Source organism: Dendropsophus ebraccatus, chromosome 9 (genome assembly GCF_027789765.1).
Source record: "Dendropsophus ebraccatus isolate aDenEbr1 chromosome 9, aDenEbr1.pat, whole genome shotgun sequence".
In the NCBI taxonomy this organism is placed as follows: Eukaryota; Metazoa; Chordata; class Amphibia; order Anura; family Hylidae; genus Dendropsophus; species Dendropsophus ebraccatus.
In genome coordinates, this window is record NC_091462.1 from 113,104,398 (window position 1) to 113,157,425 (window position 53,028).

The 53,028-nt window shown below is 45.9% G+C and overlaps 2 protein-coding genes across 8 annotated transcripts; one reads left to right on the top strand and one right to left on the bottom strand.

Annotated features, from left to right (window-relative positions):
• Positions 1-2,518: 2,518 nt before the first annotated feature.
• LOC138801576 (caspase recruitment domain-containing protein 8-like) lies at positions 2,519-31,249 on the top strand. Of its 5 annotated transcripts, none has more exons than XM_069984551.1 (10): positions 2,519-3,777; positions 5,019-5,071; positions 6,079-6,134; positions 8,366-8,470; positions 23,210-23,436; positions 24,236-24,501; positions 26,621-26,743; positions 27,749-27,890; positions 28,942-29,016; positions 29,540-31,249. In XM_069984551.1, exons 1-10 carry the CDS (start codon positions 3,069-3,071, stop codon positions 29,926-29,928), a joined length of 2,145 nt encoding a protein of 714 aa, XP_069840652.1. In that variant the 5' UTR covers positions 2,519-3,068; the 3' UTR covers positions 29,929-31,249. The 5 variants fall into 5 exon arrangements, with proteins under 5 accessions (XP_069840652.1, XP_069840654.1, XP_069840656.1 ...); XM_069984553.1 differs by having other exon boundaries at positions 2,520-3,777; positions 27,782-27,890; XM_069984550.1 differs by lacking the exons at positions 23,210-23,436; positions 24,236-24,501; positions 26,621-26,743; ... (1 more) ...; positions 28,942-29,016; positions 29,540-31,249 and adding exons at positions 10,334-10,560; positions 12,214-12,479; positions 12,776-12,898; ... (1 more) ...; positions 13,679-13,753; positions 14,399-14,951 and having other exon boundaries at positions 2,843-3,777.
• Positions 29,485-35,244, bottom strand: LOC138801578 (E3 ubiquitin-protein ligase TRIM8-like). Of its 3 annotated transcripts, XM_069984558.1 has the most exons (3): positions 34,072-35,244; positions 31,884-32,059; positions 29,485-29,765 (listed from the first exon to the last, which is right to left on the bottom strand). In XM_069984558.1, exon 1 carries the CDS (start codon positions 35,220-35,222, stop codon positions 34,155-34,157), a length of 1,068 nt encoding a protein of 355 aa, XP_069840659.1. In that variant the 5' UTR covers positions 35,223-35,244; the 3' UTR covers positions 29,485-29,765; positions 31,884-32,059; positions 34,072-34,154. The 3 variants fall into 3 exon arrangements, with proteins under 3 accessions (XP_069840659.1, XP_069840660.1, XP_069840658.1); XM_069984559.1 differs by lacking the exon at positions 31,884-32,059; XM_069984557.1 differs by lacking the exon at positions 29,485-29,765 and having other exon boundaries at positions 30,613-32,059.
• Between the last annotated feature and the right edge of the window lie 17,784 nt (positions 35,245-53,028).

Sequence of the window (53,028 nt, forward strand, 5' to 3'; positions counted from 1 at the left end):
ACGCCCCCTAGGGGCGGGGCTACATTCAAAATACACAAATAAACTAACAGAAGGGTGCTAAACATACATCATCATAAAAAATATATATACATTGTAGGTATTAGAGTTTTTATGGCTAGCACAATGAGGAGCTATATTCAAACATTCAAAAATAGCTATTTTTGAATGTTTGAATATAGCTCCTCATTGTGCTAGCCATAAAAACTCTAATACCTACAATGTATATATATTTTTTATGATGATGTATGTTTAGCACCCTTCTGTTAGTTTATTTGTGTATTTTGAATGTAGCCCCGCCCCTAGGGGGCGTGTCTGGCGCCAATTCCAAGGATTGCTGTACTATTTAAAGGGGTTGTCCGGCGATAAAAAATTATTCACAGAATAACACACATTACAAAGTTATACAACTTTGTAATGTATGTTATGTCTGTGAATGGCCCCCTTCCCCGTGTCCCACCACCCCCACCCGTGTACCCGGAAGTGTGGTGCGCTATACATTACCTGTCACGTGCCGACCACGGTCTCCGATCCTCAGCAGTGACGTCTTCTTCGGGAGGCCAGCGGATCTTCCCGAGTGCCGGCCGCCCTCTGCAGCGTCATCCGAAGCTCAGCCGCGATTGGCTGAGCATAACTGTGCTCAGCCAATCGCGGCTGAGCAGCTGATGACGTGGCCGCGTCATCAGCCGCGATTGGCTGAGCACAGTTATGCTCAGCCAATCGCGGCTGAGCTTCGGATGACGCTGCAGAGGGTTGCCGGCACTCGGGAAGATCCGCCGGCCTCCCGAAGAAGACGTCACTGCTGACGATCGGAGACCGTGGTCGACACGAGATGCGGTGAGTATAATGCACCACACTTCCGGGTCTAGCGTGGGTGGGGGGAAACACGGGGAAGGGGGCCATTCACAGACATAACATACATTACAAAGTTGTATACCTTTGTAATGTGTGTTATTCTGTGAATAATTTTTTATCGCCGGACAACCCCTTTAATACCTGCCTATCCACACCATTGTATGCACTGCTATTCTGATGAAGAGGACCTCTGTTCCTCGAAACGCGTAAATATTGTGCACTTTTGATAAATATTTTTACTTTATTCAGCCTCTATTTGGAGTCTTTTGGGCAGCGCTAACATTTATGGATTAGCCACGCACCATTTTTGTACCTAGACTAGCCTTATTCCCACGGGCCCCCACTTGGGAGCATCCCGTTTGGGCTATCCTAGTTGGCCTGCAGCCCTGCACTCTCCACCGAAGCACCATATCCTGGCATCTTCTGAAGACCTGGTACCCATTTGGGTGATATGCATAAAGCCCAAGGGGCTTGAAGGTGAGCACCCCATCAGCACCTTGCATTTTTAACTGACTTGTTTGTACGGTATCACACGAGGCGCTGCTGCCTGGCTTTTTTCTCTCTCCCTTGTCTAGTGTTGCCAGAAGTCCAGGTGTCATCGCACTGCTGTTGGAGAATGTTTGCATTTTTGAGAAAGGTCATGAACTAAAATGTTGGAAGTATGAATTAAAGGGAATTTCACTACGTATGCCATAAAGTATGCCACTAACTGTTGTTAAAAATGGCTCAGGCAATATGGCAGCCCCCATAATCAGAAAATAGAAACAGATTAGAAAAAAATAACTAACATGTTCCTGTATTGGGTCTAAGAAGCTAAAACAAATCTAGGTGACAAATTCCCTTTAACCTCTTAGTGACCCATGATGTATCTGGTACATTATGGCTAGAGATGAGTGAACTGTTTGGACTTGGTCTGAAAGCAGTCCGCTCTCTCGTCCTGCCTGTGATCCCAGCCGCATAGTTGCGCTCCCGAAAATATGCGGCCAGGATATTCCAGGGAATCGATGTTGAAATCCCTGGAATATCCTGGCCGCATATTCGCGGGATTGCAACTATGCGGCCGGGATCACAGGCATGACGAGAGTGCCGATGCCGGCGGACCAAAAGTCCAACGGTCCGCTCATCTCTGATTATGGCGCCGCTAGGGGTGTTAAGAGAGGGGTTGCGTTGTGACCCCGCTCTGAGCGCACTTCCTCTTGCTATCTGCAGCCTGGGACTGATGCTATTAGCTGACGCAGGCCAATCACTGTACCCGGCTAACTAACCATCTAAATACCACTGTCAAAATACAAAATCCCATCCCATAGTAAAAGTTTACCCCCCCCATTCCCATTTTATAAAAATAAACATATTTGGTATCTCCGAGTGCGTATTCACCCGAACTATAAAATTATCACTTTTCTGATCTTGCACGGTAAGTGGTGTAAGCGCAAAAAATGCTAAAGTGCAAAATTGAGAATTTTTGGTCACATCAAATCTGGAAAAATGTAATAAGAAGTGATCAAAAAGTTGCATATACGCAAGCAAGGTACTAATAGAAAGAACACATCATGGCGCAAACAATGACACCTCACACAGCCCCATAGACAAACAAATAAAAGCGTTATAAGGATGGGAATAGAGACTTTTTTTCTATTAAAAAAAAGGTTTTAAATTTTTTAAAGCTGTCAAATGAAGTTCTATAAGTTGCCTATAAATGTTATCATACTGACTTGAGAAACATAGATAACATGTCAATATTACCATAGAGTGAACGGCATAAACATAAAACTTCCCGAATTTCACCATGCAAGAAAGAAATGAAGTCTGTCATTGCAAAGTACCATTGGTGTCGCAAAAAATAAAGGCTCATGGGGGGGGGCGATGTAAGTGAAAGAAATACAAGCACTATAAGAAAAAGCAAAAGTGCAAAAATGAAAATTGGGTCTGTGCTTAAGGGCGAAAGAAAACCCCCCACCTCCTCTTGTTTTGTTCCCTCAGGTTTGTGCGGGTTTTCCGATGCAGTTTGTGCAGCTATCACCAGTGCGTATATACATAGCACATCTGGAGTTCCTGACAGTCTTAGAGGCAAAGCCAGCCTTGAACTCAAGTGTAATGGAAAATATCAGGGGAGGACGTGCACTTTGCCTTGTGTAACACCCACTTGGGCGGTTCCAGTCTTATAGGAACTGGCATTAACCTTAGGCGTTTCCAGTTTCCTTCACATTCTTCGGAGAATGGCGTCTTCTAAGCTGGGAGAAGATCTGACATGCAGCATCTGCCAGAACCTTTACAGCGACTCTACATCCCTGATATGTGGACACAGCTGCTGCCCGCTCTGTATCACAGAGAGACTAAACACCCAGGACCAGTCCTGGTATTATACTTGTCCTCAGTGTGGGAAAAGACCGTCCCTGCAGAGGAACACCGAGCTGACGCAACAAGTGGAGAAGCTTCAGTATGAGCGGGAAAAGTCTGATGACCCTTCCATACCTGATATTAGCTCCTATCTGCAGTGTGAACTGTCTCTGAGTGTGGCTCTGGAAGCTGAAAAATGCCCCGAATACAATCTGCCCCTGAAATATTACTGCCCCCAGGATTCTGCTGCTATCGATAGAGTATGGTGTCTGCTAGGGAGACACTCTCTAAATGAGGCTTCGAAGAACAAGGATGAAGAACTTACTAGACTCAAAAAGTTGCTCTCCAAAAAGTTGATGGGGACAAGTCTCCAGGAGAAGCAGAGTGTAAGACTAGAAGAGGACCCATCCCAGATCATGCGTGCGATTGAGAAGAAGCTTCGCACGACCGACCCGTTATCTGTCCTTAAAGAATCCGGGCAGTCCAACAAAGCTAGGTTCCATCGTAATAAGCGTACAGACCCTGATCTGCTTTCACGTGAGATGGTTAGAAGTATCGGTGCACTACTGACAAACATCTTCCCTGCAGGTAAATAACTTCATATAGTTCATCCTAGCATATAGCACCATATTTATATTTGTTTTACTAATTAGATCCATATACTGACAAAGATTATTGTACATTTTATTATTTTATTCTATTCTCTGTATCTTTTGGGGCAGCCATCTTGCCTGAGATGTTTTTATCATCATTTAGAACAGTGCTTCTCAATTCCAGTCCTCAGGCCTCACCAACAGGTCATGTTTTGAGGATTTCCTTAGTATTTCACAGGTGATATAATTATACTCAGTGCATCAGGTATTAGCACAGGTGATCTTTTTATGGGAAATCCTCAAAACATGACCTGTTAGTGAGGCCTGAGGACTGGAATTGAGAAGCACTGATTTAGAGATATGCTTTATAGCTGCCACATGGACCATAGAAAATAATAGTCCAGAAGTGGCTCACTGAGGGGCCTATTCCATGGAGCCCGAATCGGCCGATTATCGCTCCGTGGAATAGAGAGAACGATCAGCTGATGATCGTGTCATTGGCTGATCGTTCATTTAGGTTCAGACCTAAAATCATCGTTCCTCACCAGTGCATCGCTGTGGTGGAATAGCGGTGCGCGGCGGCGACCAACGATTTCAAAACATCATACACTACCTGTCCGGGCTGCAGGTCTTCTCCTTCTCCCGATCCCGTGCCGCAGCAGCAGCTTCGGAGCGGCCTGTCTGAACTGACAGACCGCTCAGCCAATCACTGGCCGGAACCGCCGTGGCCAGTAATTGGCTGAGTGGTCTGTCAGTTCAGACAGCCCCGCTCCGAAAGCTGCTGCGGTGCGGGACCGGGAGAAGAAGACCTGCAGCTCAGACAAGTAATGTATGAAACAAGGGCTGCAAGGACATCGGTAACTATGTCCCTGCAACCCTCGCTAAACGGTCATTGGGGCCGTGGAATAGGCCCTGTAAACAAGCGCCGATCTAGCAGATCAGCGCTCGTTTACATCGTTGATCGGGCCCTGCTCGGCCCGTGGAATAGGACCCTGACTCCTTTGTTTATGGAGCTGCCAAAGGTGACCAAGTACAACTCTTGGCCACAACTCTTGCCCACCTTCAGCAGCTCTATAGACAATGTATGTGCTCCTGCATAACTTGCCGCTCTGTTCATAGCAAACCATCTTTCTTGTGGATAAGGGATACATTATTTTAGCTCTTTAAACAAAGCCAATTAAATAATAATATCCAGTGTTTAATAACGTCAAGTTACAGCTTGTTCTCTCCATCCAGGTGCAACTGATGATGGGACGGTACAGAATGTGGACGCTGTGCTGGACAGTAAGGTAAGGAGGTGAAGCTTCATCCTTCGTTGGATCCTGACCCGTGTCACTGTGCAACAAGAAGGGGTTTGGGTTCATGGAAAACTCGGCCGACTCCAGGCTCTATGGTAGGGATGAGCTGCACCTGAATAGGGGAGAAGATGGCTCGGAGGTTAGTGGAGTGTGGAGACTAGGGAATGAGATGGATATAGTCTGGATCGTAGGTGTCAAACTCAGGCCCTCCGGCTGTTGCCAAACTACAATTCCCATCATGCCTGAGCTTCGGCTGTCCAGGCATGATGGGAATTATAGTCTTGTAACAGCCAGAGGGCCTGAGTCTGACACCTGAGGTCTAGATAGAGAACTTGAGGGATGGGTAAGAACAGTTGCCACAAAAACATGGATACAGCCAATGGCTGGGTTCACACTACGTATATTTCAGGCAGTATTGTGGTCCTCATATTGCAACCAAAACCAGGAGTGGATTAAAAACACAGAAAGGATCTGTTCACACAATGTTGAAATTGAGTAGATGGCCGTCATTTAATGGCAAATATTTGCTGTTATTTTAAAACAACGGCCGTTATATATTGAAATAATGGCAGTTATTTACTGTTATATGGCGGCCATCCACTCAATTTCAACATTGTGTGGACAGATCCTTTCTGTGTTTTTAATCCACTCTTGGTTTTGGTTTCAATACTGACTGAAATATACGTAGTGTGAACGCAGCCTATAACTGTATCTATGTTTTCCCAGACTCCCTAAGGAGGCATCCAACTTCTGCAGCTTGTTGAGGTTGTCAACCAAAATCTCACCATACATGGCCCCATCCATCCTCCCTTCAATATGGTGCAGTTATCCTCATTGTATCAATGGAAAAAAGCTATGGGTCTCCTGGTAGGGTCTCTGCTGGATGGCACCACCCAGGTACTCTGCTTTCCGGGGTATTTGGATTTAGGGCTAGGGTAGAAAACTCAGTATTTGCCCCGGGTGACAGTCTAGTAACCGCTTTTTCTCTATTGGTTTAGGCTCCAGATTCTGGATCTGTGGGAAGTGGACCATCGGCAAACACTGAAGTATACAGGTAATAGAACGTGTACTGTGTCTGTGATATCATGTATGTGGGAGGATAAGACTGTTCTATGATACTAGACACTGAGATCACACACAATTAGCTTAGATACAGTATCTCAGCAGACAGTATTGTACATAATAGGCTTAGATACACTGGCACAGCAGCAAATTGTTCCTGGAGACTATTTTTTTTTTAGTAAAATAAAAGGTGATGCGGATGGCAGGGCCGCTTTAACCAGAGGGCACATGGTGCACGTGCACCGGGCCCACTGGTTAAAGGGCCCCCCCGAGCAGGCCGGCCGTTGCTATGTGCGACCAATGCGGTCGCACAGGGCTCCGGCCACCAGCCTGTCAGGGGGGAGCGCCATGGATGGGTAATCTACTTACCCCTCCATGGCGCCCCCTGCAGGGCCCCCCCGTCCGCCGCTGCCCCCGCCCGCTGCTGCTGCGGCGCTTCAGCGCTGCAGCAGCAGCGACACTGACAGAGAGAGAGCCATTGGCTCCCTCCCTGTCAGTCACTCTTGTGGCCGCACTTCCTGTGGTCACAAGAGGCCGCACTCTCCCTCTAGCGCCCGACGTCACTGGAGCGTCGGCGAGAGGGTAAGGGGAGTGCAGCCTCTTGTGACCGCAGGAAGTGCGGCCACAAGAGGGAAGAGAAGAGGAACGCGAGGACCTAGGTGAGTAACAGTGTTTGTTTTTTTCAATGTTGTATGGGAGGGGGAGCTATATACTATGGGGGGGGGCACAGGGGGCTATATACTATGGGGGAGGACAGGGGGCTATATACTATAGGGGAGGACAGGGGGCTATATACTATGGGGGAGCACAGGGGGCTATATACTACTGGGGAGCACAGGGGGCTATATACTACTGGGGAGCACAGGGGAGCTATATACTATGAGGGAGCACCGGGGGCTATATACTATTTGGGAGCACAGGGGGCTATATACTACTGGGGAGCACAGGGAGCTATATACAATGGGGGAGCTTAGGGGGCTATATACTATGGGGGAGCACAGGGGAGCTATATACTATGGGGGAGCACAGGGGAGCTATATACTATGGGGGAGCACAGGGGAGCTATATACTATGGGGGAGCTATATACTATGGGGGGGCACAGGGAGCTATATACTATGGGGGAGCACAGGGGAGTTATATACTATGGGGGAGCACAGGGGGCTATATACTATGGGGGAGCACAGGGGAGCTATATACTATGGGGGAGCACAGGGGACTATATACTACTGGGGAGCACAGGGAAGCTATATACTATTGGGGGAGCACAGGGGAGCTATATACTACTGGGGAGCACAGGGGAGCTATATACTACTGGGGAGCACAGGGGAGCTATATACTACTGGGGAGCACAGGGGGGCTATATACTATGGGGAGCACAGGGAGCTATATACTATGGGGGAGCACAGGGGAGTTATATACTATGGGGGAGCACAGGGGAGCTATATATTATGGGGGAGCACAGGGGAGCTATATACTACTGGGGAGCACAGGGGAGCTATATACTACTGGGGAGCACAGGGGGCTATATACTACTGGGGAGCACAGGGGGCTATACACTATGGGGGAGCACAGGGGGGCTATATACTATGGGGGAGCACTGGTGAGCTATATACTATTGGGGAGCACAATGGGCTATATACTATTGGGGAGCACAGGGGAGCTATATACTATTGGGGAGCACAGGGAGCTATATACTATGGGGGAGAGCACAGGGGGACTATATATTATGGAGAGCACAGGGGGGCTATATACTATTGGGGAGAGCACAGGGGGCTATATACTATTGGGGGGAGCACAGGGGGGCTATATACTATTGGGGGAGAGCACAGGGGGGCTATATACTATTGTGGGAGAGCATAGGGGTCTATATACTATTGGAGAGCACAGGGGGGCTATATACTATTGGGGGAGAGCACAGGGGGGCTATATACTATTGTGGGAGAGCACAGGGGGGCTATATACTATTGTGGGAGAGCACAGGGGGGGCTATATACTACTGGTGAGAGTGCACAGGGGGGCTATATACTAATGGGGGAGCGCACAGCAGGACTGTATATAACTAGAGGAGCACATGAGGGGCTATATACTACAGGGACACCTTAAAACTATGGAGGCACAGAGGGGTGTAACTATGTAGGGGTACAGAGGGGTGTAACTACTGTATAGGGGTACAAGGGACCTAACTACTGTATGTGTTGGAACCTAAAATATTTGTCTGGCAGATTCTGGAGAGAAGATTCACGGCCAGGAGAAGACTTCAAGGTGGCCCAGGCTGGATGGAGAGAAAAAGAAAAGGTGACAGACTCTGATTGGAGAAGACGCCCCCGGTGAGTCACTGGATGTAACTGCACTCTGTTATAGGGTTGTAGTGTTAGGGGTCATGATGTGGCGGTATTATGTAATGGTATCATTGGTGATATCTTTCTGTTTTGTTCAGTGCAGTTTTTATGTAATATGTAATCACTGTATGGTGGAAATAGTGTTATAAGATAACTACTGTATGTATTGGGGCTCTTGATACAGTGTGGGGGCAAATTCAGTACATTATACAATGTGCCGAAAGGGAAGGGGGGGGGGCCCACTCTTGAGGGCTGTGCACTGGGCCCACCAATGTATTAAAATGGCTCTGGCGGATGGTGGCGCTGTATGGTGCTCTGGAGCAGTACCACTCATGAGCTTGTAACATGGCAGTTCTACTATCTGGAAACATACACGTGTTGTAGTGCAACCTAGCTGGGATCAGTTGTTGTATAGTGATGTCACGTAGCAAAGTGCCACCTGTAGACCAGCAACATTTTGTGGTGGAAGGGGGAGGATCTGCACTAGGTGAAAAGCCTTTGCCCAGGCCACTCCTACGTATTGATGTCTGGTTTGATAGTGTCCTTTATGCTGTACCGTGTTTCATCAAAAATTAGGCAGTGTCTTATATTAATTTTTGCTCCCAAAGATGCTCTGGGTCTTGCACAGATGCACAGTAGGGACATCATATGGTATGGCGGCTTCTGGCCACCAGGGAGCTCACCACAGCACACTTGTACAGCACAGCAGGGACAGCATACAGTATGGCAGCAGGCAACGGGATAACGGCAGACTGTGTGCAGCTCTACAGCTGGCAGTAGTGGACAACGGGGATGGAGGCAGGCAACGGCCTCTTGCCTTGCCTGCACACTTCCAAGTGATGGCTGAGAATTAGGGTTGGAAGCAGATGTCCTGCATGCAGCTGCTCTGCAATGGACGGTGAAGGTAGGGGACAATGACGGTGGCTGAAAAGAACCCAGCTGCATGCCCTGGTGTTCTGTTCGGTGGGCATGCTTCCAAACAAAACTTTGCTAGGTCTTCTTTTCGGCAGAGGCCTTATATTTAGCAATTCAGCAAAACCTCCACTAGGTCTTATTTTCAGGGAAACAGGGTACTTGAGGAGTGGACCAAGACACCAGGTGGTTGTAGCATAACAGGTAACGTTTACCGAACATATTCTATACAAAGTAAACACAAATCTTGAATGGTTTTAATACTAGAGGATGGCACTGAAAGAGTTAATTTGTGTGGTGTATCTCCGTGATTGCCATCTGCCATTACCTGATAACAACAGAAAAGTGTAGATCAACAGATTTACAGACTTATATACCTACATATAGTACATCTTAGGTGATCCTGAGACCTTACCAGCACTGGTATAAAAATCAAACTGGGACAGCGCTGGAAAAAATGGAAAAAAATAAGAATATTTAGATGGAGTGCACGTCTCACCGCACAGGACCCTTCCGTTCGGCTTCTTCCAATAGTAAACGTAGGAGACAGCACTTATTCACATCAGACGCGACGTTTCGGCTGGTACTTCAGCCTTTCTCAAGCACGCCGAAACGTTGCGTCTGATGTGAATAAAAAATCACGTTTTTTCACAAGAAGTGCTGTCTCCTACGTTTACTACATATCAGCACTGGGTCACTGCACACAGGGCGGTTGTCACTTCTCTACTTGCACTTTCCTGGGCAGCCCATACAGGATAATATGGCAATCTGTGAGAACTGGAGATAATTATATGAATAGTGCTAGATCCTGAATAATCTGGTTTGTTTGATTTTGTTGCTGTATAAAGCCTATGGATATACAGGCACAAGTTCTGCTAACCTGGAACAACTTGCTCACACTGTGCCTGGTATAGAACGCTTTTCTGTATTTTCCCCCAGATTACGCCTAACATCCGCAGGACGGCACATCTGCCCTGAGACTGGGATACAGTTTGTGGTGAAGGGGCCGGTGGTCCTGGAGTACAATGTGGAGTCCTGGAGTAATCACATGACCGATACCCTGAGAAGCCGATACGAGACTGTGGGTCCTCTGTTCAATGTAACAGTACAGGAAGGGCCGGATAACGTGTCAGCTGTGTATCTACCTCATTACCTGTCTCCACAATGTAAGTTGCTCCGGTCTTATAATAATAATCAATGTGATGTTAGAGGGAAACTATAGGCTGGTTAGACGAATGTAACCTGCTGATAGCTCCCTACTGTGCCTGGGGGCTGAGGATGAAGGGGGGCCTCTTACCTCCATCCTCTGTGCAGTTTGTAGTTGGATCCAGCATCCAGTAAGGCTGTTCAGAGCCCCGGGGGCCCAACATATTTCACTATCGTTTTTGGTGCATTTACTAACCAAATGTAAAGAGGTGGGTTTACACACATACATGTCTATACTAGAGATGAGCGGATCGGCCCTCTAAAAGCGAAGTGTTTCGTTTTCAGCCACCTGCCTTTCAACTGCCGCCCCATGCCTCTCCTCCCTGGCTGCCGGGAAAAGCTAGATCCAGCAAGAAGTTTCCCAGGACTGGATCCAGCTTTTCCCAACACCCAGGGTGGAGCAGCAGGTAGAGGAACACTCTTGAAAGGCAGATGGCTGATAAGCAGCTTGACGAACAAACAAAGAGGTTTGCTTAGGGGCCTATTCCACGGAACGATAATCAGCCGAAGCGTCCCAATTCGGCCAATTATCGCTCCGTGGAAAAGAGAGAACGATCAGGGGATGATCGTGTCATCAGCTGATCGTTCATTTAGTTTCAAACCTAAAATCATCGGTCGCCACCTGCGCATCACTACGTGGAATAGCGGTGTGCGGCGGGCGACCGGCGATTTAAAAACATCATACATTACCTGTCCAGGCTGCAGGTTTTCTCCTTCTTCCTCCCGATCCCGCGCCGCAGCAGCTTCGGAGCGGCCTGTCTGAGCTGATAGGCATACAGGTAATGTATGAAACAAGGGCTGCAAGGACATCGGTAACGATCTAGGTGTGCCGCACAGCAGCTCCGGAGCAGGTGTAGATATTTTCCATGACAATCAGGTGTAGGATGAGATTAAACCTCCTCCCCTCCCTGTCACGCCCCCTGTGCACCCATCAGGTGTAGGATGAGATTACGCCTCCTCCCCTCCCTGTCACGCCCCCTGCGCACCCATCAGGTGTAGGATGAGATTACGCCTCCTCCCCTCCCTGTCACGCCCCCTGCGCACCCATCAGGTGTAGGATGAGATTACGCCTCCTCCCATCGCTGTCACGCCCCCTGTGCACCCATCAGGTGTAGGATGAGATTACGCCTCCTCCCCTCCCTGTCACGCCCCCTGTGCACCCATCAGGTGTAGGATGAGATTACGCCTCCTCCCCTCCCTGTCACGCCCCCTGTGCACCCATCAGGTGGGCAGGGCGTACATTGGGGGAAAGGGGGAGATTTTTGCACAAGCTGAGTGCTTTGGGGAAAAAATTTTCACCCTATCCCTGGCGTATTCTAGGTGCGTAAAAAAGCAGGTGTAGATTTGGTACGCGGGACAGATTCACTATTAAAATCGACTGGTGGAAAGGGGGTGGGGCTTAATTTAAGATCGGCGTACTTGATAAATCTTCCTCCCGGATGTCTAAAACATTGTTGTATCCCAGACTAAGCTATAGTACATCATCCCCCCTGTTATGCATACAGAATGTGACCTCACCCTTGTTCTCTTGTGAGCCCTGTAGTATAGTGGGGCACACCCAGCATGGTGTAATACAATGTACACATCAGTGACTATATTTCTGTGTCTTGCAGGTTATGACCAGTATAAAACCTATATTAAATGTGTCCATTTTAAAGACAATAAAATAACCCTGGAGTCACCGACAAGACTTGACCCCTCTTACGCGGTGCTGGAGAATCCCACTTTTTCCTTTTGGGGGGTTCTAATAGAGAAGATCCTGACATTTATACCGAGTCTCTTCCCTCTTGATGGGGTTGTACTGATCTACTGCAAAGTCGATACGACCTACAGCTTTCGCCTCTTTGCCATGATTGATAATGAACCGAGATTAAAAAGGGTGAGTCCATTACATTGTGCTGAAATACTCTGTGACAGCTGTTACACCGGCTAAGAACTGGACCTGTATAGGGATAAACAGGTAGTGTGAGCAGTATAGCAAGAAGGGGGAGAGGGAACATGCTTAATAACAGGGGAAGGACACATTTTTGTCTGGTAAGATATATTACAAAGATTCTTATATTTGCTTGTTGATCTATGCAGGGATTGTTGAAACGACAATGTGAAAGCAAAAAAGTCACTTGTGCTATGTGCTCCCTATAATCTTCTCCGTATTCCCGCTCTTATACACTCCAGGCTATTGACAAGCAGGTGGGGAATGAATTTCACTACATTTCTAAACCTCCCCAGACGAGTTCTGTGTACAGATGGAAAGACTACGTTGTGCAGGGACCTCCTGGAGCGGTGATGGAAGCGGAGGTAAGACCAGCGGGGTAACTATCGGGGATAAATACATAAATAGCATCTAATGGAGCTGGGATAGGCAGGGCCCAAGGGCAGGGTCTCAAAGCTGCATACAGTTATGCATACAAACTTTCCCCTGCTCGGCCCGTGGAATAGGCCCATAACACTGATAGCGATTACTATCGAGTGTGATGGATTGTCACCATCCAGCCCTATTGTTCTGGGGGGTATAAGTCGGGGCCACAGCACTCTGGCTGCAGCTTTACAGAGATAACATATGAACGTATATTTACATATATTTTACCTTTTTAGGTTATACGTTTCAAATTCTCCTGTCCATCTAAGCTTTATCCTTACACTGGGATTACTGTACGGGACATCGGTGAGGAAATCCAGCTGAGTATAGCAGAGAGAAGCAATGGGAACATCGTCTGGTCACGCTCTCTAAGAAGAGGTGAGGAGGTTACAGAGCAGGAGAGAGCGGCGGCTTATATGTTATTTATTACTGATACTAAAGCAACCACATGCCCCACAGATTTAAAGGGGTATTTCAAATTATATCACGTATCCCTTACCAGGCTACAGGATAGGGGATCGGAGTCAGATTGTGGCAGGTCCATCCCCAGGCACTTAGCAGAAGGAGATTAGGTGTCAGCGCCCATTCCATGTCCTGCCACTGACAGCAGCCACCGTCGCCTTCATACGCAGTGACACCTAGACACAAGAACGTCCTTAGATTAGGAGTTTCTGTTTTATGTGATGTATATAACTTTCTATTGTTGTTCCTTTTATTAGAAGATCTTGACCATCTCAGGGGGGAGACAGCCGGATCTGCTACAAATAGAAGATCACAACAACCGCCCTTCCCAGGTAATGACACAAATCCAACAGCAGCACATAGACTTACAGTGACATCGCACTGACATACAGCCGCCACTACCACTAAAAGGGGTACTCCGGCAAAAAGAAAACCCTGCAGGAAGTGATGTTTTCTGTCCAGTCTGACACAGTGCTCTCTGCTGCCACCTCTGTCCATGTCAGGAACTGTCCAGAGCAGCAGCAAATCCCCATAGAAAACCTCTCCTGCTCTGGACAGTTCCCGACATGGCAGCAGAGAGCACTGTGTCAGACTAGAAAGAATACACCACTTCCTGCAGGACATACAGCAGCTGATAAATACTGGAAGACTGGAGATTTTCAAATAGAAGTAAATTCCAAATCTGTATAACTTTCTGACACCACTTGAGTTCAAAGAACATTTTTACAGTGTTTTCCTTTTAAAGTAGCCTCCAAGGGAAAGTCAAACATATACATCCACATGTAACTTGCCCGGCACAGCTGCTTCTTTGTTACTGGACAGCAGAGTAGCCTGACACATATTACATGGGTGGCCAAGTCACAGAGACAGCCTGGGTAGCTGCTATGGGGTAGGCACATCTAGTTAGAAGGCTGCTGCTTTATATAGGGAAAAGATATATGTTTAAAAACCTCTCATGTTGTATTTTCTGATTACAGATCAGCGGCACTTTGTGGACAGACATCGTGCTGCACCAATAGGACGGGTGGCTCCTATCCCAGACAGAGAGCAGCTTGTGGACAGACATCGTGTTGCTCCAATCCCGTATGAGGAGCATTTTGTTGATAGATATCGCCCTGCACTGATACAGCGGATAGCTTTGGTGGCTCCGATCCTTGATGATCTTCTTCAGAGGAGGTTACTGACACGTGAACAGTACGAAATAATATTCAGCAGGCGTATCAGTCAGGATCAGATGCGAGAGCTTCTCCATTTTGTGGAATTCTGGGGAGATGAGGACAAGGACCAGTTCCTGCAATCTGTGAGAAGACATAACCCTCCGGTCATCAGGGATCTGGCTGGAGACTTCTCTCCTGGGATCAGGGTCTTCTAGCTGCAGTTACCTGTACTTGTCAGTGCCTTTTCCTTATTAGCACTACATGGTTCATTAACAGGAGTCTTCCTGGCCTGATACACTGTTATAAGGCTGGGTTCACACTACGTATATTTGAGGCTGTATTTGTGAGGCTGTATAGCAACCAAAACAAGGAGTGGATTGAAAACACAGAAAGGCTCTGTTCACATAATGTTGTAATTGAGTGGATGGCCGTCATTTAATGGCAAATATTTGCTGTTATTTTAAAACAACGGCTGTTATATTGAAATAATGGCCGTTATTTACCGTTATATGGCGGCCATCCACTCAATTTCAACATTGTGTGAACAGATCCTTTCTGTGTTTTTAATCCACTCCTGGTTTTGGTTGCTATGAGGACCTGACTTGAGGACCAAATACTGCCTGAAATATAGGTAGTGTGAACCCAGCCCTATACAGTAAATTATTAACCCTTAGGGGACACAGGAACTTTTGGCATTTATGACGCCATAATCCCCGACGCTGACGGTTGCCGGTGCTGGACTGCTAATGTTTATCCCACAACTGTGAAATTAAATTTCCAGCTCTCAGTGGCAGTCTGTTTCTTACTTGTTGTTTTCTTGATGTCATGTTACATTCTGTATGTTACCCCCCAAGGGCACTATAAACATAAATGATAATAATATTATTAGAATTACTCCCTTTCCCATCTGAGCTGCTACGTCACCTGTTGCTGGATGAGGAGGGGGGCCCCCTTACTGTATCAGGTCTTTCGTCTTTCTTGAAGGTCCCCCTGACACACATTTAATTTATACTTTATTCATTTTCTTATAAATAATACCACAATTATTAATACAAAATGCCATAACTTACATCATATTAACCCATTTCCCTTGGTTGGTGAAATCTTACTTTCTTCTTGAGGACCTACTAATATATCACAGGCTCGACATTCATTTCGTCTGACGTCCTGCCAAGAGATGTCCCCTAGGACGCCTGGACTTGTTTTGAATACAGCTGTATCCCCTTAGGGTTCACCCCCCTCCACCCTCTAATTCAATCATCCTCTTCTATTCTATACTCGCCAGCCCCTTGTTGATCATCCCCCCCTGACACACATTACTTTGCTGTCCTATGTGAGGGCGTCTTCTCTTAGGATTTGTAGGCAGTATAATTCAGAGCACCGCTCTTCTGGTTTGGGGAACGGTTGGGCTACAGTCTGTATCTGGTAATGGTTATTTCCCATATTTATAAGGAATTAATCGGACCTTTCCCGGCCACAACTCCACCCTTTCTTTGACTCTGGGAAAAAGACTTGGGCAGGACTTTCTATGGGGATGAGACTTGCCTGATTCTGACCACTCCGCACAGCTCCTCCAGATGTGTATGTATTCAGGAGAATGGATACGAAGTATTATCAAGATGATACAAAACACCGGACATTACGTCCCTTTAGAGTTTGGAACACTAGCAATCCTACTAGTCAGCTGTTATTTAGGGCCTTATTACACTGAGCGACGGAGGTCAATTCGGTAGATTATCACTTCATGTAATAAAGACAATGATCAGCTGATGACAACTCTCGTGGGCTTAGGTCCAGATCTAAAATATTTGGCCGTCGTCTGTGCATTGCTACGTATAATAGTGATGTGCGGCCGACGGGTGGTGAATATGTATAGAAAATAATAAACTGTATCCCTTACCTCTTCACGCTCCCCGGTGTCTTCCTGGTTTCTCACACTCCCCACAGCCGATGGTACAACTTTAGGGTCCTATTTCCTGGGCCGAGGAGGGCCCGATCAACAATGTAAACGAGCGCCGATCTGCTAGATCGCCGCTCGTTTACTGGGCCTATTCCACGGCCCGATGATCATTGAGCGAAGGCTGCAGGGACATTGTTACCGATGTCCTTGCAGCAATACATTACCTGTCAGGTCTTCTCCGCTCTGTCTTCCTTTCCGGGTCCCGCACGCTCTAGCTTCAGAATGGCCTGTCAGCTGACAGGCCACTCAGCCAATCACAGGCCACGGCGGTCCCGGCCTGTGATTGGCTGAGCGCTCCGTCAGCTGACAGGCCATTCTGAAGCTAGAGCACGCGGGACCCGGGGAGGAAGACAGAACGGAGAAGGCCTGACAGGTAATGTATGATGCTGCTGCTTGTCAAATCGTCGGTTGCCCGCCGCGCACCGCTATTCCACCGTAGCGATGTGCGGTGGGGGAACAATGATTTTAGGTCTGGCCCTAAATGAACAATCAGCCGATGACACGATCATCGGCTGATTGTTCTCTCTATTCCACCGAGTGATCGTTACTGTGGAATAGGGTCCTTAGAAGTGACTGCTCAGCCAATCACTGCCCAGGACAGCGGCCGTGGCCAGTGGTTCGCCGAGCAGCCTGTCACTTCAGAGATCAGCTACGGGGAGCGTCAAGACACCGGGGAGCGGGGAGAGGTATACAGTTTATTATTTACTATACAACAAGGGCCGAACAGACATCGCTAACAATATATATACAGTCCTTGCCCACTCCCCCCCCTTTATTTTTTCTCCTTTTGTATCTCATCTCTACCTACGTCTCTTCTTTTCTTCTTGTTTATAGTGTTGCTGTTTATTATTTCATACACTTTCTTTGTCAGTATTGTTGATTCTTATTGTGTTGCCAAATTGCCAGTTCATATCCTTTGCATTATGTGCTATGTTGGTCTTGGTGCACTACCTGACCTGGACTTTTATTCAGCGTCAGCACGCCATGGATATGTCCGATTATATGGATGACCGTACAGAGACATATTTACCAGCTTGTAAGATACCTCATAATAAGGAGACGACATTACAGAAAGGAGGAGCTTTGTACCAAGAAGGTTTGGATAGTTATAACACCATCAAGGACGGTATATAATTCATAGGACGACTAACCGTATAGAGACACTCTATCCCACCATCAGCAATGGAGGACTATGCCAGTGAAAGTAAGCGGACTAATGTGTATGTAAGTCATTGGCTGCAGCATTCGATCTATGACGTTGTAGAGATATGTCTGCCATTCCAAATGCAGAGTCTCAGCGTAAGAGAGAGGGAAGCCCTGCCCCGTACCTTCAGAAATAGGAAACCGTATTATCGGCCGTACTTGGCCTATTACCAACCGTTCAGGCTGATAATTTTTCAGAGTAAGGCTATGTTCCCACAACGTATAGACAATGGCCCTTGTTTGGCACTCAGAAACAACTGCTGTTGTACTAAGTGTCAAACAATGGCCGTTGTTACATTGAAAATTGTGTTAAAATCAATGCACAATGGTGGCTCATTGTGTCTCTCAACATTTTTGAAAGATCAGTGTCGGTCTGAAGATTGTCGCCCTGTGCAATAGGAGCAACAGCAGTTCCGACAGCTCCTCCCGCTGCTCCCCGCTCATTGTCGTGAAAGTAATAGCACTGGCAGCTAGCAGGGAATGAGGGGGAAGCAAGCACTGAGCTGACAGGTTGGCGCTCGCTTCCCCTGAGCATCAGGCTGTATAATACTGCCCTTAGTGAGAGCAACGAAGGGGTGGAGTGGGCCCCTGAGAAAGCACCATAGTGATGCCTTAGGGGCCTATTCCACGGAGCGATAATCGGCCCGATTTGGCCGATTATCGCTCCGTGTAATAAATACAACGATCAGCCGATGACAACGATCATCTGCTGATCGTTGATATAGGTTTGAACCTATATTTGTCGGGCGCCGACCGCGCACCACTGCGTGTAATAGCGGTGCACATCCGGCGACTGACTATATCCATTACCAATCCATGCTTCAGGGCTGCTCCTGCGGTCTGCTTCTCCCCAGGTCCCGCGCACTCTAGCTTTAGAGCGGCCTGTCTTTAGCTGTCAGGCCGGGACCGCCGCAGCCTGTGATTGGCTGAGCGGCCTGTCAGCTGAGATGCAGCCCTTGGCCCAGTAAATGAGCGCCGATCTGCGCTCGTTTACAGTTGTTATCAGGCCCCTATCGGCCTGTGTAATAATACCCTTAGAGTATGATAAGTCATTCCCCCTGACATTAAGCCAACTTGATCCTCTCTAACTAGTGACCTGATCACCTCTGACGTTCTATTTGACAAGACCCCAGAGTAAAGTTTGACGTTAGTATTTTATAAATAGGTCTATATGGCCGCACATCTAAGGGTTCTATGTAGAGATGAGCGAATAGGATTTGTACGAAGTAAAACTGATCTATGCTCGTATCCCTCAGGCTACTGACTCAGAGGGAGGATACCGCCCTTAGCCACTGTTTTTTTAACAGACCAGGCAGAAGCTGTGTCCAGATGGCAGGGAAACAGGTTTCTGGCAGATATTAGCGGATCACATCTCCTAACTAACAGTAAACCTACGTAACATCTTAGCCCCAAGTCGCATTCGTCCAGTTGTTAAGAAGGGGTCGGGGGCGAATCGGCTCTGGGGGCGGGACAGTGCTTCAAACAGCCTTACTGGACCAAGGAATAAACTACTGAGTGCACTGGTAAGCCCCTGCTCCTTTTATACAGACATCATTTGATCATGTACATATATACTGTACATATATATATATATATATATATATGCTGTATTATAAGTTGTTATTAGCACCTGAGGAAGCTGCCGGTCCAGCCAGGAAACGCGTTGTGTAATTTCAGCAGTTTTCGGCTTCCCCATCTTGGGCACACTTATAGCATATGCAGTGGATCCTGTATCCTGGGTAAGTATACACCTTTAATAATTAAGAGGAAATAACTGTAACCTGACATCAGGGAGTAAAAGTATTTTCAGTTTCATTTACGTTGATCGGAGAATGGCGTCTTCTAAGCCGGGAGAAGATGTGACCTGCTGCATCTGCCGGAACCCTTCCAGCGACCCCGTATCCCTGCCGTGTGGACACAGCTTCTGCCCGCTCTGTGTCACAGAGTCTCCGAACACACAGGAGCAGCTTTATACCTGTCCTCAGTGCGGGAAAAGACCGACCCTGCAGAGGAACACCGAGCTGAGGAAAGAAGTGGTGGAGCGCCGACATCCACTGAAGAAGTCTCTGGTGCCCTGTACATACAGTATTAACCCTCCACCACCCGCCACCGAGGCTTGTCTGCAAGTGTCTCTGTGTTTGGTGCTGGAGGCTGAGAAATACCCCAACCACAATCTACCCCAGGAACATTACTGCCCCCAGGATTCTGCTGGTATCTATGGGGACTGCGGCCTGCTGGGGGGGCACAGAAAGCCCCCGGAGAGGTCTCTATACAAACCACTAAAAAAGAAGAAACCTAAATATGATCTCTGCAAGGTTCCCAGGCAGAAGGAAACGAGAACCACTATCCAACGTCTCCAGAAGATGCCGAGCATAGGACAAGGAGAAGAGAGCCAGGTGGAAGAAGAGATTTACATCATGAAGATTGAAGTCTCCGAGTATTGCTCCAACCAAACCATGGCGGACGTTCAGGAGATGCTTCACATGACCGACCCCTTACCTGCCCTACAACAAACCGGGGGGTGCGGAGAAGCTGCGATGCGTAAAGGGGGTCATCGTAACAAGGGTGCAGACCCCGATCTCATCCTAGGCGACATGTTCAGAAGCGTCTCTGCACTGCTGACAGACAACCTACCTACAGGTAAGAGAACTCCATACAGCATTATGGCGGGTTAGTTATAGGGAATATATATATATATATATATATATATATATATATATATATCTGTTATCTGAATACGGGGCCAGTATCTTGTCTGAGCCTTTACCACATGACTCCAAAGTCCAGCACCCGCCCTGTCCCTGACCAGGTGTGGAGAGACGCGTTTCATGCTGGGGGGGGCAGCTGCAGAGGTAACCATATGCTGCCCGGCGAGCTCTGTACACAAGCCAGGGATCGTAAGAAACTACAGTCTGGGGTGGACTCGCTGACCCCTATGTGACCTGTGCGGAGGTCATTGTGCTGGGAGGGAAGCAGATAAGCTGTGACCATGACCTATTGTGAATGGTTTGATCCCATCTTATCTACACACCAGTGCCCCCTTCCACTGTCATCTGGTCTATGATGATAAAGAGAAGAGTTTTCTCAGAACTGGACGTGCTTGACAATTATTAGGCTTAGTGGCCAGAGTGAAAACGGCATGATTTCAGGATTATTATTTAAAATAGATATATTTTTATTTATATTAAAGGGGTATTTTCACCTCAACCTATGTCCTCTCACTACCTTCTGGTTAGACAGTTGCTCAGTGCTACAATCCCCACAATGCATTGCTTCTCCTCACCTCCCATCCTGCCTTCTCCCTTCTTGCACTCCTGCCAGTTCCCAGCTTAGAGCTACTGCAGAATATTGCTCTACACAGCAGACTATTTCTCCACTAATGCAGCTAACCATTCTCCGTCTGCTCCTCTGCCTGTGGCATTGTTCAGCACACAGCCGCACGCTGTAATCACACATCACTCTTCCCTAAATGTTCCAACAGATATATGTGTATATTACAGGGAGAGGGTGATATAAGCTTTAGGGGGCTGGTCAGAGGTGATGACATCACTCAGGGGGTGGGGCTAGACCCCAAAGGCAAGAAGCAGAGACAGCAAAGGATGATGGGAAAGAGGGTGGAGCCAGGAAATTGCTGAGACACCACCTATACTGATTGAGAATGAGAGAATTACACAACTTCCTGTGAGGCCTAATTCAGGCAAAAGCAGCTGAAGCCAGTACTATTAGTGATATCTGACTGTCAAGATGGCTCCAGAGATGAGAATGACAGCCCGCTTATCCAATTATTGACTGACTGAGATGGGATGTTGTTGCGGACGATGATTTGCTGAGCAGGCTGAAATTTTTGTCTGGGGAGTAACAGCCCGCTCAGCCAATCACTGCCTGCTATGCTGTTCTGTCTGTCAGTAATTGGCTGAGCGGGCTGGAGGAGGCTGAAGACACTGGAGACATAGGGGGAGTGCAGACAGGTAAGTATTACACGACAACAGCTAAACAGTTGTTAAGGTTCTATTCACAAGTCTGCTAGTTTTACATAAAAAATTTGTGAACCTGGTCGCTCATCTCTAGTGATAGTGATATTAGTTATATGTCTTGGGGCGATGATTTATACTTCATGTATTTTAGATGTGAAGTACAAGAGTTTGAAAGACGTAGAAGAAGAAGGGGCCACCAATAACTGTCTGTATGATGGGACAATGCAGGAGGTGGATGCTGTGCTGGACAGTAAGGTGAGGAGGTGCACTCTCATCCATCATTGGATCCTGGCCTGGGAAAGGAGAAGGGGGTTGGGTTCTGGCAGTGCCCCCACTTTCTGTGGTGTCTGCAGGATCTATGGTAGGGATGGGCTGCATTACATTATTTAGGGGGTGGGGCTACAGCTCAGAAACAAGATTCAGCCACGCCTCCTGTGACATCAGAGGATAATGCATTGTCTATGGAGAGAGGAAGGAGTCAGGAGATGGAGACAATACACATTGTGTAGTTCTTCTATTTCCTGTAAGGGGTGAATCACATAAAACCACAATGGAGCCAGAAGTGATAACATTTTATAGTTAAGTTATATGTTTTGGGGTGACAGCTTTATTTAAATACAGTTTTCTGATGTCAGGATATCTTTACCCTCAATAAAAGGATCATCACGCAGATCCAATAAAGAAGCACATGGACACACAAGCGGGGGAGTGGTAGGGCCGGTGGTGGATGGCGGCAACAACAGCTACTCTGCCTTGGCTGAGCATCTAGATGCAGGACTAGGGCAGGGAAGTCAGAGGCTTCTAACTACTAATCTTTTGTTTGTTGGTTTAGGCTCTAGATTCTGCATCTTTCGGAAATGTGACATCAGCCAATACTAAAGTATACAGGTAATAGAAGGTGTTCTGCATCTGCCATAAAGTGTATGTGGGAGGATATGACTATTCAATGATACTGGACGCTAAGGCAGAGGGATGACAGCCAGTCAATGAAGAGGTTATCCAGCGCTACAAAAACATGGCAGCTTTCTTCCAGGGACAGCACCGCTCTTGTCTCCAGTTTGGATGGGGCTTTGTAACTCAGTACCATTGAAATGAATTGAGCTTGATTGCAAACTGCATCTGACTTGTAGACAAGAGCCGTGCTGTCTCTGGAAGAAAGTGGCCATGTTTTTGTAGTGCTGGATAAACCCTTTAATGGAGTATTAATGTGGAGAGAAAAAATAACATTTCTTTAATGGGGTTATATAATCCTATTGAATTTAAGTAATTAGTTGTCACTTCCCTACTTGCACTTTCCAGAATATTAGAAGAAACAGGAGACAACTCCTCCCTGAGTGAACACTACATGTAACGTGTGGGCTCCATCTGGCTGATATGTTGTCACCTCTGTCATACAGGCTCCAGTCCTTATAGTGGTCACAGAACAATTCCCTGTAACCTGGAACAACTCTCTCACATGCCTGGTATATAACCCTTTCCTGTATCTTCCCCCAGATTACGCCTAACATCCGCAGGACGGCACATCTGCCCTGAGACTGGGATACAGTTTGTGGTGAAGGGGCCGGTGGTCCTGGAGTACAATGTGGAGTCCTGGAGTAGTCACATGACCGATACCCTGAGAAGCCAATACGAGACTGTGGGTCCTCTGTTCAATGTAAGAATACAGGAAGGGCCGGATAACGTGTCAGCCGTGTATCTACCTCACTACCTGTCTCCACAATGTAAGTTGCTCAGGTCTTCCGAAATAATAATCAATGTGATGTTAAAGACTTAAGAAATCCACCCTTAAAGGGGTATACCAGTATCAGAAAACTAAATTTTTTATAAAACTATCACCCCAAGATATATAACTCACTAATATAGAGTTATCACTAATAGTACAAGCTGCAGCGTGATTTGCTTGACTTGCCCCCAACAGGAAGTTGTGTAGTTCTCTCCAGTGTTGTATTGTCTTCAGCTTCCTGCCTCCTCCTTCTCTTCTGAGACACCTCATCCTCTGTTCTTTTAGGAGGCTTGGCTGGTCTCTGAGCTGTAGCCCCACTCCCTGAGTGATGTCTCTGACCAGACCCTATAGCCCCACCTTGTGTTTATACCATGCTGCCTTGTGCTGGATAATGCCACAGGTGGAGGAGCAGACAGAGAATAAATACAGCAGGTGCAATGTATAATGCACTGTCCTGCAGCAGCCCTGCTCCGACGTAATGCCAGTAATGCAAGTAGGCAAGGTGGGAGGGCTGTGATAAAGAGCTGAGGGTAAGCAATGCATTTTGGGAATTGTAGTAGTGAGAAACTGCTCAGTCGGGGAGTCATAGATTAGAATTGGGGTAGACAGGTAAGCAATGCTTTCATATTTTTTTATTATTTTATGCTTTCATATTCATTTTGAGTAAGGGTCCTGCAAAGATGGTACAAGACTTCAAAAGGAAACACTAAATGTAACCAGTAGTTGATGACATGGGGCCCGTACAGCACAGCCTATTGTTCCGTACACATCACTGACTATATCTCTGTGTTTTGCAGGTTATAAACAATATAAATCTTATATTAAATGCGTCCATTTCAAGGACAATAAGATGACCGTGGAGTCACCGACAAGACTTGCCCCCTGTTACGCGGTGCTGGAGAATCCCTCGTTTTCCTGCCTGGGGGCTCTTGTGGAGAAGCTCCTGACATTAATAACACGGCCGTTCACGTTTCATGGGGTCGCGCTGATTTACTGCAAAGTAGATACAACCTACAGCTTTCGCCTCTATGTCATGATTGATAATGAACCGAGATTACAAAGCGTAAGTCCATTCTATTATATTATTGTCAGATCGCTGTACAGATGATAAAGGGTTAACATAAAGAATAGCATATACAATCAGGAAAATTACATGAATAAAATAAAGGTCAGACCGGTACATAGAGAGCACCCTGCCCCTGAGGACTTACATATTAGGAGAGGACACTGCCCGCCAGGGCTTACATAGAGAGAGAGGACCCTGCCCCTGAGGACTTACATATTAGGAGAGGACCCTGCCCCCGAGGGCTTACATAGGGAGAGAGGATCCTGCCCACGAGGGCTTACATAGGGAGAGAGGATCCTGCCCACGAGGGCTTACATAGGGAGAGAGGACCCTGCCCCCGAGGGCTTACATAGGGAGAGAGGACCCTGCCCCCGAGGGCTTACATAGGGAGGGAGGACCCTGCCCCCGAGGGCTTACACAGGGAGAGAGGACCCTGCCCCCGAGGGCTTACATAGGGAGAGAGGACCCTGTCCGCGAGGGCTTACATAGGGAGAGAGGACCCTGCCCCCGAGGGCTTACATAGGGAGAGCGGATCCTGCCCCTGAGGACTTACATAGGGAGAGAGGACCCTGCCCGCCAGGGCTTACATAGAGAGAGAGGACCCTGCCCCCGAGGACTTACATAGGGAGAGAGGACCCTGCCCCCGAGGGCTTACATAGGGAGAGAGGATCCTGCCCACGAGGGCTTACATAGGGAGAGAGGACCCTGCCCCCGAGGGCTTACATAGGGAGAGAGGACCCTGCCCCCGAGGGCTTACATAGGGAGAGAGGAGCCTGCCCACGAAGGCTTACATAGGGAGAGAGGATACTGCCCCCGAGGACTTACATAGGGAGAGAGGACCCTGCCTGCCAGGGCTTACATAGGGAGAGAGGACCCTGCCCCCGAGGGCTTACATAGTGAGAGAGGACCCTGCCCCTCAGGGCTTACATAGGGAGAGAGAGGACCCTGCCCCTGAGGGCTTACATAGTGAGAGAGGACCCTGCCCCCGAGAGCCTACATAGTGAGAGAGGACCCTGCCCCTGAGGGCTTACATAGGGAGAGCGGATCCTGCCCCTGAGGGCTTACATAGGGAGAGAGGACCATGCCCGTAACACAATATGACAAGTTCTGGTCAGCAACTGACTGTTCCCAAGAACTATAAGCTGTATGTATCTGACACAATGGTCCCTTTGGCTCCATTTGTAGGGTCAAAGGGGTTATAAAGCTCCCAAAAAAATGAGGTTAATGGAAGCCGATGTGTTGTGCAGACATAGTGCAGCACATCTAGATTTCTGGCAGGTTATTGATAATGGTCCAAAATTCACCAGCACAGAACAGTCACAACGGTGATTGAGAATGGATATATGGGAGAGCACAGGGATCCAGGTGCTCAGCTTCACCAATCCAAAAGTATGAGGTTTGTTGAAGACCAATAAAAGTTTTGAAGATACCCCTTCATCAGATCCAAATAGGAGGATACATTCTACATACAGTATATATATATATATATATATATATATATATATATATATATATATATATATATATATATATAATTATATATATATCCAGTATATATCCAGTGGCTGTTACTGATCATTCCCTACAGCCCCCTGTGATATGTTACTATTCATTCCCTCCTGTGATATGTTTCTGAAAATTTCCTACAGCGCCCTGTGATATGTTTCTGATCATTCCCATAGTGCCCGGTGATATGTTACTGATCATTCCCATAGTGCCCTGTGATATGTTACTGATTATTCCCATAGTTCCCTGTGATATGTTACTGATCATTCCCATAGTGCCCGGTGATATGTTACTGATCATTCCCATAGTGCCCTGTGATATGTTACTGATTATTCCCATAGTTCCCTGTGATATGTTACTGATCATTCCCATAGTGCCCTGTGATATGTTCCAGATCATTCCCATAGTGCCCTGTGATATGTTACTGATTATTCCCATAGTGCCCGGTGATATGTTACTGATTATTCCCATAGTGCCCTGTGATATGTTACTGATTATTCCCATAGTGCCCTGTGATATGTTACTGATTATTCCCATAGTGCTCTGTGATATGTTACTTTATGTGTCCCCCGCATAATCTTCTCTGTGTTCCCGCTCTTATAATCTCCAGGCCATTAACAAGGAGATCGGGAATGACTTTCACTACATCTGTAAACCTCCCCAAACGAATCCTGTGTCTGCATATAAGGAATACATGGTACAGGGCCCACGTGGAGCGGTGATAGAACCTGAGGTAATGGGCCCAGATAGACTGCAACTGTACTAATACTACAACCAGAGAACCCTCCGACAGCAGGGTCTATACTGGGGCACTGCGGACGGGATGTTCAGATCCAACAGGGCCGGCAGTGTCCCAAAGGGTGACAATGTACATGAGACCAATGCAGTCTATAGATTCAAGATTCCTATCATTCCTATATGTAGCACCCTCCATTGCCTCCAATATTCTCCCTCTTCCAACACTCATGTGGTGGACAGGTAACGCAGAGGACACTTACAGGGGATGTCCAGCCGTATCTGATGGCCACCGTGAAGCAAACTGTTCAGGAGAGGGGGCTATGAGGAGGGACGTCTCCAACCAGAGATCTCCTTTAAACGTCCAGTCCCCTCACTGATCTCCTATCACTGATCTCCCATCACTGATCTCCCATCACTGATCTCCCATCACTGATCTCCCATAACTGATCTCCTATCACTGATCTCCCATAACTGATCTCCTATCACTGATCTCCCATAACTGATCTCCCATAACTGATCTCCCATAACTGATCTCCCATAACTGATCTCCCATAACTGATCTCCCATAACTGATCTCCTATCACTGATCTCCCATAACTGATCTCCCGTAACTGATCTCCCGTAACTGATCTCCCGTAACTGATCTCCCATAACTGATCTCCCATAACTGATCTCCTATCACTGATCTCCCATAACTGATCTCCTATCACTGATCTCCCATAACTGATCTCCCATAACTGATCTCCCGTAACTGATCTCCCATAACTGATCTCCCATAACTGATCTCCTATCACTGATCTCCTATCACTGATCTCCTATCACTGATCTCCTATCACTGATCTCCCATAACTGATCTCCCATAACTGATCTCCTATCACTGATCTCCCATAACTGATCTCCTATCACTGATCTCCCATAACTGATCTCCCATAACTGATCTCCTATCACTGATCTCCCATAACTGATCTCCTATCACTGATCTCCTTTTACTGATTTTTAGGTTGTACGTTTCAGACTCCTTTGTCCCTCGCAGCTTTATCCTTACACTGGGATTACTGTACGGGACATCGGTGAGGAAATCCAGCTGAGTATAGCAGAGAGAAGCAATGGGAGCATCGTCTGGTCACGCTCTCTAAGAAGAGGTGAGAGGTTACAGAGCAGGAGAGAGCGGCTGCTTGTATGTTGTTTATTACTCATACTGAAGCAATAGGATATTATATGTTAGGGTACAAACACAAACAGCAGATATGCAGCAGATTTGATACTGTGTTCAGTTATTTAGATCTAATAACTGCGTATCGCAGCAGTAAATACGCAGCGTATAAGCCGTGTGTGTTTGTACCCTTATAGAGTATTATAGTTTTAAATAGAAATGAAGTTTTTTTTACTGTTTCCTTAATATTTAAAGGGGAACTTTGGCAAAAAAAATCTTTCAAATCAACTGGTTTCAGAAAGTTATACAGATTTGCAATTTACTTCTATTTAAAAATCTCCAGTCTTCCTGTACTTATCAGCTGCTATATGTCCTGCAGGAAGTGGTGTACTCTCTCCAGTCTGACACAGTGCTCTCTGCTGCCACCTCTGTCCATCTCAGGAACTGCCCAGAGCAGCAGCAAATCCCCATAGAACACCTTTCCTGCTCTGGACAGTTCCTGACATGGACAGAGGTGGCAGCAGAGAGCACTGTGTCAGACTGGAGAGAATACACCATGTCTATATTATTTTCTGAAACCAGTTGATTTGAAAGATAAAGATTTTTGTCAGAGTACCCCTTTAACTAACTAACTAACTAACCAAATGATAAAAGTATAGAAGATCCTAGAGGCCGTCTAATTTTTTCAGTCAGCTCCACTACTACACTGGAAGTATAGTAGTGGTAGTACTTCTCTGACCTCTGACCTGTGGGACTCCTCTGCTCCTGTCAGTGCTGCCACACAGACCTCCATATACTGCTGAGCACGGGACCCCCCTTATTTATGGGCCTGATCACAGCTGCGACCTTTGTGACCCCTATAGCTATGCCAATGATTTTTCCCTTCCAAGCCAATATTTCCTGTTATGTCCCATTTTAGTTTTATTACACAGTATACATTTTTGAAAGCAGAACGTTCCGTTCCATCTGAATACTTGTCCTATTGTTATAGTCAGTGTTATATCACATATGTAACTTTCCATTGTTGTTCTCTTTGTTAGAAGATCTCGATAAACTCAGGGGGGTGACAACCAGATCTGCTACGAGTGGAAGATCACAACGTCCGTCCATCTCAGGTAATCTCCTCTGTCCGATCACACAGATCCTATAGCCGCACATAGACACATCGGGGAGATTTATAAAACATGGTGTAAAGTGAGACTGGCTCAGTTGCCCCTAGCAACCAATCAGATTCCACCTTTCATTTTCCAAAGAGTCTGTGAGGAATGAAAGGTGGAATCTAATTGGTTGCTAGGGGCAACTGAGCCAGTTTTACTTTAAGCCATGATTGATAACTCCCCCCCCCATCATGTCTTAGTATTCATAGCATTTCTATAATAGTGAGTGGAGCGTCATTTACCTGTACTACCATCTTTATGGGGAGGGGGGCGCTCTGAGCATCTTATTATAGACATTTGGTTCATTGGGAATCTGCAGATGATGAAATTACATGAAAACATAGAAGTAAATTAACATCTATAAAACTTTCTGATAGCAGTTAATTTCAAAATAATAAAAATGGTTCCTTTCTGGAGTACCCCTTTAATAAAAGACAAAAGTATGCTATAAAATCTGTCACGCTGTATTGTTTAATTACAGATAAGAAGCCTTGTGATCTGACCATAGGGCAGGTGCTCGGGCTCCTCAGTAAGGATCACTTTGTGGACAGACATCGTGTTGCTCTGATAGGAGGGATCCCGCTGGTGGCCCCGCTCCTGGACGACCTCTATCAGTACAGACTGCTGACAGCTGAGGCCTATGACACCGTGCGGAGCAGGACGACCGCCCAGGAGCAGGTGCGGCAGCTCTTGGGTTTTGTTAATTCCTGGGGAAATAAGGACAAGGATGAGATCCTGCGATCTCTGAGAAGCCATAACTTGCCACTCGTCAAGAATCTGGTTAGAAAGGAAAATCAAGCTAAAGGAATCATGACTTCTCTTGTTGTGGTGTTTCTTATAGTGTCTAAATTCAAGTCCTTAAAGGGTTAAGTTTTCGGACGGTTGCAGCAACGCCATGATGTCATACAACCCTTCCCACATCTGATTACACTATGCTATGTGTTTATCCACTCTGCAGTACTTGTGAATTAAGGCCCCATAGGCTGCAATGATCCTATTCATTTCAATGGCAGAATTTACTAGAAGAACCAGTGGTTGGAGTCTCCCAGTCCCTGCCTCTCTCTTAGCAGACAGCTGCCATTCAGTAAGGAGTAAGGGCGCCTTTACACAGACAGGTTATCTGACAGATTTATGAAGCCAAAACCAGGAATGGGTTTAAAAAGAGCAGAAATCCCAGTCTTTCCATTATGACCTGTTCTCTGTTTATAGTTTGTTCCTGGCTTTGGCTTCAAAAATCAGTCAGATAAATCTGTCAGTCTGAGCTATGCGCCCAGTGTATCTGCCCGCACTCATACTGAGCAGAGCTGCCGGGCTGTACACATGTATCTAGTGCTGCTCCCCACATAAGTAGGCCTAAAGCCTGCCTGGAAGTATATGGAGATATCCCGCCAAGGCAACTTCTCCAGTCCTCACTTCATCTTAAAGAAGGAGTCATCCATGTCTTTTGCCTCTAGACCAGAGCTGTCAAACTGAGGCCCTTTAGCTGTTGCAAAACTACAATTCCCATCATGCCTGGACAGCCAAAGCTTTAGCTTCATACATATACACAGTGCATGATGGGAATTGTAGTTTTGCAACAGCTGGAGGGCCTCAGTTTGACACCTGTGTTCTAGACAGAGAGGAGCCGCTTTCATGAGGACATCTCTGCTTGTCTCATGTAGGCCTTTGGCCAAGACTACAGCTTTGTAGCTAATATATCATGTCTAGACTGCGTCCTGCCATAGGACATTGCTGCTCATCATCCGGGAGTACACTAACTTTACTACAGTCACCGACAGAGACCAACCCATAGAGATTTCCTTGGTATACTAGGACTGTGTCACCCCCATGTAATATACAGGTATTATTATAGGCCTGCTAACACCTAACAATGGATCCCTCCTCACTATTTGTCAGGCTGGGTTCACACTAGGTTTTGGCTGTCCGTTTAACATAAAAGGAGGCAAAACCAGATAGTAAGAACGGCTATAGGTGTGTGCCATCTGTTGGGATCCACTTTTCATTTACTTACATTATAAAAAAAACAACAAATCCAACACTTTTTTTCCTTAGAATACACATAACGTGGTTGACCACATTTTTAAGTACGTTAAAACAAACATTTTCAAACAGATCTGTTAAATACGAAGCAAAAAACGCAGTGTGATCCCACTGGAGCTGTGCATTGAAAACTACTGCCATAGTAAAGAAACACTCTTACTTGTCTGGCTGCCTATTTTACACGAAACACCACGGGTCTTGTATTGCCATCCACCAAGCATATTATCCTAGGAGCGCCCCAGGGGTCACAGGCTTACCCCTTGTATGTGTGTGCTCACTAGGACTTCAATGCGCCAAATTCCACTCCAAATAGGAATGTGCACACTGAGGAAAACACGTGGAAGACTTGCGGCGGATTCCGCCGCTCGTCCCCACGCACTCCAGCTTCACTCTCCGTCTGTGTCATAGGCTCCATTCTATGGTCAGGCAGATTGCACCATCCGCCCAAAGACTGAATGGGAGCACAGGGGACGAGCGGCATAAACCACCACAAGTCCTCCGCATGTTTTCCTCAGTGTGCACATACCCTTAAAGCACAGGTGTGTTCCTAAAAATCCCATCCAAGCAGAGGTTTGCTCACAGAAAGATTGTTCAGATAATAGATCAAGGTGTGTTAAGTTCTTATACAGCACAACCACCTATATCAACGAGAGATTGTGCTCTCAAAAATGCCAAAACACTGATCAGGCAATATTTAGCTGTCAGATGCAAATGTGGTACTCGGCCAGTGATGGTGATTGTCGTGACACCAGTGCTAGTCCAGCACACAGGTGTGATGTTGGTACCTGTTTTGTATGTGGCCGGTAGTGTCCCCCAAATGGTCGGTGACCTGCCAAGTTGTTGCGAGTCCCTTTGGCTCTTGTCACGGTAATCCTGAGTGGCAACTTCTTCACACAGATTCTTAGTGCTTGACCTTGTGCTTGAGGAGGTGCTTGAGAGTAGAGGAGAGGTAGTTGTAGCGCTGCTTAAGGAGTAGAGAAGAGGAGTCTGTCAGAGGAGCCCCAACCCAATGTAGCTGTGTACTCTGCTGGAACTTGACGATATACTTTGTAGTCAATAGTTTACTTATAGTTGTGTTTAGACTTTTGTCTGACCACCTTCTGCCCTACAGTGTCGAGCTACCCATCCTGTTAGGGTGTTCTTGGCGTGGGTAAGGGTGTTCTTGATGACCTCTCCCTCTAAAATGCTTAGCATTGCATAGTAGATAAAGTGGTAGTATTAAAAGAACTGGTTGTCTTTTGCTGCATCTATACACTCTGGTGTCTAAACTAGACTTAACTGACTTTGCTTGTCCCTAACAGGGGTCCTGGCATCAGCCAGGCCCTTACTTAGCTACTGCAGGATCAGCTCCCTCTGTGAGAATCTGGTAAAAACTAACTGTGCACTTCCTGCACCATGTAACTCCTACAGGGTCCTCTGCATGCCTAACTGTGAGTGGAGGGGATGAGTGTGTGCAAAAGAGATAGGTTAGAAATAGAAAGCACCTCCTATTGGTTAATAATAGAGGTGAGCGAACCTGGAGCATGCTTGAGTCGATCCGAACCTGAACTTTCGGCATGTGATTAGCGGTGGCTGCTGAAGTTGGATAAAGCCCTAAGGCTATGTGGAAAACATGGATATAGTCATTGGCTGTATCCATGTTTTCCAGACAACCTTAGAGCTTTATCCAAGTTCAGCAGCCCCAGCTAATTAAATGCCGAATGCTCAGGTTCGGATCGACTCGAACCCGAACCCGGTTCGCTCATCTCTAGTTAATAACAAACACATGGTATACAATAGACATTAACCGAATACTGACTTCAGATGTGCAACACATAGGCATATAAAATACTGACACCTAGTGGCGAAACTGTAGAATACCTCATCGCCACTTTTAACCTGAAATAAAAGGCTTTTGGACAGGTGCACAAGAGAGACAAAAACACCGGTGGTGGGACTGCACATGTTCATTCTTTAGCGTGGAGAGAGGAGGCACGCGAGCCTCCCATAGACTCTCATTATGACACGGAGGCTGGCAGAATTTCGCTGTGGAATTCCACCAGTTTTGCTCCGTGTGCACGGAGCCTTATAGTAAGATTCTCCCTGTTGCCCATAGCAACCAATCACAGCTCAGCTTTCACTTTACCAGAGCAATATGAGAACTGAAAGCAGAACTGTAATTGGTTGCTATGGGCAACAACTTCCTATAAGACTGTAAGCTATGGGCACCGGTATATAAGGAGGACATGGCTGACCTGGTGTCGATACAGAGGAAGGTGACCAAGACAATGGGAGGTTCACAGGACCAGGACAGGTTATCAGATTTTTGGGTTATTTTGTTTGGGAAAAAAAGGACACATTTGAGGTACGATCTGATCCCAATGTACAAATATATGAATGGACAGTACAGCGATATTTGGGTGATCTCCTTACACCCAGGCCTGTAACCATGACAAGGGGGCATCCTCTATGCTACGTCTAGAGGAAGGAAGGTTTCGCCATCAGCACAGACGCAGATTCTTTACTGTAAGAGCAGTGAGACTATGGAACTCTCTATATTCTTTACTGTAAGAGCAGTGAGACTATGGAACTCTATATTCTTTACTGTAAGAGGAGTGAGACTATAGAACTCTCTATATTCTTTACTGTAAGAGCAGTGAGACTATGGAACTCTATATTCTTTACTGTAAGAGCAGTGAGACTATGGGACTCTATATTCTTTACTGTAAGAGGAGTGAGACTATGGAACTCTCTATATTCTTTACTGTAAGAGGAGTGAGACTATGGAACTCTCTATATTCTTTACTGTAAAGAGGAGTGAGACTATGGAACTCTATATTCTTTACTGTAAGAGCAGTGAGACTATGGAACTCTCTGCCACATGATGTCAATATGGTTGTTTTTCATTGAACAAGTTCAGGAGGGTCCTGGGATTTATTCTTATTATCTTATATTAATATGGAGACAAATGCCTCCGCCTGAGTCTTTGCCTACCTCTGGATCAGGGATGAAAGACATGACACATCAGAAAACGTGTTTGGATCCAGATTCTATACATTTTATATCTCAGTCACATCCTACGATTCATTTGAGCCATATAGTTTATAGAATTCCTCCGAAAGTCGAGAGACACAGCTGAGAAAAGAAGCTGCAATGATATTCTCCAGCAGATCATCCATAGAAGAGACTGGATCACCGTTTGTCTCTGTCTCCCCATCTGGGTCATCTTGGAGAAGATCCTTACTCCGTCCTACTTGCTGCAAGAGTGAGACCGGATCGGTGATGTCACACAGCTCCTCCACATCCTCCATTTTGCTGCACAGCTTCTTCTTCTGCTTGTGTAAGCTTTTCGTTAGTTTCGAGATATTCTGCAGCTCATTATATAGAACTTCCTTTATTGTTTTTTGCACGTGATTTAAGTGTTTTTTTATCTTCTTAAATATGGCGTGTATTTTACCGGTTAACGTCGCTGTTTTCTCCCTCGCTTCCCTTGTCACTTCCGCCATGCTCTCTATTCTTCTATCAATCTTTTCTTCTCTCAGTTTTAGTTTACATAGAAAGTCATGTAACTTATTTTTCTCATCATCAAAGGCATTGCTCAATGCTATAATCTGATGTCCCTGGTGACTTCCTGTCAGGCCGCAGGACTCGCAGATACTGGCAGCATCCTGGGAGCAGTAGTACTGTAGAACATTACCGTGTTTGCTGCACTTTCTGTATGCAAGTGATGCAATTGCAGTTGGCGGGATCAGGATGTGCGTCAGCTCCTTGTTGTGGGCTTCCAGGTGTTGGTCACACAGAGGGGTCTCACACTGCACACACGTCTTCACAGCAAGTACTCGAGACTCCTCACAGTATAGACAATATACCTTTTCCTCTTCTTCCTCCTCTTCAGTACGTGCCTGGGCGGCTCGATAGGTTTGTAACTTCTGAAGCATTTCTGTGCTGCTCGGCAGTAGAGGACGCTCATTTATTCTCCTTTCACATACTGGACAGTCATGTACTCCACAAACCGCATGGATATCCAGCACATGATCTATACACGGCCGGCAGAAGGTGTCTCCACACTGCAGTGATACCGGGTCAGTGTAGATTTTCTCACACATAGGACAGGTCAGCTCCTCAGTCAGATCAGCAGCCTCCATCGTGTGAGGAATAGAAGTGAAGATCTCACAGTCTACGAGAGTGAGGTGTGTGCACACCCATCCAGCAGTTAAAGATGACGAATGAGGAAGAGCTCGCCTTCATGTCACTGCCCTCTTTTTAACCATGTAGATCAGGGATTACATATTGCTTTCTGTCTTATTTTAATTTTTTTCTTTTAACAAAATCTTGAACTACATAAATAATAGATGAGAATTTATGAGAACAAACCTAACATGCATGCGTTAGGATAGGGACAGGTAGACACAAGGACAGGTGAGCCCTGACACTGGCACCCGCCCCTCTGTCCCTATTGTTAAGGTTAAATTTATATGTTGACCTCTCTCTATGGAGAGAAGCCAAAAACCCAGGTAAAGGATGGTTTTTGAATTATATCTAGAGTTGGAATCCTGCAGTATTACCAGCTCGTTACTTATACGTCATGGACACAGATAAGACAATGTATCATGATTATAAGCCTGGAGAAAATGGCCCAAGTTTTATTATGGTCATCACATTTTATAGACAGATAGAATATAGGGTGGTAACAAATGCTAATAAGGCATAGATGAGGCGGTGCTAGTGATTTAGATATTCAGTCATGCGCAATGGCATCTATATTAGTATTCATTATTATTATTCAAAAAGGTTAGAACAATACATTCTCTGCAATGATACTTTCACATTATTCCCACTGTAACAGACAGGCAGCTTTCCTCTGAGAATGGCCTTGAACGCTGATAAACATGTCTCTGAGGGAAATAGTTCTTGAGACAAAACATTCTTTCTAGTGTCCATATCAGAAGTTTTCCAAGGTAAGAAATGGTCCAACTATAAGTTAACCCTATCAGGGACTCTCTAATGTGCTGGAGCTTCTGAGCAAGAGGCCTATATATATGTAGTCATACAGGTACGGTGCAGGTAGGTAAAATCGTATCGTTGGCCTTATCATTCCCCCATTTGACATCCGTGGAGCATGGATATGGTTCATCACTGGTGGTTGGGTCGTAGCCGGAGGTTTTAAGGACTCTACCCTCAGCCGCAGGTTGATCAAGGGACCACAGGTGAAAACATCCTCCAAGTACTAGTACAGCATCCAACCTCCAGAAATGTCCAGGCGGCACAGATTCAAGAGAACCGATAAGAGAAAGAAAGCATAGTAACGTTAGTCTCTTATATGAGGGTGAAGCTTCTTCCTGTTTGTCGAGGTTTTATACGAGAGAAAATACACATGAACACTTTTACTGAAAAACAGATCAGTATTATGCATAAGACCACTTGGAAGAGACCCTGAAGGACTCCCATTAGTTTATGGGCATCACCATAGGATAGACAAAAATAGTACCATACGTTTTATTGAAAGTTATAGATGGCGGAACAAACTTACAGCAGATGAGGTAGGTAGATCTGCAATAACCGAAAGATAATACTAAACAATGGGTGAGTCTGTATAGTATACATCAATATACAGCTTAGTTACAACAAAACAAATAAAAGCTTATTATCAATACCCAAACAATCATATATATATGACAAATACCTCTCCGGATTTTATCAAAATAACCAAACCTTATTGTCTCATCACTCCTGTCCCTAAGATTTGTCCCTAATCTTGACTACAGATGTAGCCCCCTTCTCTAGGTCCCTTTACCGTAGGACTGCTTTAAAGGTAAGACAATCCTCCGTCCCGAACCTAACTAGTCTCCTGTCACTCCTACGTCTCCCTGTGACACTGAGTGATCAGACAATAAGTTCTTCACTGTATATAACAGATGTGACTCTATCACAAGGACTCTACCACTTTGGTATCATGTGGGTATTGGAAAGTCACAAAAACTAACTTTAAAAAGTTTTCTGAAAATAAAAAGTTTAGATGTGAACAAATCTTATCTCATGGCAAAAGCAAAAATAAAAAGTTGATTGACACATAAACCAAAAACAGCATAACAGGTGAATGCAATAAAATCTCCACAATGTGACCTACTATGTAACCTCTAGATTCACTTATAATAACCAATTAGTGAATTCACAATCTTCAGTATGGGATTCTCAAAATTTCCACTTCTTTTTAGTCTTTTTACTTCATTTTGTACCTAGAAAACGTCTTTATGATTAGATCACACAGGACTAATGACTGGTCGCATGGTCACATCTCTTCCTGTACATAATCATATAGTATTATACATACACCAATAATATGAAGTGACTGGGCGCTTAATACCGATATAATATTTGGATCCTACTGAATTGTCTCTTGTCTGACTGAGATCATCATATATTACACATAAGATAACCACCATAGAAATAACAGCAAAGTGTAAACGATACATCACCTAAGGTTTCAAAGCCTTTTTATGAGAATAATATATATCATATGATCCTTTTTGTAATAGTAGCATTGGTATGGATCCTTTATCCTTAAACCCATCTTTTGACTGACAGGCCTCTTTACAGACACTTGGACTCTTGGCCTCAGTTATATCGCTTCTTTTAAGGCCACTAGTATCACCTCAGACATTGGCTTTGTCGTCTCCCATAGTTTTGGCTGACCTGTAAAGAAGACACCAATACAGACAAGGACATACCTGTATAGGCCACCTGTGGCAGCTGGATGACGTCCACTTACATTCCCTGAAACAGGCAGGAAGATGACAGACTATGCAGACAGGCACTTTACGGTGTTACTTACAGTAGGTTATGGCAGGTGTAGATAATACAGCCGTACACAACCCTCTCTGCTATATTTGTTGTCCCCTGGGCCGCCCAATGTGAGGATACTACACCACATTACACATGGCTTCCTTCTGCTGGTTTTGTCAGATAACTTACAGTGGGATACAAGGCAGGCGGCAAACACAGTTACTTACTGTCTGACTGCCATCTTTACCCAGTACCTCCTCTCCATCCGCTGGTCTCACAGCTTGTTGCTGATTGTCTCTGGAAAAGACTTAAAAACATACAGATCCACATCTCCTCCTCCACCTGTACACTATGTACGGTTACCTCAGGAAGAGACTGGAAACATCTCCCCATTCCCTTGTACGCTTTGTACACTGTTACCTTGGGAAGAGCACAGAAACCACCGCATCACCAGCTTTATCCATCATCCATCACCCTTTTTGGCATCAGGGTTTGTCAGCGTGAACGTTGCGTCAGCCGCTCTATGGCAGCTTTTTGGTAAGCCCAGGGACCAAACAAATCTCTAATTTGCCAATTAACCCATAATGGTGGGCTTCATATAGACATCTGCACAGTTACCTTCAACCATCCTACATGTCTTAGTGATTGTCCTCACCTCCAGCTTATGGCAGGAGCGGTTTCTGCAGTGGAACGTCACTCTGCATGGCGGTAACATATATCCTTGCGTCTTGTGTCATCCATCTTTGAAAAGTCTGGGATAATCTACAATGAAAACTTTTAAACTTTCATTAATATTTGGGCTTTCAATTACATTTTCATCTTTCACAATTTAAAATATCAAACACAATAAGTAACAAAAACATCCTTATTCAAAAATATAAAGTTTGTACGGGGTTTAAAATTTTTTTTTAAAAACATTAAAATTGGCTACTCCATTTCCATTTACCTCTATCCCCTCCCCCATTTGAATCTACATCAAGAGTCAACAGATATGCTAGATTCAATGCACTTAACACAAAATATATATATATTGGGGGGGCATAAGGAGTGCAGACTGGAGCCATGGATATGGGTTTGGTTTTTACTAGGGATAAAAGTACATATATATTCATGAGCTAGTCTGCTATAATCATCACAAAACTGTTAACCCTAAAAATAAAAACATTAAAAAAATAATTAAACATTGGACACTCGTCCCATATTAACCTTCTTTTGATAAAAAAAATTAAATAAATCCACTGAAATGAATATTCCTTCAATACGCTGCTCTTATCAGTAAGCAGAACGCTCTGTGCCTCACTTCTAACCTTGAGCAGTGAGCAGTAAAATCATAGATACAAGAGTTAAAACTTCTTGGAAGTTTTTATTTTATTTTTTTTCTAACATCCTTGAAGTTACAGAAGATATCAGCGCTGTGCTCTTATGCACCAGACTGTAACCTTGGACAGTGGCACACATATTTATAACTTAGTAGGAAAAAAAAACAATTTGCGTAGAACTTATTAGGATAGATGTGTACACATATATATATACATATATATATACTTGTTAAATAAAGTTACATAGAAATATATATATTTTACTGTAGTAAACTACTTCTTCTTTGAAATATCATACGTTGGGGACACACACTTAAAGAAAATCTGCTTACAATATATATTGGGATACATATATATACTTTTTAAATAAATGTGTAAGTTACAGTAATAAGTTACTACAGGCTCCTTATACCATTGGGTTCTTAATAAGTGCACAAAATTCTGCGTTTGATCTTTACCAATTATCACTTTTCTCTTGACATTCCTAATAAAACGTACTTTTTCTCTCTGACTCCTACTGACACTTCCGTATAACAATCTTATACACTAATAGGTCTAATAGACCCGGCTCCTTCAAACAGTCTCATTGCTTTTCCCTCCAACAAACCTTTGTCTAACTTTCTTCACCATCAGGTAATAATATTCATTAATAAATGTGCAAAACAGTTGTTAGACTCTATCGGAGAGTCCTGTGCCCGCCCCCTCAGTGACACTAAGCAGTATGGGCGGAGGACAGAAATGCCAGGAGTTAAAATGGCCACCGGACTAGATAACCGGATATAGGGGTGTTGGCTTAGGGCATGGTTTTGAGACGTCACAATTATAATGGAGACGTGGATGATATGGGGAGTGGTTGGCTTTCAGTCGCCATCTTTGAGGGCTGATTACAGAAAAGTGGCGTAGCTAAATAAGCAAATGTTCCACGGTCGGGACAACAGAAAATGATCAACATTTTTTTAACACGTAACATACTTCTAAAGGGGAACACCAGCTTAGTAAGACTGGCTGAAATACAGTATAATGTAGGAGCGTACATTACATTACACTAACAGCTCTGATTCTTTTTTTTTTTTTTTCTAATGCTGCTTGCATGTGATCTGCAGCCCTCAGAGCTGGTTGATGGCCTTGTACAAAAAATAACAAATAACACACATTATGTACTTTGTATGCTGCTTCACTACGCAGCATTCATTAACCCCTTTTCAGCTCTCTCAGCACTTTATCTAGCAATGAGCTGGACTGTTCTCCTTGTCTGAGTACGTGGCTTTGTACTCAGACACTTACATGGCACTGTACACTATTTGAGGTTAGGCTGCCCACCTCCACAAAGGCATTGGTCTTACTATCAGGTAAGGGGCACTTTAAATCAAAGTAACTACTTCAACAGCCGACCAAGGGGAAGATTCCTGCAGAACAGAGGGTCTATACGCCACCATTGGACGTAGGTTGGCTTTTCGCAGGATCTGGGGTTTGTATACAGATATAAACTGGGTACAATGGTGTAACATAATGATGTGGCTTAGGTCTGCCACACACACTACAATATTCTGTCTTATCTAGATATTGCTGGTAACCGGCACATGACATGTCCACCCAGCTGGACCTGTGCTTCCCACCCATTATCCTAAATGTTTTCCTTCTGTCTGACCCTCTGGCTCTCATCTATCTACTCCACACCCTTCCCTCTTAGAACTCTAATCCTTGATTCCCCCTTAGGGATAGTACTTCGATTAACCCCCAAGGTTCCTGGAAATTCCAAGGACCCATTTGCCCTGCATGTTACATGTAGGTCTGGTTACCTACCCACAAGGCAAAAATAAGTGTGCACAGGAGTGTAAGGGGTTTCCCAGGTGTTGGTCAGAGAGCCAGAGGTTGGTGGGGCTAAGGCATGTATCTGCCTTCATATCAAGCCTCCTAAAGATCTGTTCTAGATCTTGCACTGCATCTTCTCATGCCCATCGCTAACTATATCTTTCTTAGCTTCACATCAGCTTCACATAAACTTCTTGTGGAGACTGGTGATCCCTTTTTTTAGAGAATAACTGTCTCATCCTTGCTCAGCTAATCCCTAGGTAGCGTATTGGGGAACGAAACCTAAACCTTAGGTTTTAACAAGCACAGCCGCTATAGGCCCAGCCGTCACAGTGACACACTATGGCGACGCACTACAGCAACCTTGCTATAGGCCCAGCCGTCACAGTGACACACTATGGCGACGCACTACAGCAACCTACTGTCCCTCGTTGCTAATTCCTCCTAGGGGGCAAGGGGGTAAGTCACAGATCTTCTGACCTGCTCTCTACCACAGTACAAGCACAAATAATGGGATCAATACAAGTATTGTTCCCGCTGCTCGAGACAGATATCACTTATCAGGAACCCGTTCACTCCAAAAGTTATGTGCCTGCTGTCTGTGACCTCGCAGCTGTTCTCGATGCCATGCTGTATTACAAGGGTTAAGCATTAATCACAGCCTCCCCGTAAGGACGCAGAAGTGATCATGTTCGGCAATCCCTTTCCTTAATTCAGCATAAATACAGCAACAGCTTATCTCAATCACACAACAGTTTGCGACGGCAATGCAGCACTTTAACCTTGTCCTATCCTGGGTTACAGAGTTCTTTGTCTAACAAATAGACTCAGCTTTACAAACATATAGAGAACACAGGTGACGGGAATCTGATTAGATCCGTTCCCCTGAGGCACAGATAGTACGTAAGAAAGGAAAGTCTTTCTTACCTGGCCAGTTATATCTGCGCGTCCGATGACGGATAAATCACCACATCCCGTCAGTCTGCGTTCTAGTTCGCAAGCGGCTGAGTCCCTGTTCGGGCGCCAAATGTTAAGGTTAAATTTAGATGTTGACCTCTCTCTATGGAGAGAAGCCAAAAACCCAGGTAAAGGATGGTTTTTGAATTATATCTAGAGTTGGAATCCTGCAGTATTACCAGCTCGTTACTTATACGTCATGGACACAGATAAGACAATGTATCATGATTATAAGCCTGGAGAAAATGGCCCAAGTTTTATTATGGTAATCACATTTTATAGACAGATAGAATATAGGGTGGTAACAAATGCTAATAAGGCATAGATGAGGCGGTGCTAGTGATTTAGATATTCAGTCATGCGCAATGGCATCTATATTAGTATTCATTATTATTATTCAAAAAGGTTAGAACAATACATTCTGTGCAATGATACTTTCACATTATTACCACTGTAACAGACAGGCTATTTTCCTCTGAGAATGGCCTTGAACGCTGATAAACATGTCTCTGAGGGAAATAGTTCTTGAGACAAAACATTCTTTCTAGTGTCCATATCAGAAGTTTTCCAAGGTAAGAAATGGTCCAACTATAAGTTAACCCTATCAGGGACTCTCTAATGTGCTGGAGCTTCTGAGCAAGAGGCCTATATATATGTAGTCATACAGGTACGGTGCAGGTAGGTAAAATCGTATCGTTGGCCTTATCACTATCTACCTGCCTCAAATGCCCTAAATGGCAATGGACAACTGGAGGACAGTCCCTGATCTTACCAAAGTGTAACACAGAACAAAACAAGACAGGCGCAACACAATAGGAGCAAAGTCAGAAGTCCGAGTCAGCCGAGCGGTGCAGTACAAAAACATGTCCAAGGAGGAAGTCAAAAAGTCAGAAGCCAGATAACCAGAAATACCTCATGAGGACCTCCGGGCTTGGTTAGGTGTAACTGATGAAATTTTCAAATTAAATCAGGAACATGGAGATCTTGTGCAGTTACCCATGGGCCGTAGCCCCTCCAGTGCACTAGATACTGTATAGTCTTGCGAATCCTCTAAGAATCTAGGATTCTTTCGACTTTGTAGTCTAACTCGCCTTGAACCACCACTGGAAGGGGAGGAGGATGAGCAATCGCTGGGGCAGTGTATTTCCTAAGAACATAGGATGTATTTTGTGTGAGGTAACTGTAGTGTAAAAGACACAGGATTGATCATTTCAGCGATGGGGAAAGGACCTACAAACCGGGGAGCAAATTTAGCCGAGGGCTATTGGAGTCGTAAATTCTTACCACACTTTCTCACCCACTGCATGCTGAGGACCAGGACGGCATCTGCGGGTTGGCATACAATTTAATATACAAATGATTTTAATGTTTTATCTCAGTGTTTTCCAGAGTAATTCCCTGCTCTGGCTGTGACATGTTTTTCAAGCTCCTCTATATGTGGCAAAATGTTAAAAAAAACATTGATAAAAGCTTGTAATAAGATGAAGTACCTGGTAGAGGATAGAGAAGTACACTACAGGCTCCAATATGGCTGCAGCTTACACCTCAGTGTCCTGCAGAGCCTCATAGGTGATGGATCATGTGACCTGTGACCTACTGAGCTACAGGAGAACCAATCAGGACTACCAGTTTACTCAGTGAGCTATGAACTACACCAGGAGAGTCATGTGATCCGGAGAATCAATCACATGTATAAGACAGAGCTCAGCAGTGACACCTGTGGTGGTTACAGGTACTGACCCATAGTGAATGTATGAGGGAGCTGATCAGTGACTTACCAAGCTATATGAGCCAGAATCACATGTATATGAACGAGCTCAGCAGTGACACCTGTGGTGGTTACAGGTACTGACCTGACTATGGTGAATGTGAGAGGGAGATAAAAAGCAGTAAAGCTGCAGGTAGTATATACCAGCGCTTCTCAAACTATTTCTACTGGAGCCTCACCCAACAGACCAAGGCAATGCCTGGGCCTCACCAGACTGACCAAGAGGATGCCGGGGCCTTACTGTCTGTGGTGAAAGCTGAAAATAATGCTAGGGCTACCTTTTACCCATCTCCTAAGCTCTATATACTAATAACGCAAGTCAAGTCTCCAGCTCGGCCTCACTAACAACTAGGGGGCGCCTCACAGTTTGAGAAGCACTGGTATATACAGTATATATACAGCACAGAGTGAGGATACAGGAGCCGGTGCTGGCAACAAGACTGGAGCTCTGGGCTAACAAGATGGCTGCACTATGGGTAAGCTGGATGAACATTCTCTCTCTCACACACACACACACAGACTCTCTCTCTCTCAAACATGGTCTGTGTATAGGGCAGTGTCTTAGTTTTTATTTTTTTAATTATTATTTTCTAGGATGTGTTGTGTTTTATTACTTTTATTTTCCAGCATAGGGGACTAAAAAGCAGATGGCAGTGTGACAGTGATAGAGCTGGTGCTGCTGTGCTGGACTCTCTGTCACCCCCCGGCTCCTGTGCTGGACTTTCTGTCACCCCCCGGCTCCTGTGCTGGACTCTCTGTCACCCCCCAGCTCCTGTGCTGGACTCTCTGTCGCCCTCTGGCTCCTGTGCTGGACTCTCTGTCGCCCTCTGGCTCCTGTGCTGGACTCTCTGTCGCCCTCTGGCTCCTGTGCTGGACTCTCTGTCGCTCTCTGGCTCCTGTTCTGGACTCTCTGTCGCTCTCTGGCTCCTGTTCTGGACACTCTGTCGCTCTCTGGCTCCTGTTCTGGACTCTCTGTCGCTCTCTGGCTCCTGTTCTGGACTGTCTGTCGCCCTCTGGCTTCTGTGCTGGACTCTCTGTCGCTCTCTGGCTCCTGTTCTGGACACTCTGTCGCTCTCTGGCTCCTGTTCTGGACTCTCTGTCGCTCTCTGGCTCCTGTTCTGGACTGTCTGTCGCCCTCTGGCTTCTGTGCTGGACTCTCTGTCGCTCTCTGGCTCCTGTTCTGGACTCTCTGTCGCCCTCTGGCTCCTGTGCTGGACTCTCTGTCGCCCTTTGGCTGCTGTGGGGGGATGGTGGTAAAGCATAATCTGCAGTTGGCCTTAGCGCACCCTGTGTTGGTTTCTGAAGAACTCCAGAAGGAGGCGGCTTTGGTGTTTGCTGTTACTCCAATATCTAGTATTGTGGTGCCTGTCAGTGAATGCTTGGATATCTGCTGTTTATGTGCTGGGAGCGACTAATTCTGTGACTCTCTCTCTTGTTCACAGCGGGGTCGCTTTCAGCTGTTGGCTCCGGGCGCGAACAAGGAGTCAGACCCCTTTCCAGCGGCATTTTGGACTCTGCCCTTTGGGCGCCAGGATTCTGGTAGTTTCTAGTGAGACAAGCAGTGAAGGGTTATCATCGGGGCTATAGAGTAAAGGATCATGAGCGGCTGGTTTCCTTTCACTTGTCGGAAGGTTTGGAGGAAGAGGTGGTGGGGGGGTTGTCAGTTCCCGGGGGAGGCAAGGCCTTCTCGATTGGCTTTTTCCTTGGCCCTTTTTGGGGCGCTCGGCTAAGGTGAACTTGTTAGCCCCTCATTCACAGTTCTCAGGGGGTTGCGTACAGAGGATGTGGACTGGTTTCTCGATTGAGAAGAGTTCCCGATTTGGAAGTCTAAGACGGATCAAATTGGCCTTGGGAAGCGGGTTCTGTTATTTTCGGTCCCTTGTTCACAGGTTTGTCCAGTGGCGTGTATGTGGGAGTCCTGGTCAGAAATAGGGGATGTGGTTGGGCTGTTGTTGCGGTTCCAGTTTGTGGCCATTTTTCTTAAGTGTTTGGTGGGATTTGGCCTGGTTCCAGGGGATCTTAGTGGGCATTTGTTTCGGGTTGGGGTGCTTACCAAAGTGGTGCGGCAGGGGTTGAGTGATGAGTTGGTGAGAAAAATCCATAGGGGGGAATCGATTTGGTTTTGTACGTACATCCGTCCTGATCAGATTGAGGGAACAGGTAGATAGAACAATGTTTGGTTTTTGTCTTGGAACAACTGTGTGGGGGAGATGTTTCCTGTTTTCTTGATGGTTATGTGCTGCTTTTGTTTTTCCCCAGGTCGACTGGCGTGCTTGGTGTGGATATTAGGACACTCTTGTTTTCTGGGGAGCTTTGAGGGTGGCAGTACAACCCGAGGGAAGGCAACTGTGTTTCTCCCATAGTAATGAGATGGTCCGCTGGTTAGGTGAGCAGTGCATGACTTGGCAGAGGGTGCTTCACCTGATCAGGGACTTGGTGGCAGATATAAAGTTTGACTTGCTGAAGTTATGATCACAGTTTCCAGGGTTGGTGACAATTTGGTCGCATACTGTTCAGTGAAGGCAAGTTATATTGAACGCATCAACAAGGCCAGGATTAAGCTGAATCAGGCACAGAATGGAGTTTGGTTAAGGGGCCTTTTGGTGGTGGGACGGGATTCATTTAAATGCTGTCGGATCGGATTTGTGGGCCCTTTCCAGGGTTGCACAACTGGGTGAAACTAACCCCTTAAGATTCCCCAAATAGGTTGAGCAGTTTCCAGTGAAATACTTCAGCTTATGCATTTTGCTCCACTGCGGATCAATTCTGGTAGGTGGGTTTTCCTAAAGAGTAGAATACCCCAGACATAGGCAAGGTATAACCAGGTGACAGTTACACCTTTGGGCTTAGGACTGCATAACTTGATCTTGGCTCTGTCATTACAATGGTGCTAACATTCAATTTCTGCACTCCTGGCATGCTATTATTATATCATGCCGCTGGGGTATGGTGTCTCACTATTAGTGCCTTCGGCACCTTTTGCACAGTTCTCACTCCAGGTTAAGGCTGGGTTCACACACAGTATATTTGAGGCTGTATTTGGTCCTCATGTCAGGTCCTCATAGCAACCAAAACCAGGAGTGGATTGAAAACACAGAAAGGATCTGTTCACACAATGTTGAAATTGAGTGGATGGCCGCCATATAACAGTAAATAACGGCCATTATTTCAATACCACAGCCGTTGTTTTAAAATAACAGCAAATATTTGCCATTAAATGATGGCCATCCACTCAATTACAACATTATGTGAACAGAGCCTTTCTGTGTTTTCAATCCACTCCTGGTTTTGGTTGCTATACAGCCTCACAAATACAGCCTCAAATATACATAGTGTGAACCCAGCCTAACAGTGGTGATGGAGTAGTCTACAGTTTTGCCACTAGGTGTCAGTGTTTTCTATCTGCCTAGGTTTTTATATGCACAGCTGAGGAAGGTCTTGGGTTAATGTTACTTTTGTTAATAGTTGTACCATGTGTTCTGTGCTAACCTATAGGAGGTGCTTTCTCTTCTTCAGCCCATCCCTGCTTTCCACACACACTTACCCCCTATAGGAGGAGTTAGTTAGCTCCGTGTGGGAGGAAGTAAGCAAGGTAGTCTAGTCTAGACACAAGGGTGTACAGATGCAGCTAGAGACAACCAGTTCTTTTACTACTACTTCTACTATGTCTACTATGCAGTGCTAAGCACTTTAAGGGAGAAGAGTCCTGGAAGACCCTAACCCACGCCGAGAACACATCTAAAAAATGCAGGGCAGTATCCTGAAACACAATGCAGGTAACTGGGAAGCACTGGAAGCTTAGCTACACCCAGATAACCATGACTGGGGCTTGTATCACCCTATTAGGATGGGTAGCTCGATACTGTAGGGTAAAAGGTGGTCAGACATAGTCTAAACACAGGTACAAGTATTTAACTCTAAAGTATTTCTTCAAAGTTCCGGCAGAGTACATTGCTACACTAGGTTTGGGCTCCTTCGCCAAACTCTTCTCCTCTACTCAACTCTCCAAGCACCTCTACAACTACCTCTCTTCTACTCTACTTCTCTAACCATCTCCTCAAGCACAAACAAGTTCCAGCACTAAAGTCTGTGTCAAAGATTTATCTATTGGTGAAAGTGTATTGTACTATTGAAGAGTTCTACAGTAAAGCTGTTCTATTTTTACAACACTGGGACTCTGTCATACTTTGTACACACCAGCACCCATACACACTAGCCACACACCTTGGGTTATTTTCCCCTTTCTGTGGGTGGCGGTACCAGTAGTGGATTCTAATAGGGGCGTTTTGGGCTGCAGCCCGGGGCCCTGACCTCCTGGGGGGCCCATGACCACCCAAAAAGACTTATACTTTCAATGGTGTACTGTCTCCTGGCTACAATTCTGCCATGATTTGCAAAAAATCACAGTTTTTTTATGGCAATTTTGCACAAATCAGGACATCATGACATTATCTGTCCCGTACTATGAACGCCAGGCTAGTGCTTCCATAGTTACAATGGGGTAGGGGGGCCCAGGCTTGGTGAACAGCCCGGGGCCTATGGTAAAGTTAATCCGCCCCTGGGTGGTACCAATAGTCCGGGTGGGTCAGTTGCCACTCAGGACCACTGTGACAAAAGCCCAAGGGACCCATCACAACCCGGCAGGTTACCGACCATTGAGGAATACAGCCGGCCACACAAACGAAGCAGGTATTAACATCACACCTGTGTGCTGGACAAGCACTGGCGTCACTACATTAACATCTTTGGCCGAGCTGACGTAACACCACCACCAGTTATAGCAGCTACCACACGGGGAAATACTCCAGTACAAGGATTCCCCTGTATTCGCTGTAACTATGCCATCACACCAAACGATTATTGGCCAGAATGGTTGGTAATCGGCCGGGTATGGACGATAATCGTTTGGTGTAATTAGGCCTTTACAAAAATGCTCTCTTCCTTTCCAAGCCAGGTCGAAGGAGGAGACGTTCTCACTGCGGTGCTGCTGCCTGTGTGTACAGGGCGAGAGAAGATTATCAGAACAGCCAAGCAGCTCTTCTTCCCTGCAGCCACAGGTTAACAACTCTAGGCCAGGGCCCTCTGGAGTCCGAGTCTGATGGGCCCCCTGCCGCCCCAAGTCCCTGTGCAGCCAGTTGGCAATATGTCCGCCACTGTACAGGGTTAAAAACAGGCTATAGATTCTTACAACATACACAAAAAATGTATTCAACTTTTAAGCTTTAATATAAGAAATACTATACTGTACAAACTATATACAATACTAATACAATAATTAAAAAGGAAAAGGAGATGACATACTGTGTAATTATACGATACAAGACCTAAACACAGAAAACAGTCACGGTAATATTACAGCTGGCGTATAATTGCCATTGTGTGGCGGCAGCGTTACTGTCAGGGCTCCCATCCTATCATTCAGTATATTGGTTATTAAAATCACCTACGATTTGAGATAATCCATGGAGCATAAAGGCAGTGATGGTGTGTCTGTTCAGATCATCTACGGAAGGAATCAGATCATCCTTTGGCTCCGTCTCCTCTTCGTGGTCATCCCAGAGAAAGGCTTTATCTCTTTCTACTTTCTGCATCAATGCGGCAGGATCGGTGATCGTACACAGCTCCTCCACACGACCGATCTTCCTGGACAGCGCCTCCTTCTGCTTCTGTAACTGTCTGGTTACTTCTGGCCGTGAGATTCTCTTTATTTCTCTGTACAGAAAATCCTTCACTCTGATTTGCAGGAAAGTGATTTGTTTCCTCAGCTCTTTTATAAAGCCATTTATTGTAAGATTTAACGTCGCTGTTCTCTCCTTCACTTCTCCGGTCACTTCCTTCATGCTCTGTATTCTTTTATCAATCTTTTCTTCTCTCATTTTAAGTTTACATAAAAAGTCCTGCAACCTCTCCTTCTCATCATCAAAGGCTTTGTTCACCGCCATGATCTCATGTCCCCGGTGTCTCCCTGTCAGGCCGCAGGACTCGCAGATACAGGCAGCATCCTGGGAGCAGTAGTACCGTAGCAGATTACCGTGTTCGCTGCACTTACTTGCAGTTGGCGGGATCAGGACGTGAGTCAGCTTCTTGTTGTGGGCTTCCAGGTGTTGGTCACACAGAGGGGTCTCACATTGCACACACGTCTTCACAGCACGTACTTGAGACTCCTCACAGTATAGACAATATACCTTTTCCTCCTCCTCTTCAGTACCTGCCTGGGCGGCTCGATAGCTCTGTAATTTCTGAAGCATTTCTGTGCTGCTCGGCAGTAGAGGTGGCTTCTTTAATTTCACTTTACATACTGGACAGGTATATTCTCCATAAACCGCATGGATATCCAGCACATAATCTATACACAGCCGGCAGAAGATGTGTCCACACTGCAGTGATACCGGGTCAGTGTACATGCTGCGACACTTGGGACAGGTCAGCTGCACCAACAGATCAGTGGCCTCCATCGTGCGGGGAATAGAAGCGAAGGTCTCACAGTATACGAGAGTAAGGAGCACGACAGGAGACGTGACGTGTGTGCACACCCATCCAGCAGTTATAGAAGAGGAATGAGGAAGGGCCCGCCTTCATGTCACTGCCTTCTTATTAACCATGTAACTACATACTGTACATCCTGATAACATAATATTATAATTTTTGTACGAAATCTAGATATATAGTAGATTAGAAGTAGCTGGAAAATTATTAAAAGAGTAAAAGTAACTGAAACACAAAAAATGAGGCAGGAACATAGGTATAGAAAAGTACAGAGAGGGCAGCTGGCCCAGGACCTTGAGGAGGCCCATAAAGTCTCTTATCCCCATATGAGGAGGCCAGGACTATAAAGAAAGCATTCTAGTTAAGGGGCTCTGTGACAGATTATACACTTGGACACAGGAAAGCAATAAGTCTGCCCAGTATCTCAGGCTTGAAATCAGAGTGTGCTTACAGATTTTTCTGACAGATCATTGAAGCCAAAGCCTGGAGCTGACTATAAACAGAGAACAGGTCATAAAGGAAAGACTGAGAATTCTCCCATTTGTAAATCCATTCCTGACTTTGGCTTCAATAATCTGTCTGAGTGAACACACCATAGGTGTACTATTACATGGCCCAATATAAGGGAGCAAGTGAGTGCTGACTTGTCAGGTCAGTGCACGTTTGCTCCTCGCTCCCCCCTCGCAGTCTGTGTTATTACATGTGCCTTGGGCCAGCATAGCTACTAGGCGGTGTTGCAGCTCGGTGGGTATTGGGGCACTTGTCACGGTGGCCAGCAGCGGTGTTGGAACCCACCCCCAGACACACGGGCACTGTACTTTAGGAAGGGTTAACCCAAGTGTAAGGTGTGGGTGCAGTGGCACACAAAAATAGAGCAGAGTCCAATGACTTAACCAGAACAACTACTTTACTGGTAACTTCAGTGCAAGAGAATATAATGCAGGCAATAACTTTAAGATACAGTGTAGGTGCCGGTGCAGGAAGAGTAGAGGTTGAGGTAGCTTGAGGAGTCAGTAGGAGGACCGTCTTGGGGCCTTGTCAAAGTAGTAGTGTACTCTGCCGGGATGAGGTTAAGTAGAAGTGTAGAAAAGAGAAGAATACGTGTACTCATGTTTAGATGTACATTCTGACCACCTTCTGCCTAAGTAGTTCAGAGAGTGCCAAATTGGGTAGTACAAGCCCCAGGCCTTTACAACTGGGTGTAGCAGACTTTCCTAGGCTTCCCAGAAGAGCCATGTGTTAGTCAGTAGGATGCATCAGCTGTCAGCTATTTGTCCTACTGGGGGTCAGTACCTAGCTGGGGTTACTGTCCTGAGAATAGTGGAGAGGGGTCCCAGGTGTGGACGAGGTTTCCTCAGAGGACTGCTACCCCACCTGAGGGTTTAGGAGCAGGTTACTTGCTTGAAGACACTCTAAGGTTTCTGGACCCTGACATGGGTCTTGGCCTAAGCCAGGCCAGGCTTCACTGCAGCAGGGTGTCTCTCTGTGGCTGTGTCTTAGTCCCTCCACACCAATTGACAAAAAACCTCCCACCAGGAACTGACCCCCCTTTTATAGGGGTAACTAAGCTTCACATTGATTGGTGGGGATGCTAGAGACAGGAGAGAAAAGAAGTGTAAGAGGTTGGAAAGTAAGGGAAAGATACATGCACAGATCATAGGACAATCAGTAAACATGTGACAGACAACTATTAACCCATAACCTTCATTCAGCTGTGCTCATAGAAAGACTATTAGGCAGAGAGTGACACCTAGTGGGGAAAATACACAAAGGCAACTTCATCCCCCTCTAGTGCAATATCTGACAGAGGCACTTTACCCAGGTGATATAAAACTTAGCGGCCCACCCGTACCGGGACACTACACATGCACAGACATTGAGCAGGGAGAAGCCGGGAGAGGGAGGATGCGGTGAGCAGGTGGAGAGACTGCCCATAAAAAAAAGAGTGTTGGTGTGCTGCCACAACTTCTATTACACAGATAGACAGCCAGCAATTCACTGTTATTGGGATTTTGATTCATGTTTTAAGACAATAATCAACCCACATCATGCATTACCTGTTATACAAGTTTTGCACTGTGGACAATTTGAGTATTGTCTCTCGCACTTTATGAAAGTTTTATGTGTTTATACTATGCATATAATTATCATGTTATTTATATGTTCTTGTTGACCTATTCTAGAAGAAAAAGAATTATCCTTGCTGTATCTAACTGTTGCGGTACTATGCGGTGGACTGCTTCTTTTTAGTGGGGGATTATGTAGTGTCCCAGAGCAGGTGTGCCACTAGGTCTTAGTACCACCTGTCAACAGGCATGTCTTTTGTGTGTTACACTCTGGGCTGATGTCATGTCTGTGCCTGTGCTGAACTCTGCACGTGCTGTGCGGCCAAGATGGCGCTGATATTCAGGGTTTTCTATGTATTGTGCAGTGTCCGGAACCCTGTTTGAACACTGGTTTATTTCTGTCAGGGTTTGTTCAGCCACACACCCCTTGCCTGTGATGCTCCTGGCAACCTCGGAGTTAACACTGCTGCTGGATTCTCTGTGACTTACTGAGTAGCTGCCAGTCAGGATCCGTTCTGCTGCAGAACAGTCTGGGGTAAGCAGGTAAGGACACATATGTGGTGCCAGCCAGGGCTCGCTTGCCTGTGTTCCTGCCCTTAACCACTTAGTGTCTCACTCCTTCTAGTCACTACACAGCTGAAGGTTTCCTACTATGCACTGCCCCCCGGCCTGACTTAGTGCTGGGCAACATCCCTCTTTCCCCTAAACTTACACCTCACTGTGCTCATTGATGCATGACCATTCCCCCCCCTGCCATGCT

What these genes read in the sequence shown, in the direction of transcription:
- LOC138801578 (XM_069984559.1), bottom strand. Translation starts at nt 35,222, where the DNA reads ATGGAGGCTGCTGATCTGACTGAGGAGCTGACCTGTCCTATGTGTGAG.
- LOC138801576 (XM_069984550.1), top strand. Translation starts at nt 3,069, where the DNA reads ATGGCGTCTTCTAAGCTGGGAGAAGATCTGACATGCAGCATCTGCCAG. An exon ending in GACAAACATCTTCCCTGCAG is followed by an intron (nt 3,778 to 5,018) that starts GTAAATAACTTC and finishes CTCTCCATCCAG; the next exon opens with GTGCAACTGATGATGGGACG. An exon ending in GTCACGCTCTCTAAGAAGAG is followed by an intron (nt 13,338 to 13,678) that starts GTGAGGAGGTTA and finishes TCCTTTTATTAG; the next exon opens with AAGATCTTGACCATCTCAGG.